This window comes from Odocoileus virginianus, chromosome 28 (genome assembly GCF_023699985.2).
Source record: "Odocoileus virginianus isolate 20LAN1187 ecotype Illinois chromosome 28, Ovbor_1.2, whole genome shotgun sequence".
NCBI classification, from domain to species: Eukaryota; Metazoa; Chordata; class Mammalia; order Artiodactyla; family Cervidae; genus Odocoileus; species Odocoileus virginianus.
In genome coordinates this window covers 32,777,190-32,838,137 of record NC_069701.1, presented here as the reverse complement: position 1 = coordinate 32,838,137, position 60,948 = coordinate 32,777,190, and the positions used below count along the sequence as shown (strand labels likewise).

The 60,948-nt window shown below is 51.3% G+C and overlaps 3 protein-coding genes across 3 annotated transcripts; 1 reads left to right on the top strand and 2 right to left on the bottom strand.

Moving 5' to 3' along the window:
* The first annotated feature begins 5,806 nt into the window (after positions 1-5,806).
* On the top strand, positions 5,807-10,889 carry PTGDR2 (prostaglandin D2 receptor 2). The gene is made up of 2 exons (XM_020888117.2): positions 5,807-5,904; positions 8,211-10,889. The coding sequence occupies exon 2, from the start codon at positions 8,219-8,221 to the stop codon at positions 9,437-9,439; it is 1,221 nt and encodes a 406-aa protein (XP_020743776.1). The 5' UTR covers positions 5,807-5,904; positions 8,211-8,218; the 3' UTR covers positions 9,440-10,889.
* CCDC86 (coiled-coil domain containing 86) lies at positions 10,748-19,236 on the bottom strand. Its single transcript, XM_020888118.2, has 4 exons — positions 18,383-19,236; positions 13,646-13,775; positions 11,831-11,905; positions 10,748-11,652 (listed from the first exon to the last, which is right to left on the bottom strand). Exons 1-4 carry the CDS (start codon positions 19,120-19,122, stop codon positions 11,533-11,535), a joined length of 1,065 nt encoding a protein of 354 aa, XP_020743777.2. The 5' UTR covers positions 19,123-19,236; the 3' UTR covers positions 10,748-11,532.
* Positions 19,237-47,405: 28,169 nt separating this feature from the next.
* On the bottom strand, positions 47,406-54,245 carry MS4A10 (membrane spanning 4-domains A10). Its single transcript, XM_070457084.1, has 6 exons — positions 54,048-54,245; positions 53,445-53,564; positions 52,136-52,192; positions 50,122-50,250; positions 48,767-48,877; positions 47,406-47,563 (listed from the first exon to the last, which is right to left on the bottom strand). Exons 1-6 carry the CDS (start codon positions 54,243-54,245, stop codon positions 47,441-47,443), a joined length of 738 nt encoding a protein of 245 aa, XP_070313185.1. The 3' UTR covers positions 47,406-47,440.
* Positions 54,246-60,948: the final 6,703 nt, after the last annotated feature.

The window sequence follows — 60,948 nt, the reverse complement described above, 5'->3', positions numbered from 1 at the left end:
ATAGATGGGGAAACAGTAGAAGCAGTGTCAGACTTTATTTTTTTGGGCTCCAAAATCACTGCAGATGGTGATTGCAGCCATGAAATTAAAAGACGCTTACTCCTTGGAAGGAAAGTTATGACCAACCTAGATAGCATATTAAAAAGCAGAGACATTACCTTGCCAACAAAGGTCCTTCTAGTCAAGGTTATGGTTTTTCCAGTGGTCGTGTATGGATGTGAGAGTTGGACTGTGAAGAAAGCTGAACGCCAAAAAATTGATGCTTTTGAACTGTGGTGTTGGAGAAGACTCTTGAGAGTCTCTTGGACTGCAAGGAGATCCAACCAGTCCATCCTAAAGGAGATCAGTCCTGGGTGTTCACTGGAAGGACTGATGCTGAAGCTGAAACTCCAATACTTTGGCCACCTCATGCGAAGAGTTGACTCATTGGAAAAGACCCTGATGCTGGGACGGATTGGGCGCAGGAGGAGAAGGGGATGACAGAGGATGAGATGGCTGGATAGCATCACTGACTTGATGGATATGAGTTTGAGTAAACTCTGGGAGTTGGTGATGGACAGGGAGGCCTGGTGTGCTGTGATTCATGGGGTCACAAAGAGTTGGACACGACTGAGCGACTGAACTGAACTGAACCTCAGTTTCAGAGGGTGCTTGTGAGAATCAAACCAGCTAACAAACATAAAGTGCCTAGCCTGCTGAATGGCACATAGGAAGCACCTGGTAAATGTAGCTGATACTATTTGAAATAGGTTGAGTGGTTGCTCCTCAACAAATATATCCACATCCTAACGCCTGAAACTGAATGTAAAGCTTGTTTGGAAAACGGGGCTTTGCAGATGTAGCTGAGTTAAGGATCTCAAAACCACACCATTCTGGATTATCTGGGTGGGGCATAATTCATATATATACACACATATATACATATATACAAACACTTAAAATATATACATATACATTTTTTTGGTGAGGAGTAACTGGCATACACATGGGTCTGAGAAAGTTATTAGTTAATAATGCTGCCAAGTCCAAGCTCACTCTGTTCACTGCATGATGAACCAATGAATCTGAGAAATGAAAGGTTGAGGCAAGGAAGAGACTTAAATTGAGAGCTGGCAGACCAAGAAGATGGCAGGCTAGCACCTCAAGGTAACCATCTTATCGGGGTCTGGATGCCAGGTTCTTTTATAGATCAGAGATTGGGGGTGTAGGTGAGGAAGCAAAGTAAAAAGGCCATAAATCTTGCAGACATCTAGAATGGCAAGCCTCAGGCAGGGGATGTGTTCATTTCTTCCTTTCTGCCATCTCCAGATGGACAGGGTTCTGAACAAATGCACTGAGGCAGTCAGGCAGAGGGGCAGGATGCTCTGAGGCAGGCCATTCTGTATGATTATAATAACAAAAGCAACTAAAAGCAAGTCAAAGAAACAGTTCCAACATGGAGTCAGAATTGGCTCCTTCTCTGCAACAATAGTAACAGGAAGTGACTAGTCCTCAAGATTGTACCCATGAGTAACAGTGGGTCCAGACAGGTTGCCATGAGGAGCCGGGGGGCCTTTTCAGGTCTAAGCTCCAGTACTAGAGATGAATTTTTTGCACACATTCATTGAGACCCCTCCCACCTGTCAGATCCTCTGCTTGGCTTTTGTGATGAGACAAAATACAAACCATCTCTGGTTCTTCAGTTGCTGATGAAGGTGATGAGGGTAGGGAGCAGGCCTGTGAAAGTGACTGTGGAGGGCAAAGCTACACTATATGAAGTGAGGCAAGGATGTGGGAGGTAGAGTCTGAGAGGTTCAGCAAAGGCTTCTCAGAGGAGGTAACCTCTGGCCAGGGTTTTGAAGGATGAATAGGAGTTCACAAAGAGGCCAAGGGAGAAAACGGCATTCTACAGCAGGTAGCAAACAGCATAAGCGAGGGCACAGTAATATGCACAGGGTGTGGCGAGGTGGTGTTAAATGCTGACTGATGTTAGGAAGTGATTAGGGAGAAGCAGAAATGAAGGCGGAGGTACAGGCAGGGCTAGGTCACCCAGGGGCTTACTGGCCATACGAGGAGCTAAGCCTCCACTGTGTATGATGATGGCATTAGGGAGCTCCACCCCGGCCTCCGCAAGGTGTCAGGTGGGGTCCTATTCTGCTGCGTGGTCAACTCCACGGCCTTCTGAGTACAGGGGGCTGGAGGGTTCTAGGGTAGGCCTCACCTGCTTCCTGTCATGCATCTCACTTCCTGTTTGATTACTTCTTTAAAGAGGTCAGAAAGGAACATGAAAACCTACTTCCTATGGCAGGGTCAGAAGGAGAAAGTCTTTCTGGGCCGGGCCCCACAGCTGAGGGGCAGTCGGCCCATTCCCTTGACTGTACGTTAAATACACTTGATGCCAAGAGCATCCTCTTGGGAGCTCAGAGACACTGATGGTCTCAGAAAGGGGCCCTGCAGGATGAGTGGAGGAGGGGGGAAGGTACTCCAGGCAGCAGGAACAGCATAGGCAAAGGCACAGAGGTGCGCAAAGGAGATGGGGTAGCTGGGGACACAGGGAAGTGGGTGGAGATGGGTGGGTGCCGCAATGGATCCCAAGAAGACTTGAGGATGGCATTGGGAGTCTAGACCGTTTCCACAGTTGGCAGAGCCCCCACAGAGATCTGTTAGGCTCCAGCTTTTCTCCTCCAGGGCGGTACACGTGTTTCATGTGGAGATGGACCTGACTTTGGCTCTATCTGGCTCTGATATCAGGTTGTAAGCCACGGAAAAGGTTGTGCTTCAGGGACTAGGGTCTGTGGCCTGGAGGTGGCTGCATCTGTCTCTAGGTCTTGGGGGGGCGGGGTGTCAGTGAACAGCCCCCTCCCTTCCATTGCTACCAGGACCCTGCTGCTCCTGGCTTTGAGGGATGTAGTTTTATTGTTGAGCTTTAACGCTCAAGGACCAGATTCAAGGACCCCGAGCTCTCCACCCTAGCAGAATCAGCAGTGTCAGCATCTCCCAGGGAACTTGACATGAATGGAAACACCCAGGAAGCTCCCCAGACATGCTGGATCTGACACTCTAGGGGTGGAGGACCCAGCAATCTGGGTTTTACAAGCCCCCCAGGAGGTTCTGATGCACACTGAACATGTGGTGGGCTGGTGTATTTGCCAAGTGAAGTGAAAGTCGCTCAGTCATGTAGACTCTTTGAGACCCCATGGATTATACAGTCCATGGATTTTCTAGGCCACAGTATTGGAATGGGTAGCCTTTCCCTTCTCCGGGGCATCTTCCCAACCCAGGGATCGAACCCACGTCTCCCACATTCAGATTCTTTACCAGCTGAGCCACAAGGGAAGCCCAAGAATACTGGAGTGGGTACCTATCCCTTTTCCAGGGGATCTTTCCGACCCAGGAATTGAACTGGGGTCTCTCTCCTGCATGCAGGAGGATTCTTTACCAGCTGAAGGCCCTGGTCATTTCACTCTCCTCTGGACTCTGGGCTCTACGAGGGCCCCTCTGCCAGCCTGGGTGTCCCCCTGCCTGCAGCACTGGCCTGACACTGCGGAGGCTGCCACAAGGTTTTCTGATTGCATCTTCTCCTGGGAGTGCCTGTCTTCTGCTCTCAGCCAGAGAGCCCCCTCTTTGAGCCCCTACCGCTCGTGAGACTCCTCTTCAGTGCCTAGTGCTGAAACCTAGCACTCGAGATTCCTGAAGTCCGGAGAGAAGGCACATTCTCCCCACGCTCCCCGCCCTAACTCTATCCTGCCCAGGCAACCTCCACATGGAGCCTGTGGGACTCACGCAGGAGGCTGGTTTCCACCGTGGGAGCATAGCCCCGTGGAACAAATAGCCCTGCCTCCTTGTTTAGGAAATGCCTCAGGGCCCTGCTCATCTGGAGCACTGTCTTGTTTGTTTTAGTAACTTTTCTTAAAATGTCCATCCCCAGATGGTTGGGAGACGAGTCACCACAGTGATTACGGGATTGGAAACGAGGGTTGGGGAAGGGAGGGTCAGAGTAGTGAGGGTTTCGGTCTGGAAAAGGCTTCAACTGGAGAGATGGGGGAAGGATCAGAGAAGCGAGGGTTTCAGGTGAGAAGCACCTTGGCAGGGCCGCCAGGAGAGGTTGTACAGGGTGTTCACTGCACAAGGGTAGGTGCTGGTGGAGGGGGTGAGGAAGGGCTGAGAGCCAGGAGGAGGGCAAGGCCCTGTCCCAAGCTTGATGCCCTGGAGCTAAGATGTGCCTTTAGGAGGAAAGGGGGGATTCTTTTTCATGTTTGCCTCACGGCATGTAGGATCTTAGTTTCCTGACCAGGGATCGAACCCAGGACCCCTGCATTGTGAGCATGTAGTCCTAACCATTGGATCGCCAGGGAAGCCCCAAGGGGGAATTCTTTCTAAGTCCAAAGAGCAGTTTGTGCACCACTTTGGGGCAGGAGCTGTGCAGAAGGAACACCTGAAAAAAAAAAATTCCTATTTTACTGCTGTGATGTTATTTGCCCAAGGCCACCGGCCACACCCCGCTGCCTGCGAGGACATCTGTGCTCAGCAGGTCAGGTGGTGGTGGGATGAGGATGAAGGTACTTTCCCCAAAGTGGAACGGAAGCACTGCTGAGGGAGGGCTGTAGGCACTTGTCTTCAGAGGACAGGGCCCCTCTGTCACTAAGAGGAGAGGGGACATTGCCCCAATGCTAGTCATTTGTTTAATCAAGGCTCTTACTAATCTCCAACTTGGATGAGACTGAGCAAGTTTCACCATCACATTCCTCACTCAGGACTGCAGTCTCTCAGCAAATTTATCAAGTGCCAGGCACTACATTAAGCCTGTACCAAAAATGGAAGAGTTTTAGAGTCAATCCTATGGCGGGGGTGGTTTTCTGAGTTCCTAATGAGTTTTGTGTATTTCCTGGGTGCTAGATGCTGAGGTTGAAGAGTCCCCTACCTCAGGAAGCTTGGTCAGCAAAAGGAGTTCAATCATTTCATCTGTGGGGTCCGAGCCCAGCCCTTTTTATTATTATTTTGGCCTCCCCCGCATGGCTTGTAGGGTTTTTAGTTTCCGACCAGGGATTGAATCTGGCTGGGGCCTTGGCAATGAGAACTGGACCACTAAGGAATTCCCACCCCATTTGAAATAAAAGCTGTACTGCCTTTGCCCAACAGCCTATACCCATTTTTCCCCCAGAGGGAAGAAACCTGATTTTTATGAGCACCTACTGTGTGCTGGGTCTGCTGTGAATGAGGGCACCTGGTCAGCATGGGAGGTGACACTGTTGCTCTTGGTGACAGATGGCCAAGCAGGGGCAGGCAGGGGGAAGTGGCTTACCTCCCAGCTAGGACTGTGGGCAGCCTGGACAGCCAGACCCATCCTCTTACCACAGCCCCACCCTGCCTTCCTGGCCATACAGCCCTCGGGGCCACTGCACAGACCGCCCCTACCCCTGGCCCTGCGCTGCCTGGGCACACGGGAGGAGCCACATGAGGTCTCTTTCCTGAGGGCGATGGGGTCAGGGGAGGGCAGTCCAGGATGGCACAGATGGACAGGACACCCTTCTCCTCAAGCACTTCTCCTACACACCTGCCACTCTCAAAATGAACACAGGCTCACACTTTCTGCCCTACGCCTAATTCTCCATGTACATGTACACTTGACCCCGGGCTTTTGCAAAATCGCCTTTGTAAAGAGAGACAGGACAAGCTGGCAGTTTCGTCCAATCCCCATCAATGGAGATGGATGTTACTTGAACACCAGTGTAATACTTCACTCTCTAGCTGTCCCCGCCTCCCCCCACACCCCTCCCCTAAATACACACACACTGACTCTGGGGCTGACAGCTATTTCCTCCTCAGCCTTCCTCCCCTGTCTCTCTCTGCCTGCCCGCTGCCTCCTGTCTGTCTCGAGGAGCTGACTGCCTCCGGGGCTGGAATCCTGTGTGCCCTCTGTATCAGGTAAGGAGATGGTGGCCCTGGGGCTGGGCAGCCTCAGTGCCTCCTCTGGACCCAGGATAGAGGGCATAATTTTATCAGGGGAGAGGGCTCTTACCAGCTAGGATGGCAGAGACTAGACTGGAGGGGACATACTGCTCTGAAGAGGGAAGCACCACAGTTTCTCAGGTAATTACTAGACAGCAGTCACAGTGAAAGACCGTTAAAGCTTCTCTTTCAAGACTCAGGAGCCATCTGGGTGGGAGGGTCCCATGAGCGGGTCCTAAGGTAACTGACCCCAAGTTCACCCAGCCAGGAAGTCAAGGGGCTGGGATTCAAAGCCAGGTCTCTGACACTAAAAACTGAGTGTTCTTTGCCCCCAGCCCTCTGTCAAAACAGGACTCTCATTGCTGGGCTCCCTGAAAATCCTGGGAGGCTGGGGGCCAGACTCCATCAGCCAGAAGGTCCATCCTGGCTCAGGTCCCAGGGCACAGCAGGACATGCTTTCACAGCATCCTCGGGGGACTTAGATGGGGCTAAAAGGGATGTTTCAGCACAGGGAGGGGCTGGCATGTATGTGTTTGCTGGGAGTGGAGTTCCTGCAGCGCCCCTTCCCCGGCAGCTGAGGGACACTGGATAAGATCTTGTGCTCCTCTGAACCTCTGTTTCCTCTTCTGGAAAATGCGGTCTCATTGTGAATATAATTGCTCTGCAGACTCTAGAACTTGGGAAATTTGAGCGTTCTAGGGAGCACACGGGGACAACAGCACCCCTCCCCCATACCTGCAGGTCCCCAGCTCCAAGTGCCTCACCTGTCAAGGAAATTCTAGTTTGATATCCTGGGCCCTCATCCTATGAAGGACCATGGTCTCCAGAGAAGGGTGTAGATTTTCACATCCTGGCCAAAAGTGTCTCCTGTGGAAAGATGGATACTGAAGACCAATCCCCCTGACCCTGCCTTGCCTTTCCTTCTTTTTTTCCTCCATCACCTCATGCTTAGAGCTCAGAGGAAGAGGAATGATAGCAGGCTGAATGCTAAACTCTCGTTTCTCCACCTGCCTGTATTATTCGGGAAATTCTGGGCAAGTGATGGAAACACTTGAGTCTCAGTGTCCTCATCTGCAAAATGGGATGGAGAGAAGTACCAGCCCCTTTCTTCTAGAGCCGTGAGCACGAGAACACCTAGATAAAGGACCTACCACGGCTCCTAGCATGTTGTGGGGGGCCCAGGACGATCCCCAGTTCCCTCCCCCTGCTACCCTGCTGACTTCCTGCAGGCAGCCTCCCATCCAGACCTCCTCTGCCCTCACTGATCTCCACTGGCTCCACTTTGGGTGGTCCTGGATTCTTGATGAGGCTGTGGGTCTGCACTTCTGGGATGTCTGCACACCTGGCCAGAGATTGGCTTCTCCAGTGCTTACCTAAGTAGTTGCTCCATAAAGGGCTGTTGAATGAATGTGTGGGTGAGTGAATAAATGAATGAACAAGGCTGGGTTTCCTGGAACTGGCAGAGCGCCTGTGGCCGCCTCTGGGCAGGGGTCTTTTGACCGTAATGGGCCTCCAGAGCCCAAATCTGGTAGTTCCTCCTGCCCAGCTCTCTCTCTGCTCTTATCTTATTTCCTCTTCAACTATCAAAGGGGGGGTTGCTTCCACTGTTGGCAGCCACACATCCAACCAGCCACCACTGTGGGAGTGAAGGGCCGCAGGAAGGCAAGGTCTGGGGGCTGCTGGGGGTGGGTGGGGGGAGGGCACCCCTTAAGGCCACGGACTCCTTCCCGTCCCATCCCCCAGTCCAGTTGAATCCTCCTGCCCTTTAGGGGAGCCTCACTCACGCCCCAGTGCTCTGGAGATTGGGAAAAGGGAGTCCTGCATGGCCTGACCTTGGTACCTATTTCTCCAATTGATCTTAGGCTATCTACTTAATTACAATGCCATTGATATACTGCTTACTTCGTGCTTACTCTTGCTTGAAATGCTTATATGGTTGTTGTTGTTTAGTCGCTAAGTCATGTCCAACTCTTTTGCAACCCCATGGACTGTAGCCCACCAGGCTCCTCTGTCCATGGGATTTCCCAGGCAAGAATACTGGAGTGGGTTGCCATTTCCTTCTCCAGGGAATCTTCCCAGCCCAGGGATTGAAACCATGTCTCCCACTGGCAGGTGGGTTCTTTACCACTGAGCCACCAGGGCAGCCCCTGAAATTCTTATATATTTGTTCATTCATTTAATTCTCCCAACAACCCTATAACCTAGACACAGTCCCATATCCTGGCCAGGGTTCCCCATTGCCCAGAACTGCCCCCCACAGCGCCTCTTCCTCTCTGCCACAGAGCCCACCATGTTGGCCAACATCACAACGAAGCCGCTCTGTCCCCTCCTGGAGCAGATGAGCCGCCTCCAAAGCCACAGCAACTCCAGCATCCGCTACATGGACCATGTGTCGGTGCTGCTGCACGGGCTGGCCTCGCTGCTGGGCCTGGTGGAGAATGGACTCATTCTCTTCGTGGTGGGCTGCCGCATGCGCCAGACCGTGGTCACCACCTGGGTGCTGCACCTGGCCCTGTCCGACTTTCTGGCCACCGCCTCCCTGCCCTTCTTCACCTACTTCCTGGCCGTGGGCCACTCCTGGAAGCTGGGCACCACCTTCTGCAAGCTACACTCCTCCATCTTCTTCCTCAACATGTTTGCCAGCGGCTTCCTGCTCAGCGCCATCAGCCTGGACCGCTGCCTGCAGGTGGTGCGGCCCGTGTGGGCACAGAACCACCGCACGGTGGCCGCTGCCCACAAGGTCTGCCTGGCGCTCTGGGTCCTGGCCGTGATCAACACCGTGCCCTACTTCGTGTTCCGGGACACCATCCCGCGGCTGGACGGGCGCATCATGTGCTACTACAACGTGCTGCTCCTGAGCCCCGGGCCGGACCGCAACGCCACGTGCGACTCGCGCCAGACGGCCCTGGCCGTCAGCAAGTTCCTGCTGGCCTTCGCTGTGCCGCTGGCTATCATCGCCTCGAGCCACTTGGCTGTGAGCGCGCAGCTGCGCCACCGCGGCCGCCGGCGGTCCAGCCGCTTCGTGCGCCTGGTGGCGGCCGTGGTGGCGGCCTTCGCGCTCTGCTGGGGCCCCTACCACGTGTTCAGCGTGATGGAGGCGCGGGCGCACGCGAACCCGTCGCTGCGGCCGCTCGTGTGGCGCGGGCTGCCCTTCGTCACCAGCCTGGCCTTCATCAACAGCGTGATCAACCCGCTGCTCTACGTGTTTACCTGCCCCGACGTGCTGCGCAAGCTGCGGCGCTCGCTGCGGAGCGTGCTGGAGAGCGTGCTGGTGGACGACAGCGATCTGACCGCCGGGGGCAGTAGCCGCCGCCGGCGCCGCGCCTCTTCCACCAACACCTCGGCCTCCTCCTTCTCCGAGAGCAGCGGCCGCCGCCTGCCTGCGCTCTGGCCCGCGCGCCTGCTCGACTGGCTACTGGGCGACCGCTCGGCACCGCCGCAGAGGGACCGCGCCCCATCCCAGGACGAGCGGGGCCCCCTGAACCGGGCGCTGAGCACCACCTCGGGGTAGGAGGCACGGACCCGAATCGCCCGGCTCAGAACCATTCCATTCTCCCCGGGAGGCAAGGGCTGGAAGCGATCGCCCCCCCCACGTGACTCAGTGAATTCTTCAGAAAAGAAGTTAGAGTGCTTCTCAAACATCATTGCGCGGGAGTCATCCAGGGATTGTCTGGTTGAGCTGGCCCAGCCGAGGGCTGGCGCGGAGGGGCAGGGGAGGGGGGTGGGATTGAAATTCTGTGTTTCCAACAAGCTCCCAAGAGTAATGCAAGGCTAAAACCCTAAGACGTCTCAAGCTAGGGTAGTGGATACACAGGACACATCTCCCTGGAGCTATTTTAGCAGGTGATGGGTGGGGTCGAGTTTTACATTAAACCAGTCAAGTAGTTTTGGAGCTGAAAGTGAGAGGAAAGGTTTGGGAAGCACTGTTGGGGGCTAACCTTTTCACTGTGGTCGTTTAGTTGTCATTTACTGACCTATATAGGTTTTATCTGAGTCTGGGGAAGAGGGTCAAGTTCTATTAGCCCCACTTTTTATTGATACCATGTGCAAGTTGCAGTGCAGGAAGGTTAAATAACCTGCCCAACATACAGGGTCTGCATACTAACCACTGGCATTTACCTGTTCAATTACTGTTAGTATGTGAAAGAGCCCCCCTACCCCCCACCCCATACTCAAGGTCCTTATGATAGCTGCGTGGGAGCCCCCATCTGTCTGCCCCAGCACTGCCCAAATGGCAAAAGCAAGGGGTGCTATGGTCAAATGTTTGGGAAACCTGGGCTAGTTAAAGTACAATGCACATCTGTACTGAGGTCTGGAGTGTTTGAATGTGCCTGGCAACCTCCGAGACCACAGCCCTTTTGCTGAGCTCACCTGATATGCCGGCCTTCAGTTCCGTGGGATGCTCTCCGGGCAATGCTGGTAACCCCTAGATCTGTGCGTCCCTCACCTCCTGACCTCAAAGGGGCTGCAGCTCTGACCCTCAGCTGGCAGGTGTGAGGGGTAACTTACTATAGCACCTCCACTATCCTGTCTGTTTAGCTCAGCATCCCAGGCCTGGTGCAATACACATCTGGCTGATGGAACACCCATGGAAGAGCCGGGTGAGAAACTTCTGGGACATGGTTCAGGGCTCCCTGTGCCACCACCTGCAGCTGGGCTCCCAGTGTTTACTCACTTATTCCCACGCTAGGCAAACGGAGCAGTTGATGGACAGCTGACTGAACAGACATCCCATCCTGATGCTTCACCCACGTTCCCTCCTGCCTGCTCCCTTGCTTCTCTCAGCACTTGGCGCCATCTGACACACAATACACTTGACTTGTTTGTTATGTTTTATCCATCAGAATGAAAGCTCCTTGAAGCTTTCAAGGAGCTTTTTTTACAGACTTTTGTCTGTATTCCCTGCCACCTAGAATTGTGCCGGTACACAGCAGGCGTTCAATAAAGATTTTTGCTGGAGACTGGATGGCATGAATTAATCAGATTTCTGGGGGCTTCTGCAGAGTCTGGGACAGGAAAGGGGGAGATAGAGAGACACTATCCCCCCCCCCGCCCCCAAATGCCTCTCCCACCCCATCTTAACCTTAAGTGTTGCAAAGTGTGGTGGAGTGAGATTTAGTCTGCTGGGTGACAGGGTCAGTGGGCTGCAGACGGATCCAAAACAGCCTTTGGAAAGGTTCAGGGGGGAGCTGGATTCCTGACTTCTGGTCTCCTGGCCTGGGTTGGACCCAAGACCCTGAGACAGAGCCCACACATTCTGGGGAGTCACCCTCTAGTCTTCAGCTCCCTGAGGCAAGCAGAAATTACTCTTCTCAGTTTGAAGGCACTTGGAGAGAAGAGGGCAATGGTCGGGAGTAAGGGGGAGGAGAGGGCTGACCCTTTTCCACCTTCCAGTCTCTGTTCCAGGAAGGAAGTTCCAGGCTCTGTCTGCTCCACAAAGACCTGCCCAATGGCCCTCGAAGGCTCAGAGCCCCAGCTCGGATGGAGCCCGTTTGGGAGCCACAGAGCCGGAGTGCCGGATCAGCGGAGGCGGGTGGCCAGTGGCCCGGGGGCTGCCGTGTGTGACACGGTGGTTGGCCACCGAAGGCCTCGGCTGTCCTAAGCTCAGACTTTGGTGGCCGGCCGCTGTGGCGGCTGCTTCTGCAGCTGGGCCAGTGTGTCCCGCTTCTCGATGGATCGCAGCTGCTTCTTCTTCGCCCGCTTGAGCTTGGCGGGGTTTCGGATCTGGGGATGGTTGAGGGGAGGGCATCAGTGTGGCCGGGCTCTCCACCCCATTCCCCGAGGAAAGGGAGGTCACTGCGGGGACCTGGGATTGTGGCACGAGCAGGGGGCCGTGAGGGAGGGGCGCCAGGGTGTCTGGAACCCGACATCCAGCCCGTCCCCCATGTAGGGTGACACTCACCACTTGGACAATTTCCGCCTTCCGCTCATTCTCCAGGCGGCGTCTCAGGTTCTCTGCACGGCGCTCCTTCTTCTCCTGGACACAAAGGGGAAGCAGGTATGTATGGGTCTGGGCGCTGAGGCGGCCCTGGTCTCTCAGGCAGTCAGAGCTGAGAGAATTCCCAGCGAGGAGGGCCAAAGGGCCACTTATCCCAGCTCCCAGTTGCTCCTAGTGCTGTGGAGGTAGCGAGCCAGTGAGGACACTGTCCCTGTGCCCGTGGGACCACCACCCAGAGGCCTGCTGTAGCAGGAAGTTCCTGACTCCACCTGAGAAGGTGGGCACCTGATCAGGTGTAAGACATGGGTGGTGCCCCACCTGGAAGCTCAGGCTCACGTGGACAATGGTCCTTTGCACCACGCCCCTCATCAACTGCCGCCCAGGGAGAAGGGATCGCTGGCCCTTCCCCTCATTTCCATCCTCTCAGCATCTCCCTCCTCCTTGAAGTCCACGAGCCCCTAGAATGCAAGGGCAAGGATGAGGGCTAGCTTTCCAAGGGTCACCCCAGTGCAGGGCTAGGAAGGGCGAAGGCTGCAAAGAAGAGACCCCAGAGCGATGTGGGTCAGTCTGAATCCTGACTCTGCTACTTCCTAAATGGGTGACTTTGGTAAAGTGGTTTCAGCTCTGGGCCTCTACCTCCTATCTTTAAAGTGAAGATGTGATTACATGAGGTTGCTTTGAGGACTAAATGAACGAATACATACACAGGGCTTGGAAAAGGACCGGCCCACTGGGGACACTTAGAAGGTGAATCTAGATGCAGACTTCCTCTGGAATGGCTATGCTGACTACTGTGCCTGGTGGGCCCGGGGCAGGGATGGCGGCCTTGAGGCTGTGTGTGGTCAGGGGCCTCTCGGCTTTGGCAACTCAAGGCTGAAGGGGCAGCCTGGGCCCGTGGAGAGAAAGGAGAAGTGATACTTGAGCTCCCGGAGGCTGGGGAAGGTCTGGGCTGGGGGCTGGGCAGGGGCACCTCTGAAGGGGATGGTGACAAGAAGGTTCTGTCTTGCCCAAGAGGCAGCCAGGGCCGCACAGGAAGCGAGATAAGGCCCGGGTACACGGTGGCAGCCACACCATCTGCAGGGTCTCTGCCACAGGAGCTGAGCTGGGGCGACTCAAGGCGGGGGACGGATGACTGAGTGACTGGCCCACCTCTCCCCTTGAGGGCGGGCAGGGACCGCAAGCTGGAGGCAAGGTGTCTGACTCTTTGGGGGCCCCTGGGTGAGTGAAGTCCCACTGATCACTCTGCTTCTGGTGAACCAACACCAGCACCTCCCTCTCTCTGGGTGCTGCCTGCTGGCGCTTCCTGGAGACTAAAGAGGTTGGGCATGAACCTCTAACGGGACATTTGTGGCCTTGGGTTGAGCGTCAGGGAGGAGCTGGAGGATTCTGCAGGCAGCCCTCTCTGCTGATGTGTGGGAGCTGTGTCTCAGAGTACACTGGCAACAACACCCAGGATAGAGCCTCCGATTCATCAGCCCTTCCCATCAGAGCAGGTCCAGGGCAGGGACCCCTGAGCCCATCTCACTGAATGCTCTGATCACCAGTGAGGGCCCAGGGGGCTGCATCCTGGGCCTCCTCCCATCCCTGGGGCTCACATAAGGCCCCTGGCTAAATCTGATGTTCCACTGGGCTTCCCTACCCTGGGGTCCTGGACTGCGCTTCTGCTTCTGGCCAGGCTCCCTGTCTTCCCAAGGTCTCTGGGTTAGAGGACAGCTCCTCTTCCCACCTGCCCCTGTTACGGCCAACACCGGCTCAGCCCCTGCCTGGCCCGCCCCTCACCTGCCGGTGCCGCTCCTTCTCCTCCTCCAGGTGCCGGGCGAAGTCCTTAGCCAGCTTCCTCTCCTGCCGGTCCTTCATCTTCCGCTGCCAGGATGTGCGCAGGGACTTGTCCTGAACCATCTGGGAGAACCTGGATGTGGGAAGTGGGCGTTCAAGGAGCCGGTGTGATGCCCCCGTGCCCTCCCTCCTCTCAGTTCCGGGCCTTCTCCCCCAGATCCCAGTCAGAATCACCTCCCCCACCTGCCAGCTCCCCAGGCAGTCGACCGTCCAGGCCTGGGGCAGGACGGGGCCCCTGATCACACCCGAGGCCATTTTTGAAGCGCTGGTTATGTGCTTGAGGTGGGTACTCCCTTTCTCTCCATTTTACAGAGGTGCTGACCAAGGCTCAGAGAGGTTAAATAATTGCTCTGGGTCACCCTGATCCTGAGGAGCAGTCTGTGATCAAGAGTCCATGCCAAATGGCCTCTGCTAGCAAGCTCCACTGCTCTGGCCAAGTGCAGGGGGCCTGGGTGTGGACGCCTCTGGAATGGGGTTCACTCTCTACCAAGGTGCTCATTTCATCTCAGAACATGCAAATGCTCACAGTCCCCTGCAGTGATTCAGAGTCTCTCTTCCCATCAGGGGAAATGTGAATATGGAGTGGGAGCTAGGCAACATCAGGGAAGTCTGGATATTCTAGAGAGTGACAGTGACAAGGTCACAGGAGGAGCGAGATCACCTCTGTAAGAACACCACCAGGATCTAGCGGTTGGATGACCTATGTAGGATACGCTGTAAAATCTTCCAGGAAAAAGGAGAAACATTTTGAGGATCAAGAAGGAATGAGGAGCATGACCAGGAAAATGCTGAGGGCTGCCTAGACTGATGATGTGGGCCTGGGGGTTTCTGCAACCATGCCCCTCCCTTTTCTTTTTCTCTGAACGATTTGAAGCCTGGGGTGCAGGTGTCCCACGGGCCTTCTTTCCTTCTCAGCAGATCCTTTTGTAGTGGCCTTTCCACCTCCCTCAATAATTTCTTGACTTTCCAGAGCTCCTGTTTATCCACGTCCACTATATCACAACCCATGTGGTCACAGGAAGCAGGGATCTGAAGGCTGCAGCGGGCACCACGCAGAGGCCTCACCCCCACTCCCCAGAAGGCTCAAAACTGCTCTTCCAGTTCATCTCTCCCCCTTCCTGCTCCCTACAGCCTGGACCCTGACCCCAGGCCTGTCCGTCCTCAGCCTGATTTCCCCCCTCCCCAGTTCTGACTGCCCCACCCCAGCACACCCCCCGCTGCTCCCTCTCCCCCTTCCCAAGGGCCTGCTGCATGGACTCCCTCCCTGCCCGTACAGCCAGGCATCTCAGCCTGGGGCATGAGGCCCCCGAAGGGACAAGGCCAAGGGGAGCTGGACACACAGAGCCTCAGGCAGGACTCTGCTGCATCCTCCCGGGGCAGCGGTCAGGGGACCCTTCTGTAGCAGTGGGGACGCCCTTTACCTATGCTGGCCAATCAGGGAGAGCATCTGAAATGTGGCTGATGACCAGGGAACTGATTTTTGAACTTGAACTGTAAGCTATTTAAACAGCCACAGGTGGCTGGTGGCTAAGACACTGGGGCAGTGCAGTTTCAGAGCACTGCTTTTACCTGGAGATTGAAGGAAGGCAGGCCTGGATCCACCACTTACTACCTGTGTAACATTGGACCAGGCAGCCTCTCTGAGTCTGTGTTACCTGGAGACAACAGCCATTGCCATTGCAAAGGGTGGTGGGAGGGTTAGTGGCTCTCGGCCTGAGAAGCACTTAGCCCAGTGCTCTGCACATGGTAGGTGCTCAGTGAATCCACCCTTTAGAGATGGGAGCTGGCTCACTCAGGGAGGACTGGGCAGAAGGGGGCATTGGGCCTGGACATGGGAGGTGGGCCTTCCCAGCCTTGGCTGCCTCCCTTGAACCCCCCACCCCCACCCCCCACAGCTGGGACACCTCCTGTAGCAGGTGCTGGCCTCCCTACCCCGCCACAGTTTAGTCTTGGGGCTCACTCACCAATCGCCAGAGCTGCTTCCTCAAAGATCCCAAACACCCACCCCACTGCCCTTTTGGCCCTTATCCGCAGGCCTGGTGCAGCTTCTGAAGGTGCTTTAATTCTAGCGCAGCAGCTTCCTCACTGGTCTCCCCGCTCTCGCCCCTGCCCTCGGAATGGTCTGTCCTCCACAGGCCACACCGGTCCTCCCAGAGGTCAGGCTGCATCACTCTTTTGCTCAATACTTCCCATGGCTCTGTTGCGCTCTTAGGTCCCTACAAGGACCCGTGTGACCTGGCCCTATGACCCCTCTGACCACTCTCCTCCTACGGCACCCCCATTGCCCACTGATGAGGCCTCTGGACTGTTTCTCAATCATGGGAGCACAGGCTTGCCTCTGGACTTCCTGTTCCCCTTGCCTGGATACTCTTTTCTGATATGTTCATTCAAGCCTCTGCTCACATCCCCGGGGCAGTGAAGTTATCCCTGATCATTGTGACAACGGCCCACACTCTTTTACTTGTTACTGACATACTATGTGTTGGTTACCTGTTTCTCACAACCAGAATGTTTCATTTACAGCCATGCTTACCCCCAGACCCTAGCTCGATGCTATGTAAATTGGTTAAATGAATGAACTACCTTTGTTTTCATTCATCTGTTTGTTCAACTCAGTGTCTAGCATGTGCTGGGCTCTGGGGGAATCCAACCATTAAAGGTAAATCCCCACTTTCCTGAAGCCTCTGGTCTAGAGGGGAAGCTGGCAGCTCACAAGAATCACAGAACTAAACAAGCATTTATGCAAGTGGGGGTGTTAACAAGAGAGAAGTATAAGGTACAATGACAACACATAGCTTGAGGATTTGACCCTTGTTGGGTTGGAAAAAGAGGGCTTTTCCCAAGGAGCGATGTTTAAGCTGAGCCCTGAGAGATGAGCAGGGATTGGCCAGTGGGACAGCCTTTCGATAGAAGAACAGTATGTGCAAAGGCCCTGAGCTGGGAGGAAGCATCACCCACAGGGGAACACAGAGGGGAGGTCAGTGTGAGAGACGCTCAGTGATGACGGAGGAGAAAAAGAAGTCTGGAGCACGTCTCCAGGCAAACAACAGGAAGTCAGGAAGGGTTTTATGCAGTGAGCTGGGACAAAATACCCTGTTTCTCTCCCTTCTTGGTATCCTCTGCTGAGCCTGTTCATGGGTGCAGGCAGTCCCCTCTTGCTCAGCGAGCTCATTTTCCCCCTCCACCTCCCAAGTACCAGGCTCCTACACTCAACTTGCTCATCACCCTCTTCCCACCAGAACCAGCCTTTTCATCTGGTCCTGCCTGGCCATCACTGGTCCCAGCATTCTCTGGGACCTGCTGCCATTGATGTGGAGGGGCAGTGCCACCACCCACTTCTCCAACAGCCCAAAGTCTCTGATTGGTGACTTGTAGGAAATTACTCCCTGTTTTAGAGTCTTCTCTATTTAATGGGGGAGGGGAATAATTCCCACTGCCTTGGGCTTCAGGGGATTCAGCAGTATGACATCTGCAAAAGGCCTAGCACACAAAGCATGATATACAGTCAATTCTTAGTAAATTTCTGCTTCTTCCTTAAAATCACTGCCTTCCCCGTGGTTCCTCACGGTCACAAGTTCCTGCCTGCCAGGTGATTTTATTGTTGTTTAGTTGCTAAGTCTTGTCTGACTCTTGTGTGACTTCATGGACTGAAGCCCGCCAGGCTCCTCTGTCCACGGGATTTCCCAGGACCTCTCCTTACTGGCAGCATAAACACTTCCTTAATCAGCTGAGCCTCTTTGTTCCTTCATTCAACAAGCATTTAACAGAGTACTTACTGCCTGCGGCACAGAAAGACGTGACGTCACGCCTACCCTTTAGAAGGGATAGTTAGGGAGTCTGGGATTGACATGTACACACTGCAGTATTTAAAATGGACAGCCCCAAGGACCTACTATATAGCACAGGGAACTCTGCTCAATATTATGTCACAACCTAAATGGGGAAAGAATTTGGAAAAGAATGGATACAGGTATATGTATAATTGAATCACTTTGCTGTACACGTGAGACTAACACAACACTGTTAATCAACTATACTCCAACAAAAAATTAAAAGAAAAAAAGAAGGTTGCAATCCAGTGCAAGGTGGATCTACAGAGCATACGTAAAAGGCTTTCATGCAGGCTTCGGAGTCAGATCTGAGTTCAGGTCCTGCCTCTAGCACTCATTTAGCCTCCCTGAGCCAAGGGGTCCTCATATGTAAAATGAGGATAATCTTAATGCCTGCTGTTTGCAGAGAGCTGATTAAATGGCAAGATGCATGCTGGTCCCTGTTTGAAAGGCCCCTTCCCTGGACAACAGGTACTAGAATGCTTAGTAGCGTCCTTTATACTAGGTGCTTATTAACACCTTTATAAAAAAGGCAAATAACTGTAATGGATGTTGGTCCATGAAGACCTCCCTTGCTGGTACACTTGCTTCTGCCCCATTTCTAGAGAGGGCGGAGACAAGGATAAAATTGTGTTGAATGAACACAGACATGAGGGTGCTATCCAGGGGTCCTTTGAGGGCACCCCTGCCTGAGATCTCGGTGCATTTTACCACATTCGGGTTATAATGACCTGTTTGTGTGACTCCCCGCTGATGTGAGCTCTCTTTAACCCATGACCTATCTCCAGACTGCACCCAGGCCCCAGCACCACACAAAACCCCAATACTGCCCAGCTGTCCCCCACTTCACCTCTTCTTTGAGCGGTCCTTCCACACCCGCCCAGACTTGGGCTTCCCTTTCGGGATTACAGGAACCTCCTCCTTTGGCTTCTTGGACGTTGGGGCCTGGGCCGAAGAACCTTCTCGCTTCTTTGGCGCGGGGCCTTCTCTCGCCGGCTCCCCAGCTGCAGGTGACTTGCTCGGCTCACGCTGATCCCGTGGGGAGCCGGGCGACCGCGGTGTCAGCTCCTGCACTGCCTTCGAGGGCTCAGGACCCGGTGCTTTCTGACCGGGGAAAGGCTCTAGTGATCCTGAGTCCTGCTGCAACTGACGTCGAGGGGACCCCGGGGTCGGCTCTTCCTTACTCTTGGGCAACTCCGAGTCCGCTTCTCCTCGGTCCTGGGAGAACTTTGGTGATTCCTCACCTGGCTTTGGCTGAAGTAGGTGGGATTCAGGACTCGATTCCGGCTGACTTTGGGGAAAATTCAGGCCTGGATCTCGCTGACCCTGGGGGGACCCTGAGTCCAGCTCTGGCTGCTTTCGAGGGGACCCTAAGGCTGGCCCCTTCCGCAGACTGGATGATCCTGGGCTTGTCTCCGGCTGACTACTGGGAGATCCCAGGCCCGGGGGAGACCTAGGCTCCCTCGTTTCTTCTGGGTTCGACTCGAACTCCACAAGGGCCCGTCTCACCTGCAAAATTGAGGTGGGGTTGTCCGGAGATTCAGGCTTTAGTCCTTCCAGCCGGCGGCTGCGTCTCAGCGGCGTATCCATGGTTCTGGGACCAACTCCGAGCCCACGTGCAGCCTCCGGGACTACCGGCGCCGTCCTATGACGTCAGAAGTCGCCACGTCTGTGCCTGGCAAGAGAGGCTGTTGCCGCAGAGGCCATGTTGGTAATGGGTTAAGAGGAGTGGGTGGAGGCCGGGGGGTGGTGCCTAGGCTCACTAGGCGCATGCGCAAAGCGCTTTGGCGCATTTACTTGTGATTGACTAGCTCCAGATTGAGACCCGCAGTTGCTTTTCCTAAGGACCCGGTCTCCTGGGAAAGAAAATGTGCAGGCGGAAAAAGGAAGAGAGGGACCCATTTTTGTAAGACAAGAGGATTGGGAAAACATTCAGGGAACCTGAAGGCAAGGCTGGATGGAAACTTTACCGCTAACTCACTCCTGTGCAATTAGACAGGAGTCCTCGATTTTCTCATTTGTAATGTGGGTGCTTTTGCACTAGTTTGGTCCTGTCGGGGTACCCCTGACCGCCAGAGTGAGTGGTAGCTGGCGGATCCTGGAAGTGGGAACTTTCTTAAGTCCTGAATTGTGTGTTAAATATAACACCTAACTTCCCTGGGTCCAGTGGTTAAGACTCAGAGTTTCCACTGCAGAGGGCGTGAGTTCCATCCCTCATCCCTGAAGGGGAACTAAGATCCCTCATGCTGCGTGGTGCTCCCCCCAAAAAAGAAAGTGTAATCCTTGCTTTCTCTTCTCCCATTCTGTGCTCAAGCATAAAATCTACGGCTCTCCCTTTGCCACACTGTCAGCTTTACACATAATGTTAAGGGACTGGTGAGAAATGTACCACCTTTTTTGTCCTGTGGCACCCCTGGGTGCTCAGCCATGCTGCACATCCTCTCCATTCTAGAAACAGAGGTTGGATCATCTCTGAGCTTTCTTTCAGCCTACATAGTTGTCCCCGCCCCAATGTGTGAGGCTGCCTCCTCCCCTCCTCTGTGTGAGACCCAGATGAAGGCTTTGAGTTACTCACAGCACTTGCCTTTCTTAGGAAGAACATCTTGGAACTTGCCCAACCACATGCCTTCCAGCTCTTTTCCAGTGTATTTTTGGAATTGCCTGGGGATGGCCTTCAGGCGTCCTATGGGCCCTGCCCTTCTGTCCCAGCGACTTCTTTTAGAAACCATTAGTTTTGAACCCAAGGAGTTATGAACAGGCCTGGGAAGTTGTCCAGAGTAGGCCTCTGCCTGCTCAGAGGCCAGGCAGACATCCAAGGGCTTCAGTGCTGAGCACAGCCCGCACCTGCTGTATCCCTGTGGACCTGACACTAGAGCAGGAGTGAGAGTGTCAGACTGGGCCCTGGGTGTCTTGATGGCGAATGGAGAGGAGGTAAGGAGGATCAAAACCCAGCAAGGTTCCTGGATGACCAAAAAGAGGACTGAGGAGCCCTTAAGACCTGTCCCCCCCTTGGCTGGTGCCACACAGCTTTCAAAGTGCCTCCCAGTGAGGTTAGCTTGTTGAAATTACCTCCCATAAGGGTAGTGTTAGGTAGTTAGAATAGGGAAAAGGAGTCCACAATGGCTGTGGCTAAAAGACAAGGAAGGGAAAAGCCCACGAAAATAGAACAAAAGAAGGTCAAAGGAAGGTCCGAGGACCAGAGTGAGGACTTCAGGTAGAACAGCACTCCTGACTAAGCCCATTTTTCGTAGGGCAGGCTCAGGGGGAAGAAAAAAAGATTTAAAAAGAGGAGCCATTCATGTCAGTGTATGACAAAAACCACTACAATATTGTAAAGTAATTAGCCTCCAACTAATAAAAATAAATGGGGGGGGGAAGAGGAGCCAAAGGTCGCGCTCTCTCTCTCTCTCTCTCTCTCTCTCCCTCCCCCACTCCCACTCCCATGCGTGCATGCACTTTCTCTCTCTCTCTCTCTCTCTCCCCCTCTCCCACCCCGCGTGATGGGATGCTCTTCTCTTCGCATCTTTGAATCGACATGCCCTCACGCCTCGAAGATGGATTTTTCCTGCTATCTTCTAAATAAAGTGGAGCTGTAACACAGCTGTAACACTGATTTGTCTAAGAGCTATAACACGGTCTGTCCAAGACCTGAGAGCTCTGACACCCCAAGGGGGCTTTAATGTCCGCCACTCCAAATCTTTGTTGTGACGAGACAAAGAACCGAGGAGCATAAACTCGCTTGACAGTAGGATGATGGCATGGCTTCACCAGTATTCTTCCAAGTCGTCAGAAATAGTTGCACCCTTGCACTGAAATCCTGTGTCAGTCCCTGCCTTCTTGGCCACTCTCAGAGGCTCCACCCACAGGCTCAGCATCCCCAGTCCCCTTGCTGCTGGACTGAGGAAGTCTGTGCAGCAAGGCTTTTCCCCAGGCCAACAGTGCAGCTCCCCACTGCAGAAGCAGCCCAGTCCCTTCTTTGCCCAGCTCTTCCAACCCCCAATTCTCAGTTCCTTAAATTCCCTGCCCCAGCCTGGAGGCCGTAATGGCTAGCCACTGGGCTCCACACCAGGGCTGTGTAGGAGACTACATATCACCCGCCCTACCCCAGGGGCCCTTCTGTTCTCCCTGCTTCCCGAGTTCCCATCCTGAGCTGCAGAGCCCACTCTCAAATGCCAGTTGGATCATATCCTGGGTCTGCTTAAACTACTTCAGAGGGTGATCTCAGATCCCTGCCAGGGGGTGTAAGAGACATCTTTCAGAGCAGGTAAGGAGGCCCCTAAACGATGGAGGCATCAAGTGAACTAAGGGCCCAGAACCCTCTCTTCCACCGGGGTTCAGTTTGTCGTTGTCATTATAAATGGTGTGCAGGGGTCCTGGGGACACTCCTGAATTTTTCAGAAAAGCTTGGTATGCCAGTCACTGTTGGGACTGTGTTCTCTTGTGCTCCCTGTCTTTCTACTGCAGACAGACCAACCTCTTGATCTTGGGGGAAAGGATGCTGAGAGGGGTGGGTCTTCTACAGTCTCCCAGAGGCCCAGCAGGATTGAGCCCCGTTTCTTATGAAGAAACCTGGATCATTTATCCACCGTCTTTTGGTTTCTTCTGTGTCCCCACCTCAGTTTCCCACTCCCTTGTAGGTGCTTGCTGGGGTCATTTTCTGAATAGACTGTTTGCATTTAAATCCTTGTCCCTGAGTTGGCTATGGAGAAACTCAACCAAAAACCCTGGGGCAAGCAATTATTGAGTCAGGCATTCTTTCTGGCACACTGTATATACAAACCCATTTAGTCCTTGGAACCACCCTGTGAGGCAGGTGCTGTTGTTATTACTCCCATTTCACAGATAAAGAAGCTGAGGCACAGAGAGGCTGGAACACTTGTAAAGGTCACACAGCAGAGAAATGGTGGAGGTGGGATCTACATGTGGGCTTCTGACTGCAGAGCCACAACTCTTAAGAGTAAATCTCCCTTATCCAGGTAAGGGAACCAAGGCACAGAAAAGCTAAGGTGTTTGCCGAAAGTCACATAACTCTACATCAAGGAGCAAAGACTTCCAGAACTGGCGAGCTTCACTGCCTTGCAACTGCCCTTCCCATGGGCCTCCCTCACTGGTTCCTCACACTGATCCTGGTCGGCTTACTGGGAGATGCTGGGTGTCAGGTCGCCCCACCTGCCAGCTGAGGCCCTGTGCATACATGGGCAGGACAGAGTGTGCTGAGTTGGCAGTACCCTGGTTTTTTATGTACCCTAAGATCTGCTGACTGAAGGAAACCGTGTACCCACAGATGATGGAAGATACGGCTGTTCGTCTGGGAGCATCCATCCTCCACCCAGCCATGGGGCTGTGGTTGGGGGGTTTGACAAGTCAGGTTTGAGATGTCAGGGACCTGAACCAAGATTGGAGATGGTGGGGGAATGGGTCCTGGCAGTCACATCACCTAACGCACTAACAGAGCACTTAGTGCAGATCCTCCCCTGGGTGCTCATTTAATCCCCTGGGGCATTGGTGCGGGAGGCAGGTTGCAGCACTGGCTGGATGAGGGAAGGGGCAGGGAGGAACCTCCCCAGCTTACCCACAGGGAAATCCAAGACTGGGAGAGGCTGTGACTTGGTACAAGGTGACCCAAAGATTCACTGCAAGGTGCGGGGTCAGGGCTGGAACTTGGGGCTTCTTGATTCTAAACCCAAGCCCCTGCTGTCACATCCACTGTGCTCAGGATGGGGAAATGGGCTGAGGATTTGTAAGGAATTTCTTGGTCTGGGAGGGTGGATCTGGGGACTGGGACATGGCTGAGCATTGCCGGAGTGAAGACAGGACCTGGCTGAGGAGGAGGCATCTCCAGAGTTGGGCTGCCCCCGCTTGACCTTCACTGGGTCACATGGGTCCAGGCTGCTTTCTCTTCCACTCAGAGTTCTCAAGTATTTGAAGACAGTTATCCTGTAGCTTCCTTAGACTTGCCTTGCTCCTCTATCTGTCTCTCCCACAACAGAGTCAATCCTTGAGGAAGACACTGGTTGTCTACAACCTTCCAGAATGTGATGTCCAGGGCTCCCACAGGTACCCAAGGTTGACCGCCCCACAGAGAGCTGAATGGCTTTGTCCCCTCCCTGCTCCATGGTTCCTGTCACTACAGCCAGGCAGCCATCCCCTTTCTCAACAGGGATCTGCCAACTGAACCCCTCCATCTGGTTCCAGGATCCTGGACGTGAACTGCTGGCCTTTCTGGACAAGCACAGGACTTGCCGTTTGGCCTTGTGTTTTGCTTTGCTCTTTTGGGAGATCCATCTCTCCTCCTTCAGTGTTTGCCACCCCTCCTCCTTTGCGTGTGTGAACAGCTGCTCTGGGCACTGTGAATCAGGCTCTGCTGAGAACCTGCAACGAGAGTGGGGTTATCACATCAGTTCTTATCACAGGCTCTTATCTTGGAGGTTCATCTTTTTTATGTGTTCCCAGCAGCTTGTAGGGAGTTTCCAATCCTCAACAGAAGGGGGGCAGAGACTTCAACAGAGGGGCCAGGGGGGAAGGAAGGGCAGGAGTGGCACCTGGGACCCTTGGATATTGCTAGGGTGCAGAGAGGCTGGCTGGATTGGGAAGGGACTCCTCTGCAAAGCTCTCATGTACCGGCAAAGCTTATCTCCTGATCCCCTCCCAGCATCTGCAGGTTTTGCTGAAACAGGAAGGGGTGGACATGCTACCACGGGTATGACAAGACCTCCTCTTGCTCCCCCTGCTCCGCGCACCCGCCGCCCACCAGGACAGCTTCCACAGCCTGTTCCCCTGCTCTGGGCAGACCAAGCAAGGGTGGGGGTGGGCTGGGGAATGAACACCTGTGCCAGGTGGGAAGAAGGCACTCCAAGAAGAGGGGCATGGAAGCTCATGTCCCATCTTGCCCTCACCCCACTGTGTCCAATAGCAATGCTTCTCAAATTCGGGTGAGCTTCAGAATCACCTGGAGGACATGCTGAAACCCAGATTTCTGGGCCCCGACCCCAGATGTGATGATTCAGTAGGTCTGAAGCAGGCCTGGGATTCTGCATTTCTGCAAATCCCAGGTGATTCGGCTGTTGGTTTGTGGACCACACTTGGAGGAGCTGTGTCCTGCAGGAGGAGTGCAAGCTTTCCTGCTTTGCCTGGCTGGATAACACAGAGCCTGAGTTCCCATCATCCTCACATTTACTCACTCACCAAGTATTGACTGAATGTTTACTCTGAGGGGCACTAAGAGTACAGCAGGGAGCAGGGCAGTCATGGTGCCTGCCTCAGTGGCACTTACAGTGTCTTGGGGACACAGATATTAAACACTTGAATCTCAAAACTGCCCTTTGAAGAAGGCTGAGCAGGAATTGTCATCCCTGTTTCACACCCATGCCAGGTGGGAGGAAGATACCTCAAGAAGTGAGACACGGAAGCTCATGCCCCATCACAGGTGAGGAAATAGCATCACAGAGAGGTTATATGTCTTGCTGAAAGTCATGTGAATATTAAGTGGCAGGACCTAAACTCAGAACTTCTCAACTCAAAATCTGACTGCCATCCCCTGGCTGTGAGCCATCTCAGCTTCATGGGGCTGGATTTAGATGGCTGAGCTACAGACCCTGGACACGTGACAGCTGGGGGCTTCATCCTTATGGATGGAAGGCAAGCTTGACAGACAGGCAGGCCCCCCTCCCTCATGCTCACACCCAACTCAGTTCCTGAGACCAGGATAACTACAGTTTCACAGTGAGTCACTTCCCCTCCCTTCCTCACTGTTCATTTATCCCTCTCCTCTCATTTCCTCTAATATTTGGTTTCTCTGCAGCTCTGGTCCCTCCTCTATGCCATATCTTCTCCAGCAAGGGTTGTCTCCCCCATCCAATATAGCAGCCTCGTCTCCAAGGCAACCCCTAGAGAACTTGCCTTGGTGACCAAGGAACAAATTATGAGGCCGCTTTTCTGAAGCACTGGCCAATGAGGTCCCAACTTGAGGATGGGCATCTGCTCGCCCTTTGGCAGGAGAATCTTTACCCTCTCTCCACCTCTGCACACTCTAGCGGTGAACAAAAACCAGCCCTGTATCAGACTGAGCAGAATTGAGGTTTCCCCTTAATTGCTAATCTTGCTTCTCTGCTCCTCTCACTCTGCGTCCAGAAGTTCATGCTCGCAGAGCTTAGTGGACCAACCAGACTCATCCTTTCGGACTTCACACCCCCAAGGCTTCCTCTACCGAAGGATCGTTGTAGAAACATATAGATCATTTCACCCTAAAGGCCCATTCCTATGCTTACAGATTTAAAGGCATAGTGTTTATGGTAAATTTTTTCCTTTCAAAATTTTACTTATTTACTTAGCTGTATGGTTCTTAGTTCCTACACTTGGGATCTTTAGTTGCGGCATGTGAACTCTTAGTTGCAGCATGTGGGATCTACTTCCCTGATCAGGGATTGAATCTGCAGCCCCCTGCATTGGGAGCTCAGAGTCTTAGCCCCTGGACCACCAGCTAAGTCCCTATGGCAAATTTTAAGGATGTAAAAATTATAGCAACATTGATAAGAAGATGTTTATTTTATTGCTGTAGATTAAAATATACAAAAATACACCTGTTCCATTGGTAGTTTAAAAGATAAAGATTCTGTCCAGAGTGGCCACCCAGCATGGAGGGGGTTTGCAGGTATTATCTCATTTAATCTCAGGCAGCCTCTTGAGGGAATTAACCCTACCACCCTGGTTTTCAGAGGTGAAAGAACGTGTCCAAGGACAGGCAGTTGGGAAAAGGCAGAGAATGTATTGGAACCCATGACTCTGCCTCCCAAGGTGCCTTTGCCCACACCTCTTTGCCTCTATGTTTTAAGCACTTGACCCAAATAAAAAATAAATTCTTTCTTTAGCCTAGGCCTAATTTTTCATTCTTTAAAAATAAGTCCCCAGGCAGAAATTTCAGGTCATTAAGAAATCGTAAGCCTTCCACACAGAGCAGGGCTGAACAACTAAAGGGTTGTTCCACAGCTCTTTTGTTTTCTGTTCAAAATAAAATATTACATAACCCTCAGATATTATCACTCTCTGCTTGAGTTTCAGTTCTCTGCCTGCAGGATGACTCTGGGTATATCTACCCCCACATTTTTGGTTATTGAAATTAGAACAGAAGGTGTTTTAGAAGATTGCAGTTTTAGAAGTTGGCTGCAATGGTATCTCCCATCCATGGACTGTTCTTCCAATGTGACCTTAACACCTTTTCCCTTGAGTAGTAGGGTCTGTGACCGCCCTCCCCCCCCCCCAAATCCCTGAACCTGGATAGACCTTTGTGATTGCCTTGGCAAAAAGATTATGGCAGAACTGTTGCTTTGTGACTTCTGAGCTTAGATCATAAGAATCCCATGTGCTTCTGCCTGACTTTTATGGGGTGCTTGCTCTTGAAACTTAGTCACCATGCAGTGAGGAAGCCAAAATCACCCCCCATGAAGAGACCACATGGAGAGTCCGGCAAAGGTGATCCAGCTGACAGCCCAGCTGAGGTCCCAGCTGACAACCCACATTGTCTGACAGGCATGAGCAAAGGTGCTTCCAGAGGATTCTAGCCACCACCTGTCAGGTCACTGCCCACTTTGAGTCTTCCCAGCAGAAGTCCCAGAAATCATGGAACAGAGACAACCTCTCCCCACTATGCCATGTCCAAGTTCTGTGCCACAGAATCTGTGGGCATGATAAAATGGTTGCTTTACACCTCTGAGTTTTGGGGATGTTTGTTACACAGTAGTACTAGCTGGAACAGGAGGTATTTTCTCACAAATAGGAGTCTGTCTCAAGAGAGAATGTCTTTTGGCCTTTTTTGCACCTTCTCCCAGGGCATGTATGATTGGCAAGGATGACACCCAATCAGAGCCCCATGACTTCATTAGAGGCAGATTGAATAGCAAGCCTTTCCTTGTTCTCTAGTCACAATATATTAATATATTTGACTTGCTTACTTGTTTACTTTTTATTTTCCACTGACTGGAATGTCAGTTTCCCTTGGATTGGATTTTTTTTTTTCTATTTTGTATGTTACTATATGCTTAGAGCCCAGACTAGTAAATGCTTGGCAGTTAGCAGTTGCTCAATAAGTAGTTGTTGAATGAATGAGTGAATGCAGATGAAACATCAAGTGGACACATTGATGGACACAATCATTCTGATAATGATTTCTCAAGACAGTTTCATTAACATTACCAGGTTCTAGTTATTATAATGGGAAATTATTTTTTGGCTAATGGAAGGCTCATATTGTAGTGGGAATTTCCTGAGAATCATAGCAGAGAACAGGCTAGAGAAGAGGTGAGGATAATAGGGAAATTCGCCTGCTGGCTCAGATGGTAAAGAATCTGCCTGCAATGTGGGAGACCCAGGTTTGATACCTGGCTCTGGAAAATTCCCTGGAGAAGGGAATGGTAACCCACTCCAGTATTCTTACCTGGAGAATCCCATGGACAGAGGAACTTGGTGGGCTATATAGTCCATCCGGTTGCAAAGAGTCAGACACAACTGAGTGACTAACACACTCAAAAGAGTTAGGAGCTAATAGTTCATAGTTGAGAGTCCCAACCTTTTCTTAAAGGGAAAAAAAAAAAAGAATCATTAACTGTATGATGAGCAGTTGAGGGATTTCAGGTCTATGCTAAGAAGTTTGTGTGACTAATTTTTTCCTGGACACTCTGTAAAGGAATTTAGAATCAATAATAAGAATTGATTCAGGGGGTTCCCTGGAGGTCCAGTTAGGACTCTGCGTTTTCACTGCCAAGGGTGCAGGTTCAATCCCTGGTTGAAGAACTAAGATCCTGAAAGTTGCATGGTACAGCCAAAAGAAAAGAAAAAGAATCAATTCAGGCAATCTCTTTGTGCCTTCTGTGTGTTGAGTATCGTGGGAACCACAAATAAATGTGAGATGGGGATGCTGTTGTCAAACTATGTTGAGTCTTGCTGGAGAGGTGAGACAACCAGCCCAGAGAGGCAATCAAGGCCCAGGGATAAACCTGTAGGGTTTCACCCACTGAGGCTCCTGAGGGTGAGGGGATATCTAGGAGGACTTCCTGAGGGAGGCAGTTCCGGGGGATTGAGAGACTGTCCAGGTGGGCAGCTTCCCCAGCTGACTCCGAGGAACACTGAAACATTACAGGGATTCATCAGAGATCTGCTTCCAGTTAACTCCGATTTCCACCTGTAAATCCTCACATAGCTGGTGGAAAGGAAATTAGTGTCCCTTTTGCCCTAATATCCCTAGGTAGATAATTAAGTACTTAAGTAGATAATACCTTAAATAAGAAGAACTTCTCCTCCCTAGCACCAGCCCACCTCCGTGGGGGTATTTTTATGACGCACATAGCAAGATGCTGTATCCATTGGCCTGTTAGAGCCTGAGACCTGTCAGCGGACAGACCCTGGAGTGGGCATTACTGGGAAGCCCAGATTCTGAAACTAAATAGTGCAAAGCAACAGGCTTTTTACCAAGAACGTATCTACAAGCCTTTAAAATGACTCCTAAAAAGCTGCTTGGTTGCAAAAGAAAACTCCAGGGAGAATTACAGTTTCAGAACAATAAACCATGGACAACTGAAAACACCTGGCTGCTATATTTGGAAAAAGATTTGTTATTATCCCCCAGCAAGTCACCTCTGCAGTCTGGAATTGAGTGAGGAATGCTCCCAGTTTGAGTGGTGGAAGAACCAGAAGAAAGACAATTCCAAATAACTAGAGTTCTATTTGGTGCACAGAATACAACTCTATTTTGAACATAAAGAAAGAAGGGTTATGGTTTTCGCTAATGGAAAAATGATTTCTTCATCTTAAACAAATATTGGAAGGTTATTAGTTCCAAGGGTACCAACCTTTTAACCTACCCTGGGTCTGTTCTTCCTAACCCAGGGATTGAACCCATGTCTCCTGCATTTCAAGCAGATTCTCTTTTTTTTGCCCATTTATTTTTATTAGTTAGAGGCTAATTACTTTACAAAGCAGACTCTTTACTGCTGAGCCATTTGGGAATCCCATTTACCAATGAGAGATCTTGGGTTTTCCAGAAACTATTACTATTCTAAGGTACTGCTGCAAATAAATACATTAGGGCTTCCCAGGTGGTGCCGTGGTAAAGAATCCTCCTGCTGAGCAGGAGACATGGGTTCAATTCCTTGGTCAGAAGATCCCCTGGAGAAGGAAATGGCAACCCACTCCAGTATTATTGCCTGGGAAATCCCATGCACAGAGGAGCCTGGTGGGCTACAGTCCGTGGGGTTGCTAGAGTCAGACACAACTTAATGACTAAACAACAACAAATATATATATGCATATATATATATAATGGACTTATTTATTCCTTAGCACACCCTATGAGTTGGGAACTATCATTATCCCATTTTGTAGATGAGGAAATGGCGGGGCCAGAGAGGTTAAGTAACTTTAAGTAACTTGCCAAAGTTCACACAGTTAGCTGGAGTTAAACCTGGAAAGTTTGGTCCCTGGATGTGTGCTCTGAACCACCATATTGTCAGTACATTATCTCCTGGGTGTCAGTTTCTTTATCTGTGCTGTTGATGTAATAATAAACGAACTTGTGGGGACATGGTAAGGATTTGAGGTAATGTTCATTCTGGGCCTTGCAGAGTGCCTGGCACACCAGAATGGTTTGATCATGACCATCATTATCGCTACAACCAATACACGACTGCCCTGGGCAATCGTATGTTCACACAGATAAATCAGCAAGGAAACAGTCACCCATTAGGAAGTAAGATTGGGGAAGGGCTCTGGCAGCCTCTGAAAGAGCCAGGTGTAAATTCAAACCTCCCTGTTTAATAATTGGGAGTCCTTGGGCAAATCACTTAACCTTAGTTTCCAAAAGGGTCAAATGGGAGAAACAATACTTACATCCTAGGATTATTGAGAAGGTTAAATGTTGAAATGTACTTAGCACTGTGCCAGGCACAGCAAAAGCTCAGGGAGGCAGGGCTGTTGATGTTATTATCCTTCCCAGGGAGACGATGCTTGGCTTTGCAGGGAAAGGAGGTTAGCCTCACCCCAGGGGACTATTGGGACTCAGCAGTGACACGAGGATGACCTCCTGAGGAATTAAGGCCCTGCAACCCCCACTCTCCACCGTCGCTAAACCACTTCCTCCACCCCCTCTCCAAGTTTCTACCCTCCCACTCCCTCCCACTCATGTTTTCCGGAGAGTTTCCTGCAGCAGTCACCAGTGGTTCATATTTGTTTGTGGGACTCTCAGGGGTTGGGGTGGAATGGTGATTCCAGGGGGTGCCATTTACATTATTTGTCTATGGGCATGATGACATCTGAGTTGTACAGTGTACAGCCTGTGCCTTCACACATGGCAGTCGTGGGATGGAGGGCTCCCACGGAGTGCTTTCTCTTACGGGTTTCATTCTGCACGAGCAGGTGTAAAAAGATCCCAAGAGTGGTGGGAGAATGTTCACCAGGAGGCTTGCATTCCAGGCCATTCTGGGAGTTATAGGGAGGTTTGGTATCAATCCTCCATCAGCTAGTTTGCACAGATACAATTGTACAGAACTGCTGTATCAACAGATATAAAGTACGTAAAGCTCAGTCCTTAGACACTCAGTTAATATTTGCTGATTTAAAGCAATGTTTCTCCAAGTGTGGTCCCTGGAGACCACAGCAGCATCACCTGGGAATTTGTTAAAAATGTACATTTTCAGGTCTCATCCCCGCCCTGCTAAATTAGAACATTTTGGAAATGGGGCCAGACAATCTGTGTTTTAACAACCCCTCTAGGTGATTCTGATGCATATTCAAGTTTGAAAACCACTGACTTAAAGACATATCTGTGTCTCCTCTCAGTTTATCATAGTATTGGGCACATAGGAGATAATCAACAGGTCAACAGTGAACTAGTGAGGGGTTAGATGGATGCTCATTGAGTGTGTGAAGTGAATGATGTCTTCTGAGCTTGTCATACCTGGCACCCGAGTATGCACCCAACGATACAGCCAGCCGTCTACTCGCAACTAACGTTCACATAGCTCCTTGTAAATTACAAAATAATTTTAGTTTTTTTCCCTCTCAGTTTATTCTTTCAATCACGGATACGTTCATTCTTTCAGCAGTTTTTATGTAGTCTTATTGACAATCCTGTGAAATGAACTACTTCTCAAGTTTAGGGGAACAGAGCAGCTAAGGGAACCACTGAAGGCCACACAGCTTGCAAGTACCAGAGCTGGTATAGACTTGAGCATTAGATGAGCTGGCTCTGAAGTCTGGCAGTCTCATTACTCGGCTGTGTGTTGGTGTGGGGGGTGAGGGCAGTCACTTTACCTCTCCAAGCCTTAGTTCATTCTCATGTGAAGTGGGGAAAAGTCAGCACCTATGTCAGCAAACTCTGTATTTAAAGGATGGACTAAGATACGGGTGTAAAGACCTGTGATGGGGCCGGGCACACAGTTGGCAGTGGCACATGTGCCTCTGGCTTTATCAATGACATCATCAAATCCTTGGGCCCATCAGAAGTTCCTGACATCAAACACACACTCATTCACTCACTCAGGTGTGCTTTTTAGACACAGAAGAGGAGAACTGAAAGAACTTTTGCTGTTGTTGTTGTTTGGTCACCAAGTGGTATCTGACTGTGACCCCATGGACTGCAGCATACCAGGCCTTCCTGTCCCTCAGCATCTCCCAGAGACGGTGAAAGAACTTTGGGTCTGTTTTGTTGGACGATTTGGGGTGTGGATATTTAAAACAAGAGCTAGCCTCTACCTTTGGCAGAGATAGGGCTTTAGGGGTGTCTGCAGCTTCCCTTGGGGGTCTGGTTAGAGGTAGGGGGACCCTGTGTCCTGGACGCCTCCCATGTCATCCCTGGGTGTGCAACGGTGCCCCAGTGTGTCTTTCCTAAGTGGCCAGGAGCCTGGCATTCGGAATTAGGCAGACTGGGCCTGAAACCCAGGTCTGCCCTTTAGTAGCTGTGTGTTCTTGGGACATTTAATTTCTGTGATTCTCTGTGTCCTCAGTGAAGAGGACACTGAAAGTGTTCAACATAGGGTTATTGTGATCACTAAATGATTTAATATGTGTAAAGTGCTTAACACATTCTAGAAGACATTGTCGTTGTTCAGTTGCCTAGTTGTGTCCAACCATTTGCAACCCCATGGACTGCAGTATACCAGGCTCTCTGTCCCTCACCATCTCCTAAAGTTTGCCCAAGTTCATGTCCATCACATCAGTGATGCCATCTAGTCATCTCATCCTCTGTCACCCTCTTCTCCTTCTGCTGTCCATCTTCCCCAGCATCAGGGACTTTTCCACTGAGTCAGCTGTTCATATTAAATGACCAAAATAACTGGAGTTTCATCTTCAGCATCAGTCCTTCCAATGAGTATTCAGGGTTGACTTCCCTTAAGATTAACTGGTTTGATCTTCTCCTCCTGCCTTCAGTCTTTCACAGCATCAGGGTCTTAAGTCAGTTCCTCATAGCCTTGACTATATGGACTTTGTTTGGCCGAGCAATGTCTCTGCTTTTCAACACACTGTCTAGGTTTGTCATTGCTTTCCTGCCAAGAGGCAAACATCTTCTGATTTCATGGCTGCAGTCACTATCTGCAGTGATTTTAGAGCCCAAGAAGAGGAAATCTGTCACTACTTCCACCTCTCCCCCCTCTATTTGCCATTTGGTAAAGGGACTGGATGCCATGATCTTAGTTTTTTTAATATTTGGCTTTAAGCCATCTCTTTTCACTCTGTTAGTCACTTGGTTGTATTTGACTCTTTGTGACCCCATGGACCGTAGCCTGCTAGGCTCCTCTGTCCATGGAATTCTTCAGGCCAGAATACTGGAGTAGGTAGCCATTCCCTTCTCCAGGGGATCTTCCCAACCCAGGGGTCAAACTCAGGTCTCCTGCATTCAGGCAGACTCTTTATCCTCTAAGCCGCCAAGGAAGCCCCTGTGAAAGAACTGGGACTAGCCCTCAGGCTGCACACACGTCACCAAAGACATCTGTGGGTGCATGGTAAACGAAAAGCACTGTAGCCACGTCGGTGCCTGGGGAGGCAGGAACACAGGCAAGAATCTTCAGTGTTTTAGCAGCAGAACCCTTTAAAAGCAAAGTCTTCTGTAGACAAGACACATAAAGGACAAAACAGATACAGGTGGTATTTTATTACCATAAACGTACTTTTATCTGTTTTGTCCTTTATCTTTCTCATCTAGAGATGACTTTCAAAAAAGTTCCGCTGCTAACACATTTAAGATTCTTGGCTATGTTTTCCTGCCTTTCCAGGCGCTGACGTGGCTGCAGTGCTTCTCATTCAATGTGCATCCACAGAGGTCTGTGGTGGCATGTGCGCAGCCTGAAGGCTAGTCCCTGTTCTTCCTCTAGTCACCTTCTCATCCTCAGACTGGTCATTTCCCCCAGCCTCAGTTTCCTCTGCTGCTTAAAGGGGAGGGGGGAAGTAGACCATTTGATGTCTGAGGTCCCTGCTACTGTGGACATTGAGATTCTTTGAGCCGAAGCTGGAGGGTTAAGGCAGGGGCTGACATTAGATCTGTTCAGGCACCTGATGACAAGAGAGAACCAAACGGAGCAGGAGCTTGGAGACAAAGGGAAGAACTTGCAGATGATTTGGGGCACCACTGTGCGAACATCCCAGCGCTGTGTTAGAGTCTCCACGTGTGCCTCTCCGGGATCACTCTCCCATCGTCTCCCTCCTGTTCTACACCCAGGATCCCAGGTGGAGGATGACTGTAACAGCAGGCCCCCTATCGGCCAGCTTCCTGTTGGTTTCAGCCAATGAGAGATGCTGGAAGGAAATCTCAGAGAGAGGGGAGAGTGAAGCTGGGGTATTTATTCCCTCCCTCCCCGCTTCCCTCCCAGGTCACCAAGGATTGGCTATATCCTCTGTTAAGGACAACAGACCGCTAGCATTTATGGCCTAGGATATCACCTTTATCCCTTTTCCTAAACCCTGCTCTTGTCTTTGTAACAGTCCTTTCTTTAAACTCTGTCCCATTATCCATGTTGAGTGTGCCTTCTGTTCCTTTTGGGGCCTACTGATGCAGGCTGTCCAGCAGCCTCACTTTTTGGATTTCCTCTCTCCCAGCCTCATTCATTGCTCACCAAAGCTTACTTTTATTGAATTTATGTATTTATTTTACTGTGTCCCCTGCTCTCTTAATTTCTATAAATTCTGTGCACATTGCTATAGAGTGGGGCACCGCTCTGGCTTACTTTACAGTGGAAGCAGAGAAGAATGAAAATTCTACTCTATGTCCAATTTGAGTGCCTCGTGCACATTCAGATGGAGTTGCCCAGCAAACAGAGATGCCAGCAAGATGACTGGAATGTTCTGAAGGGACTAGTACAGAGGATGACCAGGGAAAACAATTTCCAGGAGAGTGAAGACATCATTCTACAAATAATGCTCCCAACAATACCTTGCACCCTCTAAGGCACACTTTTTAAATTTTTTAATACAGAATTTTAAAAGTTGTTGTCCAGTCACTGAGTCATGTACGACAACTCTTTGAGACCCCACGGACTACAGCACTCCAGGCTTCCCTGTCCCTGACCATCTCCTGGAGTTGGCTCAGATTCATGTCTATTGAGTTGGTGAGGCTATCTAACCATCTCCTCCTCTGCCATCCTCTTCTCCTTTTGCCTTCAATCTTTCCCAACCATTAGGGTCTTTTCCAATGAGCCGACTCTTCACATCAGTTGTACTTATTTATTTATTGGGATCATTGATCTTCCTCGTGGCACGTGAACTGTTAGTTGTGGCATGTGGAATCTAGTTCCCTGACCAGGGATCACATGCATTTGGGCCCCCTGCATTAGGAACATGGAGTCTTAGCCACTGGACAACCAGGAGATCTCCCTTCTGGGGCTCCCGATTTATATCCAGACGAGATTTGGTGAGAGTTGTGTTGCCATTGCTGGTTGAACCCTATTGTCTTTATTGTCTGGTTTATTTTACAAACAGCAATAAAAGATGCCTGCAGGCTGAAGGAACATGTGGTCTAGTGGGGAAGATGCACAGAGATGAGAGGACAAGCATCCATGACCCTTGGAAGTAACTTCCTGTTTCACGGGCCTTGTCTGACCAGCAGGGTACTCATTTCAATTTTTTGGAAGTTACATGACTTTGGAAGGGAGAAGCCCTCTCCAGTTGGAGCCATTTATGTTGACTTATACCCACTTTCTTCACTCATTTATACAGTGTATCTGACCCCTGAAAGGCTCTGAGTTTGAGATCCTTAAAATGAAGAGCAGGAATTTCCCTGGTGCTTCAGGGGCTAAGAATCCGTGCTTCAGCTGCAGAGGGCACAGGTGTGATCCCTGGTTGGGCAACTAAGATCCTGCGAAGTGAGGAAAAAAATAAATAAAAATAAAATAACAGAAAAAACCAACAACATGTATTTATATCAGTTAATTAAAAAGGGGGGGCACACCCTGAGAGCCAGTGTACTATGGGGGAGAGTAGTGTGGGTAATGGGGCTCCACGGAGGTGTATGAAGGGGTGTGCTCTGGAGCTGGGGGCTTTCCAGGCAGAAGAACCAGACAGACAGTGGAATGGAGACACAGGATACTGTGTGTCGGGTGTGTACGCCCGCCTTGTGTGAGCACGTGCGTGGCGGAGGGTGCCTGGCTAGGGTTGACCCGGGAACTCGGCCAGGTGCACTGTCCCGTCCTCCCGGAAGGCGTGAGCTCCCTGAAGCCTGTAAATAAAGTGTGTTATTTATTGCACGTCACTGCAGCCTGTGAGGATGCTCTGCCGGGTGCAGGCGGGCTCTCTGCCTGAGGCTGCTCTGGCTCCAAAACCTGCCATCCTGTCGGGCGCGGGCAGGCCTTCCGTGCTCGCTGAGGAGGCAGTCTGCACGAATCAAGCAATAGAACACGCCTGAGACTCCCCAAGGAGTAGGGCTTACGACCGGGCCCCCCACCCCACCCCACACCGAGTCCAGATGGCCAGGGCCTGGAGGAGGGGGCCTGGGGTCCAGCCGGCTCACGGGACCTGCTCCTGCGCCCCGCTGTTCTGAAGAGGTCGTTTGTAAAGTGAGATGAACTCGTAGAGGACAAGCATCATGTCTTTAAAAGCCCAAAGCCCAGCCCCTGAATCAGGGGCGTCTTGAAAATGCCCGCATGGTATCAGACGTGACTGTGGCCTGCGCCTCTGTCTGCATCGGCCGGACGCCCCTGAGCTGGAGCAGCTGGTCTGGACGCCTGGTCCCGCCCTCAGCCTCCTGCGCTCCCGGGGGTGTCCGGGCCTTGACCACCGTGAGGACGCCTGACCTTGTAACGGGAACTGCCGGCTTCCTGTGCTCAGCGTTTTGTTTTCTTCGTTGCTGGTGGGGCTGGAAACGACGGCCTTGCAGTGTTTGGTGAGCCCTGTTTTCACAGCAGGCCCATAGGTGACCCGTGAGACCTCGCAGTGGGAAACAATCCAATCCGTGCACTGAAATTTGCAGTCTCGAGCAAATTCTAACTCAGGAACTAGTCATCGCCTGACTCTCCAGCACTTTGTGGCGGGCGGTCTTGCCGCCCACACCCTGACGGGGCGCTCGCAGAACCTGCCTTAACTGTTGACTTGAGCATCGAGGGGGCGCACATCCTGTCTTCTCACCGCGCCTCCTCCCCAGGGGTGGCCGTCGACATGCTTGCGTGACGTGTCCTTCCCTGGTCCCAGGGTTTTTACTAAGTTTTCCCGGGAGCAGAGACGATGCATCTGAGTGGTTCTTCCTACAGACCCGCCCTGGTGTCAGTGGACTGCCCCCGTGTCTCTGGGGGACTTTCGAGGGGCTCGGGCTCCCAGGGGACGTCAGGAAGGGGCCGTCTGCCTGCTGGAGTCGCCTCTGCCCCACCTTCCACAGACAGGAGACAGAGCGACGTCCTGGCCCGGGTGGGAGGGGACGTACCGGAGCTATCCGCGGCCGGGAGGTGTGCTCTGCGGCAGGTTGAACCATTGTCGGGGACTCCCTGCGGGCTCCCGTGGGAAGCGCAGGCCCCCGTTCACAGCCGTGGGGGTCCTCCATGAACGCCCCCCACCCACCCCCCCGCACCCCGGTGTCCTGGTCTTGACTACTCACGCTCTGTGGTTGTAATTATTAAACTGACTATTTTTCTTATGTTATAAACAAAAAAAAAAAGATACTGTGTGTCGGGAGGGGGACACCAGATGTCCTGTGGTTGCAGTGAGGCAATTCTGGAAAGGAGAGGAGAAGAATGGTGGGGTCCTCTAGTGCCTGCAGAGACCATCCTGGAGGGATGTGTGTGTAACAGACATTTCCCCAGGCTTCCTTCTCGCCCCCAGGAACCAGCTGCGCCCTTAGGGCCAGGGGCGTGCTCTCTGGAATCACAGGTAAATGGGCCCCCAGTGAGTCAGGCTGCCTGGGGACCCCTGCTCCCTTCTTTCTTCCTTCCTTCCCCTTCCTCAGAGCCTTCTAAGCCAAGTTCTCCCAGACAAGAGGGAAGGTCTGGCCCCTGGGAACTCCTCCAGAGGGATTTCTAAGGGATTTGGGGTAGAAGGACAGTTAATCTTCACTTTCAGGGTCTGTTTGTTCCCATTTCCTTGAACCCAGCTCTTGGATTTGTGGCAGCTTCTGTCATGGCCGCAGCCTGGTTATCATGTAGTTAACGTCTTCCACCTGGTGGGGGTTTCAGTATTTACAAGACAGGTCAAAGCATATGGCTCAGAATATTATCTATAGCCCTTAAGAAAGAACTAAAGCTCTTTGACTATGCTTAATGACTCAACTATTATTATTTAGTCTTGATGGACTGTTTTCCTTTGTTTCTGCATATTCTCACTTCTCGGACTAAACTTATTCTTTGGCTAAAGGTTTTCCTTTTCATTCCATTCATACTGTTCAAGGGGGCTCTCAAGGCAAGGGCCCTAGGGTGGTTTGCTATTCCCTCCTCCAGTGGACTATGTTTTGTCAGAATGCTTCACTATGACCAGTCCACCCTGGGTGGCCCTGGACAGCATGGCTTGTAGCTTCATTGAGTTACACAAGCCCCTTCGCCATGGCAAGGCAGTGATCCATGATGGACATGAATTTGAGCAAACTCCGAGAGATAGTGAAGGACAGGGAAGGCTGGCATGCTGCCATCTGTGGGGTTGCCGAGTCGAACATGACACAGTGACTGGACACCAACAACAAAGGCTGTCACAGGCAAAAAGCAGCCTGAGAACGCATGGGGCAAGAACCACAGGGTCCCGCTCTGTTTCCCCATAGCCTCGTCTGCAAGCTGAAGCCCCAGAGTGAGCCCTGATGGAAGTGAGGTGCTGCTCCCTGGTTGGTCTGGTTTGTCTTACCTGGACTTCAGGGTAATTGATGGCATTTGAGGACAAGTCCCTACTTGACTTGAACCCTACATGATTGTCTTAGCCTGCTCAGGCTGCTATAATAGAGAACCATAGACTGGGTGACTCAACCTGCATATGTTTATTTCTCCAGTTACTGCAACCTGGAAATCTGACTTCAGGGTGTTAACAAGTCAGGTTCTAGTGAGGGCCCCCTTCCTGGTCTACAGCCAGCTGCCTTCTCGATGCATCTTCACATAGTCAAGAACAGAGAAAGAATGGGACTTCCCTGATGGTCCAGTGGTTAAGAATCTGCCTTCCAATGCAGGGGATGCAAGTTCAATCTCTAGTCTGGGAACTAAGATTCCACATGGCTCAAGGAAAATAAGCCTGCTTGCCACAACTAAAGAACCTGTGTGTGCCAACAAAGACTCAGTGCAGACTGCCCAAAAAGGAACAGAGAGAGTTGCAAGGTCTTTCCTGTCTCTTCTAAAGGCACTAATCCCATTGTGAGGACACCACCCTCATGACCTAAGGATCCCCCAGAAACCCCATCTCCAACATGATCACATGAGGGATTAGAGTTTCAAATGTGAATTTGGGTGGGGACACAAACATTCAGTCCCTGTGCGTGTTACTCGCTCAGTCATGTCTGACTCTTTCTGACCCCATGAACTGTAGCCCGCCAGGTTTCCTTTGTCCATGGAATTCTTCAGGCAAGAATACTCAAGTGGGTTGCCAAGCCCTTCTCCAGGGGATCTTCCTGACTCAGGAACTGAACCCAGGTCTCCCGCACTGCAGGCATATTCTTTACCATTTGAGCTACCCACAAAGCTTTTATCTGACCCTCACTGACTTTTGGCACTAACCTCTTTGTAAAGGGGGCTTCCTACATGTGGAGGCCAGAATTCCCTCTCCCCTCCCTCTGGGGCCTTTGCCCACACCATTTCCCTCTGCCAGGACACCATTCCCCCCTCTGGGGCTCAGCAAGTTCTCCAGTCCTCCTGCAGCATGATCCTGGCTGCCCTGTCCCCTCTTGTGTTCCCACCACACTCTGCCCTGCGTGTCCTAATTTCACTATGTTGTCCTGTGTTTATTTCCCACTCCCCAGAGCCATTCAAGAAGGGCTTTTCCATCTCTATTTCAAGGAGGTGAAGGGGCTGGACTTGGCAGTCAATCAAACAAAGACTTGAGTCCCACTTCTGCCACCGAGGAGTTGCATTACACAACCTCTTTAGGCTGCAGTGATCTGTAAAATTGGGGCAACCCCAGACCTTTCCTTATAAGATCCTGGAGGACTAAGAGATGGTGCTAACAAATTGGTCAGTCACCTCTGACATATTAAACCAACAAACAGAGGGAGCACTGCAGAGTGGTCATCAGTTCAGGGTCTGGCATCTGACTGAGGATAATTCCTGGTTCTACCACTCCCTTGCTGTGTGACTTCAGTAAATTAGGTAACCTCTCTGTGTTTGAGTTTCTTCAACCGTAAACTCATTTTTGTGAGGATTTCTTATAAAAGACCTAGGATGGTGGCTGGCGCTGTGAAAACACTCAATCAAGGTTAGTTGCTGGAGTGGAATAAAATTCGTTAATGTGTGGTTGTTCGCAGGTGATCTCTCTTCACACCGGCCAAAGATAATTCTACAATGTCTACCCATCTCTGCAACTTTTTTGTGTCTGTATGTCTGGGATAGCCTTAAAAGGTGTCAGTTTGGTGAGTCTACTGTTGCCGGTTATTCAATCCAACACTAATCTGGGTTTGGCTGTGAAGGTAGTGTGTAGCTGTGATTGAATCCACAGTTAGTTGACTGTTAGGTAAAGGAGATTTTCCTGGATAACCTGAATGGGATCTGATTCCATCAGTCGGAAGGATTAAAGAGTGGAACTGAGGATTCCCTGGTGAAGAAGAAACTCTTCTGTGCATGGCAGATCCATGCCCGGAAAATCCAGTATGTCCTTCCTGACTGTCCGCCCAGCCCCACAACCCCAGGAGCCAATTCTCTGCAACAAATCTCAATGTGTGTCTCCCACCGGCTCTGTTTCTCCTAGCAGGGACCTGGCACTGAGCAGGCAGTTTGCTACCGGATGAATTCAGGGCAGCAGGATGCTAGGAAGGGAGCGGGGAGGCAGGAGGGAGTGATGGCGGCCCTCTGGAGGTGGTGGGGATGCGAGGGTGAGGGCGTGGGCTGAAGGCTGAGGCAGCATGGACCCTATGCCCGGGAAAGCCCTACCCCTGTCAGCACTGGGCAGTCTTCAGTTCTTCATTAACACAACCTCCAGAGAAAAGGCTGAGCTGCACCCTGTCCCTGCCCACCCTGTGTTCCATATCAGGTCCCTGTTACACTCTTCCTAACCCCTCTTGGTTTCCCTTTCAGCAGTTTCATGTCTATTGGTGTGATTGTTTGATTACTGCCTGTCTCCCCCACCAAAATCTAATCTCAAAGAGCTTGAGGACTATGTAAGGGTTTGCTGGGGGCGGTCCTCTCCCCTCTCCGGAGGTGGAACAGGTGAAGTGCAGTCTTCACCTGTGGAAGAAGGGAATGAATGAATGCAAGGCTGCTCTGCCTCCATCACCTGCCTTGAGGACAGGGGTGCAGGATGGCACTGTGGGGAAGGAGGAGAGGCATGACTCTGTGGTTTCTCCAATTATCCAGTAGGGGTGGGGTTAGTGTTTGCAGGATTACCCTATAGACAAGAGACCATAGGTTTGGGGAAAGATTAGGGTGGGGATTGTCTGCAGTTAGTGATTGGCCTTGTTCCTGCTCTCAGGCTCCCAGGAAAGAGGGTGGGCAAGGCTGTGGAGCACCACATGGTGAGCAGGGCTGGAATTTGCTCCCATGTCCCCAGACAGCCACGCTGCCCATCACACCCTTTCTTTCATCTTTTCATTGTTAGTTGCTCAGTCATGTCCAACTCTTTGCAACCCTGTGGACTATAGCCTGCCAGGCTCCTCTGTCCATGGAATTCTTCAGGCAAGAATACTGTGGTGAGTAGCCATTCTCTTCTACAGGGGATCTTCCCGATCCAGGGATCGAACTCCCAGTATCCCTCATTGTAGAAAGATTCTTTACTGTCTGAGCCACCAGGGCCTTTTTGGCATGCGCCTCAAAGACCACATTTGTCTCAAACATTTGCATGGCTCTTGGCTGTCTGTGTTGCTTCCATGGAGTCCAATGACTTTTATCAATACTTTACTTTCTGTCCTAAAGCGAACTGCAACCTGCAGAAGCTGCAGGTTAGAAGAGGAGAAAAAAGGTAAGTCGGTGACTGAAACCAGAGGTGACAACCAGAAGCAGCAACAGGGGAGGTGACAAAGCAGATAGGGGAATTTGAAGGACTTCAAACCCCGGGAATATTTGGTGCAAGGGCAAGGGATCTTGACGGCATCCATGTACAAAGGAATTTTATAAGACTGCACAGAGGATCCTGTTCCAGGAAACCGAAAACCTGGGCTACAACCACTTGGGAAATGGTCTGTTTGGGAGGGCAGGGCTCCCATGACCTGCGAAGGCTGGCTTTGCTATGTAGCCAGAAATTGTAGCTGCCCGTACCTGCAGGTCTCATCTGACAGTGAAAGGGCAGGTCCCCGGGAGCAGGGGCCATGCTAGAGCTGCATTAGGGCAATGTCAAGAGGTAGCCCTTCAGTTTGGAGCCAGATTGTCTGTGTCCAAATTCCATCTCTGCTACTTGGCTTATTTTTTTAAAATTTAATTGAAGTATAGATGATTTACAGTTCAGTTCAGTTCAGTCGCTCAGTCGTGTCTGACTCTTTGTGACCCCGTGTATCGCAGCACACCAGGCCTCCCTGTCCATCACCTGCTCCCAGAGTTTACTCAAACTCATGTCCATCAAGTCAGTGATGCCATCCAGCCATCTCATCCTCTGTCGTCCCTTCTCCTCCTGCCCTCAATCCCTGCCAGCATCAGGGTCTTTTCCAATGAGTCAACTCTTTGCATGAGGTGGCCAAAGTATTGGAATTTCAGCTTCAGCATCAGTCCTTCCAATGAACACCCAGGACTGATCTCCTTTAGGATGGACTGGTTGGATCTCCTTGCATTACAAGGGACTCTCAAGAGTCTTCTCCAACACCACAGTTCAAAAACATCAATTTTTCGGCACTCAGCTCTCTTCACAGTCCAACTCTCACATCCATACATGACCCCTGGAAAAACCATAGCCTTGACCAGACGGACATTTGTTGGCAAAGTAATGTCTCTGCTTTTTAATATGCTATCTAGGTTGGTCATAACTTTCCTTCCAAGGAGTAAGCATCTTTTAATTTCATAGCTGCAGTCACCATCTGCAGTGATTTTGGAGCCCAAAAAAATAAAGTCTGACACTGTTTCCCCATCTATTTCCCATGAAGTGATGGGACCAGATGCCATGATCTTAGTTTTCTGAATGTTGAACTTTAAGCCAACTTTTTAACTGTCCTCTTTCACTTTCATCAAGAGGCTTTTTAGTTCCTCTTCACTTTCTGCCATAAGGGTGGTGTCATCTGCATATCTGAGGTTATTGATATTTGTCCCGGCAATCTTGATTCCAGCTTGTGCTTCTTCCAGCCCAGCGTTTCCCATGATGTACTCTGCATGTAAGTTAAATAAACAAGGTGACAATATACAGCCTTGATGTACTCCTTTTCCTATTTGGAACCAGTCTGTTGTTCCATGTCCAGTTCTAGCTGTTGCTTCCTGACCTGCATATAGGTTTCTCAAGAGCAGGTCAGGTGGTCTGGTATTCCCTTCTCTTTCAGAATTTTCCACAGTTTATTGTGATCCACACAGTCAAAGGCTTTGGCATAGTCAATAAAGCAGAAATAGATGTTTTTCTGGAACTCTCCTGCTTTTTCGGTGATCCAGCAGATGTTGGCAATTTGATCTCTGCTTCCTCTGCCTTTTCTAAAACCAGCTTGAACATCTGGAAGTTCTTGGTTCACACATTGCTGAAGCCTGGCTTGGAGAATTTGGAGCATTACTTTACTAGCCTGTGAGATGAGTGCAATTGTGCAGTAGTTCGAGTGTTCTTTGGCATTGCCTTTCTTTGGGATTGGAATGAAAACTGACCTTTTCCAGTCCTGTGGCCACTGCTGAGTTTTCCAAAGTTGCTGGCATATTGAGTGCAGCACTTTCACAGCATCATCTTTCAGGATTTGAAATAGCTCAACTGGAATTCCATCACCTCCACTAGCTTTGTTGGTAGTGATGCTTTCTAAGGCCCACTTGACTTCACATTGCAGGATGTCTAGCTCTAGGTGAGTGATCACACCATTGTGATCATCTGGATCATGAAGATTTTTTTTGTATAGTTCTTCTGTGTATTCTTGCCACCTCTTAATATCTTCTGCTTCTGTTAGGTCCATACAATTTCTGTCCTATATTGAGCCCATCTTTGCATGCAATGTTTCCTTGGTATGTCTAATTTTCTTGAAGAGATCTCTAGTCTTTCCCATTCTATTGATTTCCTCTATTTCTTTGCATTGATCGCTGAGGAAGACTTTCTTATCTCTCCTGGCTATTCTTTGGAACTCTGCATTCAAATAGGAATATCTTTCCTTTTCTCCTTTGCTTTTCGCTTCTCTTCTTTTCACAGCTATTTGTAAGGCCTCCTCAGACAACCATTTACCTTTTGGCATTTCTTTTCCATGGGGATGGTCTTGATCCCTGTCTCCTGTACAATGTTATGAACCTCCGGCCATAGTTCATCAGGCACTCTGTCTATCAGATCTAGTCCCTTAAATCTATTTCTCACTTTCACTGTATAGTCATAAGAGATTTGATTTAGGTCATACCTGAATGGTCTAGTGGTTTCCCCTACTTTCTTCAATTTAAGTCTGAATTTGGCAATAAGGAGTTCATGATCTGAGCCACAGTCAGCTCCTAGTCTTGTTTTTGCTGACTGTATAGAGCTTCTCCATCTTTGGCTGAAAAGAATATATAATCAATCTGATTTTGGTGTTGACCATCTGGTGATGTTCATGTGTAGAGTCTTCTCTTGTGTTGTTGGAAGAGGGTGTTTGCTATGACAAGTGCATTCTCTTGGCAAAACTCTATGAGCCTTTGCCCTGCTTCATTCCATACTCCAAGGCCAAATTTGCCAGTTACTCCAGGTGTTTCTTCCTACTTTTGCATTCCAGTCCCCTATAATGAAAAGGACATCTTTTTTGGGTGTTAGTTCTAAAAGGTCTTGTAGGTCTTCATAGAACCATTCAACTTCAGCTTATTCAGCATTACTGGTTGGGGTGTAGGCTTGGATTACCATGATATTGAATGGTTTGCCTTGGAAATGAACAGAGATCATTCTGTCATTTTTGAGATTGCATCCAAGTACTGCATTTTGGACTCTTTTGTTGACCATGATGGCTACTCCATTTCTTCTAAGGGATTCCTGCCCACAATAGTAAATATAATGGTCATCTGAGTTAAATTCACCCATTCCAATCCATTTTAGTTCGCTGATTCCTAGAATGTCAACATTCACCCTTGCCATCTCCTGTTTGACCACTTTCAATTTGCCTTGATTCAGGGACCTAACATTCCAGGTTCCTATGCATCAGACCTTGCTTCTATCACCAGTCACATCCATAACTGGGTATTGCTTTTGCTTTGGCTCCATCCTTTCATTCTTTCTGGAGTTATTTCTCCACTGATCTCCAGTAGCATATTGGACACCTACCAACCTGGGGAGTTCCTCTTTCAGTATCTTATCATTTTGCCTTTTCATACTGTTCATGGGGTTCTCAAGGCAAGAACACTGAAGTGGTTTGCCACTCCCTTCTCCAGTGGACCACATTCTGTCAGACCTCTCCACCATGACCTGTCTGTCTTAGGTGGCGCCACACGCCATGGCTTAGTTTTACTGAGTTAGACAAGGCTGTCGTCCGTGTGATCAGATTGGCTAGTTTTCTGTGATTATGGTTTCAGTGCGGCTGCCCTTTGATGCCCTGTTGCAACACCTACCATCTTAATGCAGTGCTAATTTCTGCTGTATAGCAAAGTGACTCAGTTATACATATATATATTCTTTTATATGCTTTTCCATTGTGGTTTTTCATAGGATATTGAATACAGTCTCTATGCTACAGAGTATTGTTGTTTACCCATCCTCTATGTAACAGTTTATGTCTCTAATCCCAAACTCGCACTCCATCCTTCCCCCACTCACCTCTCCCTTGGAAACCCCAAATCTGTTCTCTATGTCTTTGAGTCTGTTTCTGGTTCATAGATAGGTTCATTTGTGTAGTATTTTAGATTCTACCTATAAGTGATAGCATACGGTATTTGCCTTTCTCTTTTTGACTTACTTCACTAAACAGAATAATCTCTAGGTTCATCTGTATTGCTGCAAACGTATAGCTGTCTGCCTTTGGAAAACCTGCTTAACTTCTCCAGTCCTGCGTGAAATGGGGATGGCAAGGGAACCTACATCGCAGATTGATGGGAGTATTAGACGACATCATCAATGACCCAGAGTCATAGCCCAGTAAGGATTCAAAGAGCGAGCTCTGCAAATCCATGTGGAGAGTGTCCAGGTGGAGGAAGGGCAAGGGGATGGCTCAGAGGCAGGGGTATGTCAGGGATACGTGTGGGATCACCAGGAAGCCAGGTGGCGGTACAGAGTGGGCAAGAGGCAGAGGGAAGCAGGTGAGATAACACAGGTGGGGCAGCAAGTTGCTGTTTTATTTATTTTTTTTACCATGTTTACGTGATTTTTGTGGTTGGCTTCTTTTTATGGAAAGATACTGACTTCTTGTTTATTGCAGATACAAGTACCTGGCTAACTTTATTGTATGTGAGAAAAAAGGCAATTTAAGGAAACAAATGGAATACAGTACAGTAAAGCAAACTCATGAAGACTGTTCCTGGATGACTGAAATTTGTGAAACGAGAAAGGTGGGTCTCTTCCCACCCCCCACCTCATTTACTCAGCTCAAGTAGGTGCAGAATTTTGAGACTGAAACTTCACGATAACCTTGGATGTCACAGCTGGGATTCTGAACTTGTCTCTGATTTCAGAGCTTTCCAGCTGGATCACCTCACCCACCCACCACCTTACTGTACAGATGGAGACACTGAGGCCTGGGTGGGGAGAGGGAGGGGCAGGGAGAAACATTGACGGTTTGGTGGGAAGAGCTGGTCAATTACTGTCTGACTCAATGCCTCTGCTGCCGCCCATCCCACCCCCACCCACCCCGGAATCCAGGGATTCAGATGCCCAAGTTCTTGCAGGGACCTCTCGGTAGGATGAGTTGAGGGGAGACGGTGCCTCCCTGGGTTCTCAGGGACCTTCTCTGGCTCCACTCACAGCCCCATGTGGACAGGCTGGGGGAAGCAGCCTGGTGAAGAGGGTGCCAGGGGCTGCTGGCCCAGAGGTCCACTCCTGGGGCTGGCCAGGTGGGTGGGCAGCACCCGGCTGTGCTCTGGTCCAGCAGAAATGTTACAATGGGTGGGGGCCTGGAGATTCCTTCTGGGATGAGAGGCTGGGCTGGGTCCTTGGCTCAGCTACCAGCATGGGGCAGACATTTCTAGCAATGACACTGTTTGCCCCATCCTGGTAACTGCCCCTTGGAACCAGTTCATATCAGTCAGGGAGATGGGGTGAATTTGGACAGTGTGGGGATCCCAGGGCCTCTTCACCTCCTCTCCTGCTCGTCCTGCAGGTCGCCTTGAGTGACGTCCTCGTAGGATGGTGGAGGCATCATTGACTGCTCCTTGAGCTCCAGTGGTGAGTCAGGGACAAGGGACAGGTCATCCTCCTGCCAAAGAGAGAAGCCACTGTCCCTGATGCTCCGATGTGAGGAGCACGTGGTGATCAACAAAGCCCTTCCCAATGGCTCACTTGCTGGAGCCTCAAGTCCCCATGAAGGTGGGGAAACTGACACAAGCAAGGCCCCTTCTAGCTCTATGATGCCTTAACAAGAAGACTTCCTGCCAGACAGCCAGGCAGTGACTGAGACAACTTATTTGCTTGGTGTGAGTAAAACTCAAATGCAAAGTCATGTCAGTGCTATGTAAAAACTCAGAACATCATGACCCTAACACTGAAAACAATTGAAGTGCTAATCTTGCAGAATTACGGGGAATCTAGACCAAATGTGTGTATATATATATATATATTTTTTTTTTTTTTTTTTTTTAACAGTGATCTACAGTTAAGATTACAGTGTGAACTTTTTTTTCCCTTCAAAGAAAGGAGCCTAGGGTATCACTTTTGGGGTGGAGAGAGACTAGTCTTTTATTTCTAAATCTTTTTGGTCCCAGCCGGCCATTCTGCCAGCCTTACAAGTACTCGAGGGCTTGGCTCTGGGTGAAACATGCCTCGGACTGAGTCCTGGATTTCCTTACAGGTGTTTGACCTTGGAAAGTGACGTGGCCTCTTTACTTATCTGTAGAATGGTTTACTTATCTGTAGAATGGGGGGAAGGTCAGTGCCCACTCCAAGTTGGGCAGTTGACAAGATTATGTTAAATAAGTCATGTTTCTCTCACATGCTTAACAGACAGGGTACTTGGTATCCCTGAAGTGCTCAGTCCCTGTGATCCCCCATTTGCTGGCTCCCACCACAGCCACACCCCACAATGTACTGTGGCTCCACCAGCCTTCCCTGGCAGGTCTCTGAGCCATTGCCCCTGCTGTTCCCTCTGCTACGGGCAGCAGGCCTCCCACCTGCAGGCCCAGATCCTGCCTGTCTCCATGGATCTCCCCCATAAGGTCTCCAAGGGCTTGAGAGCTGGGAGCACAGTGGCCTGTTGGTCTGAGCATCCCTGGCCTTTCCTCCTCAGTGGCCCCACATTTTTCACCTTGAATTGGCACCCTCCCCCATCCCGTGCCTTTTCTCCCCTACTAGACTGTGAGCTGCCTCTGTGTGTGGTCCAACTTACTGGGCAACACCCCTCTGCCTGATGCTCCCCTTTCTGTGCCCTCCATAGCCTCGTTCCCCATCTCCTGGAGGCCCTCACCTCTGCAGACAGGCGGACATCCTTGTATGCCATGATGGCCATGAGCCCCGGCAGGAAGACCTCCACACAGGTGACACAGAGGAGGGCCAGCACTAGCCTCTGGATGTGGACCTGGGAGGGAGAGGGGAGGGAGAGGTGAGAGCCTTCACTGGGTGTCCACTCATCACCTGGGCGTGGGCAGCAGTCAGACCTGCTGGCAAGGACAGTGGGATTTCAGCTCCCAGGTGTGCCCAGGAGGCAGGGTGTGGCTCTGCTCTATGCCCAGCACTGGGCACCCATGGGTCCCCGGGGCATAGTGTCTGAGGACTGGGGTTTTCTCATGGGCCCCTGGTATAATGGCAGGTGGCCTTCAGCATCATCTCATCCAATCCCACTTAGACGGGGATATCTAAGCTCAGGAAGAAGCAGCATCACTTACAGCAGGGAAGGGGAACTGGATTGAAGATCACCATACAGCTGGGATATCTCTTGGGGCCACGTGCATCCGGTCGGGAATGTGTGCATGTGTGTGTCTGTGCATGTGTGTCCATGTGTGTGCTCAACCTGTGTGAGCATGCTGGAGGGTGATAAGGAATAGTGAACCACCGTGGTCAGAACACTTGGAAACTGATCTTGAGGCCAGCAGCCACCCTCATGGAACGGCTGGCCCATCTTCTGCTTCAGGAGTGAGTGCGTGCGTGCTAAGCTGCTTCAATCATGTCCGACTCTTTGCAACCCCATGGACTGTAGCCCGACAGGCTCCTCTGTCCATGGGATTCTCCAGGCAAGAATCCTGGGATGGGTTGCCATGCCCTCCTCCTGGTTCAGGGGAGGCTGTGGCTAACAGAGCACTGAGCTTGAAGTCTAGACCCCGCTGAGTCCTCGCTGCACCCCTGCCTTGCAGTATGGCCTTCATCCACTAGTTTAGCTTCTCTGGACCTCAGTCTTCACTTCCATAAAATGGGGGTAACAAGGTGAAGTCGGCTAGCTCTGCAAGGCTGCTGTGAGGTTCACAGTTATTGGGGTCACTGGGGCTATACTATTTATAGAGCCTTGAACAAAGAATCAGCAGTCCTAGATTATGGTCCTGAATTTGCTGCCAACTTGCTACTTGACCTCAGGCAGGCCCTTCCCCAACTCTGGGCTTCAGTTTCCTCAATGATTAAAGTGGGAGCCGTGAGTCCAGGCCCTGTCCAGCTCCTTGATGCCGACCAGCGAGAAGGCCAATATCATCTCTGTACCTTGGGGTGGGGGGATGGGCTGGCCACCCATGCTGGGCTCCAGATGAGGTTTTCTGAGAGCTAGAAACTTCCTCTGAGCCAAGCCCAAGGCAGGCCTTCCTGGAAGTCAGAGGACCATGGGGGCTGGGCACTCACAGTATCATTGGGGTACGGTTTCCAGATAGGGAACTCAAACGGAGTCTCCAGAAAGAGGTCCTTGGCAATGACAACGAGGCCAGCCAGCACGCAGAGGAAGCTGATGGAGTTCGCTATCAGGCACATCTTCTATAAGCAAAGAAGAAATAACAATCATTGTCCAAAGGCTACAGACGGAGTCTAAGTCCTCTTCTCCGGCCAGCCAGTAGCTCACCCTGGGACCTCAGGAAAATGTTGCCCATCTCCAAGCCTGAGACTCCTCACGCTAACATGGCTTTCTGAGCCAGCTGACCACCAAGCTCTGGGTTCTGATGCCTGATGATCTGAGGTGGAGCTGACGTAGTCATAGCAATAAAGTGTGCAATAAATGTAATGTGTTTGAATCATTGTGAAACCTTCCTGCCACCCCCCACCCAAATCTGTGGGAAAAAAAGTCTGTTCTATTGGATGGGATCAGGAGAACCAAAGGACTGCTGCTGGGTCCCTAGGTTTTGTAACAAAGAAGGATGTTCCCACCACCATCTCCCTCTCAAAGCTGTCCCCAGTCATATTGGCATCAGATATGCCAACTGATGCTTGCAATGAGGGAGATCTGGGCTCTATCCCTGGGTTGGGAAGATCCCCTAGGAAAGGGAACAGCTACCCACTCCAGTATTCTGGCCCAGAGAATTCCTTGAACTGTATAGTCCATGGGGTCACCATGAGTTGGACATGACATGTCTGAGCGACTTTCACTTTCACTTTCTCAGGCATCCAAATGCCCCCCTCCTCCACAGGAAAGGCCAGGATGAGCCCTGACGGTCCCCTATCCTCTCTCACTCAGGTCTGCCTCCTCCGCCACCTACCATGGCCCCTGAAATGCCTCTGTTCGTCCTTATCTTGGGTTATTTGTGCATTATTCCATGAGCCTCTTGCCAAGTGCAAACCCCTGTAACAGGGAAAGAGTATGAACATAAGGCTCCTCCAAGCCCTTGTGCTAGAGTGGATTTCTCTGCAGTAGGTGTTTCCCTAGGCTCATGTGTAGGAAGTGGGGATGCTTTTGGTTCTACAAGGGGCCCAGCCCAGGAGGAAGAGCCAGGGCTTTGCCAAGTATCTCCTGCCTCTGCTCTAGGTAAATATATACCCTTCTGATGTGATCCCTGAGAGGGCAGAGGGCAGCCACCACCCAGCCCAGGCTGGGGAGCCATGAGTATGGACCCAGCCAGGGCTTGGGGTTGGAGAGTGGGCTGAGGCCATGACACAGGGTTGGTGGGATGGTCCTTCCACCCCCATCCACCTCCATCCACCCAGGCTTGTGAGGGTGCCCACTCTGCCTCCCTTGGCCACCCCGGGCTAGAAAGATGCTCAGACACCTGCTGCCCAAGCTTCGTGCATGGGCGAGGGAGACAGGAGGTCCAAGGAGTTGTGGGGACACAGAAGCCAGCCATGGCAGATCAGGCAAGACTACTTGGAAGAGGAGACATGTAAGCTAAGCTTTGAAGAATGATCAGAAGGAAAGTCAAAGCCAGGAGTGAATGCCCAGTGGGGAGAGGGTAAGGTACTCTGGCAGAAAATAGCGCAGAGCAGGCAAGAAAGAATTGTGTCTGGCTGGGCCTTAGGGGTGAGATGTTGGTGGACTCCCAGCTGTAACCTGGCTTTCGGGACTCGCAGACTTGCTGACATGGGAGGTAAGCCGAGGGCACAGGGGAGCCTAGGGGTGATTGCCAGAATAGTCACCCAGGCTGCTGGATGAACAGGCTGGGTGACACCTCCAGGCCTGGCTTGATGGGACGGTGGCCAGAGCTGGGGTGGTGGAAGAGCAGCAGGTGGAGAGAACGGCAGGGAGTCGGGGTGAGAGGCAGGCCTCCACGACAGGGGCTTTTCTGCTTGGACCCTCTGTGCCATCCAGAAGGCTTGTACCCATTTCTGGCAAATCCTGGCGAACTGCCTCTGGAATCCCCACTATACACGATGCCCTTTGCAACATTAGCCCACACTTGGGATGGGAGAGAACGGTCCTAACCCTCCAACTCACCAGATAATTTTTCTGAAACGACTCCATTGTTATTGCCAAGATCCCGGAAATGAGGAACTGTGGAACAGATTTGAAACAGTCTTAAGAGAGAGGCTGGGGTTCCTTGAAACCCACAAATTCCCTTCCCACTATGGCCTTAAAAAAGACAACCTGTGGGGGCTGGTGGGGTAGGGAACATCATTCCTCCAACAAAGCGAGCTCACCTGCCCCGACACGGTCCATCCCAGGCCCCGCTCCAGCCAGGCTACTCTTCTCTCCTGCTTCCCTAGTGTAGCAGCCCAGACCACCCCTCTGCAAGCAACTGAACTATGGCTCCCACTCCAAGCCTCGCTCCTTTCTTGGATCCTACAGTTTGGAGGATATTAGCTCTTGGTTCCAGGGTCTCTGGTATTTTTCTTCAATTATTCTTTCATATGTGTGCTGAGCGCCTACTATGCACCCATCACTGGGAGCACAGGGATGGGTAGGCACTCATGTGGAGACAGTAGTTTCCCCGCTGTGTACAGAAAGCTCGGATGGGAACCGTGGGGACAGAAGACTGAAGTGGCAATGGGCGAGGGGCCAGCACACGTGTCTAGGAGGGTGTCTGGGAGCTGGTACTGGGTGTAGAAGCAGGACTCCACTGTGACCTGGGATAGAAGAGGATGCCCTGGGGATCCTCCAGGGAAGGTGTGGGCAGTGGTCTCCTCTCTCCTCCCACCCTGGCTGAGAGCTTTGTGCCCTGCAGACTGGCCCTGACAGAGACTCCGGGCATCAGGGATGTGTGCCCAGATCCAAAGGCCTCCGAGGAAGCCTGGGGAAGGTGCGGCTGCCCCAGCTCACATTCACCCTCCTCTGTGCTGGATGCACTTGGTAATTAGAGGAGGGTACCAAGATCTTCCCTGGTGGCTCAGCAGTAAAGCATCCACCTGCAATGCAGGAGACCTGGGTTCAATTCCTGGGTCAGGAAGATCCCCTGGAGGACGGAATGGCAACCCACTCCAGTATTCTTGCCTGGAGAATTCCATGGACAGAGGACCCTGGCAGACTACAGTCCATGGGGTAGGTAGCAAAGAGTCAGACACGACTGACGCAACTTAGCATGCATGTACCACTGAGAGCCCGGGGGCTGCTCCCTTGGGCTGCAGGCCCGCGGGAGCCCCTGGGAAGAAGCTGCTTCCAGTGTGACTGGGAGAGGCTGGGCAGGGGCCGAAGCAGCCTTGCTGCTATTCATTCACTCCACCCCACCCTGCACCCCCTCCCAAAAGCCAGGTCCTCAGGACCTGCCTGCGCATCTCCAAAGCCGGCCCATATTTTGACATCTACTCACAGAGGCAGCCCCCCAGAACGGATACCAACACTTCTGGACCACCAGGTGAAGGTTCTGGACGGCAGCCACCAGGTAACCTCCGATGAACAAGTACACCAGAGCGATGACCACATGGACAGCCTGGGCGAGACAGGGGCAGGGGACAGAGAGCCGCTGTCAGGGAACTGGCCCTGATGGAGGCCGTTGAGCTCCTGTCCCAGCGAGCTGCACAGAGCTCACTTCCTGCCTTCTAAAGGATGCTGGTGGGCCTGCAAGGAAGGACCGCTTCTTGAGAAGGCAGGTGGGAGTCACGTACCTGTCCTACCGCCTGTGGCCATGGCAGTGTCTATGGGGGCTGGGGGGATGGAAAAGAGAGGGGAAGGGGAGGAAGCTTCTTCTGCTGAGTCTTCTATGAGCCACATAGAGCCAGTGTCGTGTGGATGTAGACTGCCTCTCCCATCCCTCCATGGATTTTTAAATCTTAGAATGAGGGTTAAGCACTGTCTCAATCCCGTCCATCCTCAGGTCTCCCTGCATTACCACCCCCACCCCTGCACCACGTGCCCCCTCTACTCCATTCCCTCCCCCCACCCCAGCACCGCACTGTAGGAAATGGACACTCACGCCCAGCTCCTTGAGAGCGCGACTACTCTTCCTGGGCTTCTCCCGGTGCCAGTTTGCAGGTGGGAGGTCAGGCTGGGTCACCTTCTGGGACAGATCTGTCAGGCCAGGCGGGGTAGGGCTGAGGGCCTCCTTTGATGGGGGTCCTTCGGCTTCCGACCTGGGAGTAACTGTGGATGCTCCATTGGCTTCTGCTGCCATGACTCCAGCTGAGGACCTGGCTGCTGGCCGAGGAGAAAGGCTGGGTCAAAACTATCTCATTTCTCGGGCTCGTGCCTGGGTGCCTGTCCCATCTGTCCTCTGGACCAGGACTTTCCAGAACAGCAGCTGGCCTGAACTTGCTTTGACCTGGAATCCGCTGGGTCTGGGAATGGGGAGAAGCTGACTCATAGCCTCTGCCCCTTCTAGGGCAGAAAGACAAGGACCATACATAATTCCCCATCATTGCAAGACAGATTGACCCCCACCCAAACTGGCTGACTGCAGTTTGGCCAAGAGCCCAGGGTGTAGGAGGCTTGGGCAAGTGGGGGAATCTCTGTAACCAGCCCCCATCCATTGACTTCAGTTCAGTTCAGTTCAGTTGCTCAGTCGTGTCCAACTCTTTGTGACCCCACGGACTGTAGCACGCCAGGCTTCCCTGTCCTTCACCAACTCCCAGAGCTTACTCAAACTCATGTCCATTGAGTTAGTGATGCCATCCAACCATCTCATCTTCTGTCGTCCCCTTCTCCTCCTGCCTTCAATCTTTCCCAACATCCAGGTCTTTCCCAATGAGTTGGCTCTTTGCATCAGGTGGCCAGAGTATTGGAGTTTCAGCTTCAGCATCAGTCCTTCCAACAAATATTCAGGACTGATTTCCTCTAGGATGGACTGGTTTGATCTCCTTGCAGTCCAAGGGACTGTCAAGAATCTCCAACACCACAAGTCAAAAGCATCAGTTCTTTGGCGCTCAGCTTTCCTTATAGTCCAACTCTCACATCCATACATGACTACTGGAAAAACCATAGCTTTGACTAGACAGACCTTTGTTAGCAAAGTAATGCCTCTGCTTTTTATTATGCTGTCTAGATTGGTCATAACTTTTCTTCCAAGGAACAAGTGTCTTTTAATTTCCATTGGCTTAGGATGAGCCAAAAGAAGGCAGATGGGGATCAAATAATTGTCCTACCACCCGGGGTGATGGTGGTGGCTCTTGGGTGTGGGGCATTAGGGAATAGAAGGGAAGGAAACTTCTGCTGAGGGCTTACAAGGAGCCACAAGGGAGCCAGGAAGCCATTTAGCAATGACAATAAATCAACATTTACTAGAGTTTTCTCTGTTGCAAGCACCAGGATGAGCATTTTAGATGCATTACCTGATTGTATCCTCATCTCAACCCTATGGGTTGTCCTTCCTCCCATTTTGCAGATAGGGCTCAGAGAGGTTAAGCTGCCTGACAAAGGTCACACAGCCAGTAAATGACTGGACTGGGACTCAAAGCTCGGCAGACTGTCTCCAGAGCTTGGGGGCCTCCATCTTTTATGCATAGTTGCCTTAATGAATAAAAATGAATGCTCTGGATATTTCAACAGGCATGAGAAAGGGGTTGGGGGGAAACTTTGCAGGAGGCTGAAAGTGCCACTTGCTGAGGGGCTGGATGACTCTATTGTGGGTTGATGCCGGGGCACTTCAGGGCCTGGGGGCTTCCTGGTGACTCAGTGAGAAAAGAGTTGGTGGGGGGCTGGGTTTGGGCTGTTCCCATTCTTTCTAGTAAAGAAAAAGGGGGGAGGTCATAGTCCTCTTGATTTTAATTCTAGGTGAATTCAGGAGATCCTGCTTGAGCATCCACATCTTGCTGTTTTCCTATCAAGGAGGAAGGGGTGCGGGAAGAGGGAAAGAAGCTGGGAGGCACAAGTAGCCCAGGTGACTAGATCCTGGGCTGCGAGTCTTTCAGAGCCAAAGGGCCGGATGGGGCCCCAGGGCTGGTGAGCACTGGCTCCATGTAGGCACTACCCGGGAAGGCATTTTTGCATGCTGACCTCTCTCGATTCTCTGGAAGCTGACTAACTCTATTCCACAGAAAAGGAAAGAGGCTTAGAGAGGTTAAGTGCTTTGGCCAAAGTCACACAGCAAAGAAGTGCCTGGAATTAGGACTGCGTGTGTTGGTCCGACTCCAGCGCTCTGTGGCCAGGCTGCTGGGATGTGTGATCAGTATCTCCGCTGGCCTGTGGCGACAACCCCTGGTTTAGCAGGGATGGTTGAGGAGGCTGGGCCCCCCTCCTGGCTGGGCTCCAGAAGCAGAGCCCAGAGACGCATGGTGGCGTGACTCTGCTCTGGGACCTGGGCCATCCCTATGCCAATCCCCAGAGCCCCTCTGACACAGTAAACTGGACCCAGGGCTGTGGTTGGTGGCAGAGGCCAGTATCATCATCCACTGACTGTAACCAGGCTTCTCCCCTGCACCTGGACAGGCAGAACCTAGACCTGCCTCAGTGCCTCTGGGAAGCACAAAAGAAGGAAGGCTTCTTGGTGGAGGCATCTTGGATGAGACAGGTTGTCAAGGGAGATAAAGTGAGTGTCCCGTCACTGGAAGGGTGCTTCTACTTGGCTTTCACTTTTCAGGAAGCCAAAGTAACCTTCCTCAAAGTATGTTCCATGGAACGCTGGTCCTAATGGATCAGTAGCAAAAGGGTTCCATGATCAAATAAGTTTGGGAAACCCTGGATATCTATCTTCACTCCCCTCTTTAGCATGTTAAAGGCTCTGAGAATTCCTGCAATGGAATAACTTTACTGTAATATTTAGGGCATTTCCCAAACTGAAAAGGCCATGATAAATGAACATTTTTTTTTCCTCATAGTCCAATGATTCTACACACTTGGTACTCTGTGGGGAATATTTATGGGCAAGTGGCCCTAAACTTATAAACTTTAAATTCTGGTCTTCATTGTGGCTCAGATGGTAAAGAATCTACATGCAATGTGGGAGAACCAGGTTTGATCCCTGAGTGGGGAAGATCCCCTGGAGAAGGAAATGGCCACCCAATCCAGTATTCTTGTCTGGAGAATTCCATGGACAGAGGAGCCTGGTGGGTTATAGTCCACAGGGTTGCAAAGAGTTGGACGTGACTGAGTGACTAATGCTTACACTTGCCCTCTTTTTGATTTTCTCAAGTGCATATCAGGGAGGCAGGGATTGGACTGTGGTCTCTAGGGTCAGTTCCAACTCAGTAATTTTCTCATGAGACAGAAGGAACTTTAAACAGCAGGAGGGGAGAGAGGTGCAGAGGGCAGGTATAGATGACCAAAGTCTCTTGTTTGTGAAGCTGAGATCCTGCTCTCTAAGAAGGACGTGGACTGTCTACGGCCATACCACCCTGAACACGCCCGATCTCGTCTGATCTCGGAAGCTAAGCAGGGTCGGGCCTGGTTAGTACTTGGATGGGAGAAGGACGTGGACTCTGGGTCCTCAGGAGGCAGGTGCCCTGTTGTTCTGGTCACTGCATGGCCAGAACCTGGCATAGGCTGCTCAGGGGCAGAGGTGGCTGGGAGGGGAGATGGCAGGAGACTGTCGTGGGCAGTGGGAGGAACATTTTTAGCCTTGTCCCCTTTCCAGCCCTCTCAGCCAGCTTAGGACTCCCAGGTCCAGCCAGGGAACCAACCGGGGCCCATGTATCCCCTTTGTTCCTTCAGCTCCCGGGGGCAGGGCAGGCAAGGACAGTGGGAGGTAGGACCCTCCAGCACCACCCCCTTCCCGAAGAATGGTCCAGATCATGAGTGCTAGACAAACGTGGGCAGGATTCTGGCTCTGTTCCCATGAACTTTGACCTTGGGCAGGTCAAACGAGATGATAACATCTCAAAATCTTAGCTGGTGCCTATCCTGGGGGTGGGGGTGGGGCAGGGCTGTGAGGCCTAAGCAGGGTAACATGTGTAACATGCGGGGCCTAACGCTGGCTGGCATCACCTCCTGCCTGCTGCGTGCCTAGAGTACAGCCATCAGGTTCCAGTTTGTCCTGACTGGTTCTCTGTTAAGATCTGAGACACCCTGGTCTCATCATCAGGAGGGGTGATCATGGGGGGAGACAGCGTGAGAGCCTCTGGGCTCTGGGGGTGGGGAGAGGGATATGGGGAGGGCAGGAGAGCACCACAGATATAGAGCTAATGCTCAGAGATTTATCTCCAGAGTGCTGAGTTCAAGACCACGGGGACCCAGGCAGCAGTGAGTAAGATCTGGCCATAGGATTCTGTGATCAAGCAGGCAGAGAAAACCTGTACTGTGGAGGCCTAAAGGACAGGGCAGGCTTTTCAGGATGTGTGTGCATGTGTGTGTGTGTGTGTGCGTGTCTGTGTTTGCATGCATGCCAAGCAGAGACAGGCAGGGCTGAGAGACACAACCCAGAGACACACCATGTGACCGAGGGCATGATGAAGGGACCCCTGCAGAGGATCAGGGTTCAGTGGATGCCACTTAGAAATCGGCCACAAACTCACCAAAGCCAGCCTCCCCCCAGGATATCAGAACAAGGTGCTGGTGCAAAGGGGTTCACTGTCAGGAGCCAGGGTCCCTGCAGGAGACAGACGCCTCTGCTCTCAGATGGAGTCAGACCTGGATTCCAGCTCTGGCCCCGAGGGGTCCGAGGCACCTCCCTTCCCTCTCTGGGGCTCTGTGTCCCCAGCATTGTCGCTGCGTATGAGTTTCAGGGGTTGGAAGGGACACGACCAAGGCTCCTCCCAGTTCCTGTGGTCTGTGACTGGCAGCAGGATATTGGCTGTAGGTGGTAAATTCCTCCCCAGGGAGAGATGCTGTTGGTTCTCCCTCCTTCCCAGATGCTCTTTACTGGGGTGGGGGTGCCCATTTCCAGCTACCATAATTGTTGACTGCTAAGGGCTCACAGCTGCCCCCTTTAAATTTTAAGTTTAAATGACACTCCAGGGACTTCCCTGGTGGTCTAGTGGTTTAGAATCCATCTTGTAATGCAGGGGATGCAGCTTCAGTCCTTGGTTGGGGAACTAGGGTCCCACATATTTTGGAGCAAATAAGCCTGCATGCTCCGGAGTCCATGTGCTCTAACTACTGAGCTCATCTACCACAACTAGAGTCCACACACCGCAGCGAACAATCCCGTATGACACGATGAACACCCTGCATGCCACAACTAACACCCAACGCAGTCAAATAAATAAATACAGATATACATATGCATAAACACCCCCCCACACACACATACACATATAGGGGCTTCCCAAGTGGCTCATTGTTAAAGAACCTGCCTGCCGATGCAGGAGACACAAGATATGTGGATTTGATTCCTGGGTCAGGAAGATCCCCTGGAGGAAGAAATGGCAGCCTCCTCTCCAGTGTTCTTGCCTGGAGAATCCCATGGACAGAGCTTTAGTTCATGGGGTCGCAAACAGTCAGACACGACTGAACCAGTTGACAACAACAACAACCATACATATAAAAGATTCTTAATCACACACACAAAGACATTCCCTCCCCCAACGCTGCAGCCAATGACTGGCTGGCATGGGGTAGAAAAGGCCTACCCCCTGGCCTGATGGAGAGATCCAGTCTGTGCTTCTGAATCGACACCAGTGGGATCCACTGAAACCATCCAACAGCTGAAATCACCTCTGTCCTTAGCTTATTTCCCCTGCCCTGTCCTGCTTCCCCGGCTCTTCTCCTGAGACTCAGTTCAGTTCAGTCGCTCAGTTGTGTCCAACTCTTTGCGACCCCATGAACTGCAGCACGCCAGGCCTCCCTGTCCATCACCAACCCCTGGAGTTTACTCGAACTCCTGAGACTGCTCCCTCATAAGCCAGTTGTGCCAAATCCCTGTCTCGGGCTCCACTTCTAGATAACCTGATGGGAGACCCTCTTTCCATGTGGACCCTCTTTCCACTGTGGAGTCCACTCACCTGGCCCGGGACCTCTGCTCTGAGCTCCAGCCAGGTCCTGCCCTCTGGATCTGCCTCAGTCCCACGGAGACAGCGCCAGAAGATCAGAACATCTTTACAGCGTTAGACTTTGGATATTTTCTGTCCTGGCCCCACCTCCTTCGTGGCACAGATGAGCTGTCAAGTCCTTCCCATCCTGCAGACCCAGGCAAGTGAAGCTCTCAGCAACTTCCGCATGTCTTTCCTTATAGTTGCAAATTTCCTTTGGAAAGTAAAATGTTGACAATTGTGCAGGTCAGATGGAGTGAAGACAGTTGTAATCTTCATATAATCAGAGGTTGAACCTTTTAAAAGACTTTTTAAAAAGTATTTATTGATTAATTTGGCTGCCCTGGGTCTTTGTTGCAACATGGGGAATCTATAGTTGCAGGATGTGGGATCTAGTTCTCTGACCAGGGATGGAACCCAGGGACCCTGCATTGGGAGTGTGGAGTCTTAGTCACTGGACAACCAGAGACATTCCTAAAAGACTTTTTAGTTCTGGAAACTTTCAATAATTCACAAAAGTAGAGACAATGGCCCTGTCAATTCCCAGTGACAATTGTCAGCTCTCTGAATCTTGTTTCTCTTTTCCCACTGCTTCCCAGTGGTAAACAAAGCTCAGATATCCTACTATTTTATTTGGAAATATTTTTGGCATGTGTGCGTGCTAAGTCACACAGAGAAGTGATGCAGAGTCAAGTGGCCATCCTGGATCATTGAGTCACTTCAATTATGTCTGACTCTTTGTGACCCCAAGGACCATTGCCCTCCAGGCTCCTCTGTCCATGGGAATTCTCCAGGCAAGAATACTGGAATGGGTTGCCATTTCCTCCTCCAGGGGATCTTCCCGACCCAGGGATTGAATCTCCATCTCTTGTATTGCAGGCAGATTCTCTACCACTGAGCCACTGAGAAGCCTTAAACATTTTAGTATTTGAAATATAGTGAATGTCACTCAATCGTGTCCGACTCTTTGCGATCCCA

Coding starts and splice junctions, on each gene's coding strand:
- MS4A10 (XM_070457084.1), bottom strand. CDS start 54,245: ATGGCAGCAGAAGCCAATGGAGCATCCACAGTTACTCCCAGGTCGGAA. Junction 53,565..54,047: donor GCGCTCTCAAGGAGCTGGGC/GTGAGTGTCCAT, acceptor TGTCTCGCCCAG/GCTGTCCATGTGGTCATCGC. Junction 47,564..48,766: donor ATGTCCGCCTGTCTGCAGAG/GTGAGGGCCTCC, acceptor TCTCTTTGGCAG/GAGGATGACCTGTCCCTTGT.
- PTGDR2 (XM_020888117.2), top strand. CDS start 8,219: ATGTTGGCCAACATCACAACGAAGCCGCTCTGTCCCCTCCTGGAGCAG.
- CCDC86 (XM_020888118.2), bottom strand. CDS start 19,122: ATGGATACGCCGCTGAGACGCAGCCGCCGGCTGGAAGGACTAAAGCCT. Junction 11,906..13,645: donor AGAAGGAGCGGCACCGGCAG/GTGAGGGGCGGG, acceptor CTTTGTGTCCAG/GAGAAGAAGGAGCGCCGTGC. Junction 11,653..11,830: donor AGGCGGAAATTGTCCAAGTG/GTGAGTGTCACC, acceptor AACCATCCCCAG/ATCCGAAACCCCGCCAAGCT.